The sequence below is a fragment of the Euprymna scolopes genome, chromosome 21 (assembly GCF_053919585.1).
Source record: "Euprymna scolopes isolate OS-2025 chromosome 21, ASM5391958v1, whole genome shotgun sequence".
Classification (NCBI taxonomy): domain Eukaryota; kingdom Metazoa; phylum Mollusca; class Cephalopoda; order Sepiida; family Sepiolidae; genus Euprymna; species Euprymna scolopes.
In genome coordinates, this window is record NC_136502.1 from 71,643,543 (window position 1) to 71,715,631 (window position 72,089).

General features: G+C 31.5%; 1 protein-coding gene across 2 annotated transcripts; it reads right to left on the reverse strand.

Moving 5' to 3' along the window:
• Positions 1–19,621: 19,621 nt before the first annotated feature.
• LOC145242475 (uncharacterized) lies at positions 19,622–54,148 on the reverse strand. 2 transcript variants are annotated; one of them, XM_080105533.1, is made up of 2 exons: positions 53,973–54,148; positions 19,622–31,119 (listed from the first exon to the last, which is right to left on the reverse strand). In XM_080105533.1, exon 2 carries the CDS (start codon positions 30,984–30,986, stop codon positions 29,829–29,831), a length of 1,158 nt encoding a protein of 385 aa, XP_079961659.1. In that variant the 5' UTR covers positions 30,987–31,119; positions 53,973–54,148; the 3' UTR covers positions 19,622–29,828. The 2 variants fall into 2 exon arrangements, with proteins under 2 accessions (XP_079961659.1, XP_079961658.1); XM_080105532.1 differs by lacking the exon at positions 53,973–54,148 and adding an exon at positions 52,240–52,567.
• Positions 54,149–72,089: the final 17,941 nt, after the last annotated feature.

Sequence of the window (72,089 nt, forward strand, 5' to 3'; positions counted from 1 at the left end):
GTAGGTTGTTTATTTTCTTTATGGATTATACTTCCAAAATAAACTATAAAAGTTGTATAAAAAGTAATAGAAATATTTTTTTAAAAAATAGTAATGAAATTAATTGAATGTTACGAGTTCAGTATTTTTCAATTTTTAAACTTTAAAAATCTATCAAAATTGCCTCTTGTATAGAGGGAAGCCATGTCTGTAAATCTCTGAAGCGTTCATTTTTTTGTAGGAGGATTTACATTCTGGAATTAACGAAAAGTCAATGAGACTTAGCGGAAGCATGCAGGGAGGAATCATTAATTTTGGAATTGGGAAATGGAAAGATTATGTTATGTATGTATATGAGCCATATAATACGGGTGCAATCTCATCTCTGTCCAAAATGCAGAATACCCCCTCCGTGTTGATTAGGAGCAGAGCATCTACTTCCACTATAGATAGTTGCGACTGTGATGATGTTGCTCCTGGGATATAATGTACGATTTTACTATAACAAATAAATATGTGTAAGATGGCATTCAAAAGTTACATAATATAGTGGCTAATAGTCTAGTCATAATAAATTTGTATGTAGCATCTGTTGGTGCAAAACTAGTGTACTTTGGTCCAGACGAGAATTTCTGCAATCAAATTATTATATATGACATTTTTGTTCCTTGACAGCCGTTTTGGAAATAACAAAGAAAAATGGTTACTTATTCTCCTACACAATATGGTCAAGAACTGGATAACCATTTTATGTAACTTTACATAATAAACTCAAATATTTTCTTTAATTAGAAAAATATTTAGCTATTTTCATTGAGGTCACAGAAAAATAGAATTTTGTTTTCATGTTGGTATATAAAAGGTTATAGGTCTGTCTTTCTGTCTCCATATTTTCAAACTCTATCTCTTCTGAAACTTAAAGTCATAGAGCAGTGCTAGGGCCCTCAAATAAATGGATTTTTTATGGACTGTTTTTTATGGGTCTTTAGCCGATTAAAATAGTTTTTAAAGGGTCAAACTGGGTACAAAATTAAAACAATCATATATTTTGAACATTCATTTTGTATATTTTTAATTTGTAATCTCTACATATGCATGTCACGTTGGTAGAGTGGTAACGTCACCAGCTTTGAATGCTGCTATTTTGCTTTCAGTTTCTATTCTAGCTGATGGCACCCAAATACTATTTTTTACTTTTGAAATCATGGCTATAATAATATATACAAAATCTGAACAAATAAAAATATCATATTTAAGTGTATTTTACAACCGGGCAAAGCCAGATGCCCCCCCCCCCTCATATATATATAATAAAATATGTATTATATACGTTTGAAGCCAAAACAACACATTATTACAAAATAAACAGACATACTGATGATGAAGTATATCTTAGAAATATATTTATGAATTCAATATAAATTTCAAACAAAATAAATGTCTGTTTATTTTGTAATAATGGGTTGTTTTGACTTCAAACGTATATAATACATATTTTATTTTATTTTATTCAAACTCAATCAGTGCTTCTAAGGAACAAAAATCTTAATATATATATAGATATATATATATAGATATATATATATAAATATATTTCGTTGATAGCATAATGGGTAATATTTTACCAGAAAATTTTTTTTTTTTGTGCACTGAAGTCAATTTGCTATAATAACTTGATTATAAAATGGACACTGACTTTATAATCAGTAAAGCCAAACATTATTTCTACATAAAGGTAGCAAAACATTGTTCTACATTCTACAGGAAAAAATTCACTGATTAAAAATCTAGTGTAGTATGTAGGAAGTAGAATGCATTAAAAATTGAAATCATTCACCAGTGACTGAATAAGTATAGACACTAAGGAAATAACAGTGACTAAATAAGTGTAGACACTAAGGAAATAACAGTGACTAAATAAGTATAGACACTAAGGAGATAACAGTGACTAAATAAGTATAGACACTAAGGAAATAACAGTGACTAAATAAGTATAGACATTAAGGAAATAACAGTGACTAAATAAGTATAGACACTAAGGAGATAACAGTGACTAAATAAGTATAGACACTAAGGAAATAACAGTGACTAAATAAGTATAGACACTAAGGAAATAACAGTGACTAAATAAGTGTAGACACTAAGGAAATAACAGTGACTAAATAAGTGCAGACACTAAGGAAATAACAGTGACTAAATAAGTATAGACACTAAGGAAATAACAGTGACTAAATAAGTATAGACACTAAGGAAATAACAGTGACTAAATACGTTTAGACACTAAGGAAATAACAGTGACTAAATAAGTATAGACACTAAGGAAATAACAGTGACTAAATAAGTATAGACACTAAGGAAATAACAGTGACTAAATAAGTATAGACACTAAGGAAATAACAGTGACTAAATAAGTATAGACACTAAGGAAATAACAGTGACTAAATAAGTATAGACACTAAGGAAATAACAGTGACTAAATAAGTGTAGACACTAAGGAAATAACAGTGACTAAATAAGTGTAGACATTAAGGAAATAACAGTGACTAAATAAGTATAGACACTAAGGGAATAACAGTGACTAAATAAGTGTAGACACTAAGAAAATCACAGTGACTAAATAAGTATAGACACTAAGGAAATAACAGTGACTAAATAAGTATAGACACTAAGGAAATAACAGTGACTAAATAATTATAGACACTAAGGAAATAACAGTGACTAAATAAGTATAGACACTAAGGAAATAACAGTGACTAAATAAGTGTATACACTAAGGAAATAACAGTGACTAAATAAGTATAGACACTAAGAAAATAACAGTGACTAAATAAGTGTAGACACTAAGGAAATAACAGTGACTAAATAAGTGTAGACACTAAGGAAATAACAGTGACTAAATAAGTGTAGACACTAAGGAAATAACAGTGACTAAATAAGTGTAGACACTAAGGAAATAACAGTGACTGAATAAGTATAGACACTAAGGAAATAACAGTGACTAAATAAGTGTAGACACTAAGGAAATAACAGTGACTACATAAGTATAGACACTAAGGAAATAACAGTGACTACATAAGTATAGACACTAAGGAAATAACAGTGACTAAATAAGTGTAGACACTAAGGAAATAACAGTGACTAAATAAGTGTAGACACTAAGGAAATAACAGTGACTAAATAAGTATAGACACTAAGGAAATAACAGTGTATAAATAAGTATAGACACTAAGGAAATAACAGTGACTAAATAAGTGTAGACACTAAGGAAATAACAGTGACTAAATAAGTATAGACACTAAGGGAATAACAGTGACTAAATAAGTATAGACACTACGGAAATAACAGTGACTAAATAAGTATAGACACTAAGGAAATAACAGTGACTAAATAAGTATAGACACTAAGGAAATAACAGTGACTAAATAAGTATAGACACTAAGGAAATAACAGTGACTAAATAAGTGTAGACACTAAGGAAATAACAGTGACTAAATAAGTGTAGACACTAAGGAAATAACAGTGACTAAATAAGTGTAGACACTAAGGAAATAACAGTGACTAAATAAGTGTAGACACTAAGGAAATAACAGTGACTAAATAAGTATAGACACTAAGAAAATAACAGTGACTAAATAAGTGCAGACACTAAGGAAATAACAGTGACTAAATAAGTGCAGACACTAAGGAAATAACAGTGACTAAATAAGTATAGACACTAAGGAAATAACAGTGACTAAATAAGTGTATACACTAAGGAAATAACAGTGACTAAATAAGTGTAGACACTAAGGAAATAACAGTGACTAAATAAGTATAGACACTAAGGAAATAACAGTGACTAAATAAGTATAGACACTAAGGAAATAACAGTGACTAAATAAGTGTAGACACTAAGGAAATAACAGTGACTAAATAAGTGTAGACACTAAGGAAATAACAGTGACTAAATAAGTGTAGACACTAAGGAAATAACAGTGACTAAATAAGTGTAGACACTAAGGAAATAACAGTGACTAAATAAGTATAGACACTAAGGGAATAACAGTGACTAAATAAGTGTAGACACTAAGAAAATCACAGTGACTAAATAAGTATAGACACTAAGGAAATAACAGTGACTAAATAAGTATAGACACTAAGGAAATAACAGTGACTAAATAATTATAGACACTAAGGAAATAACAGTGACTAAATAAGTATAGACACTAAGGAAATAACAGTGACTAAATAAGTGTATACACTAAGGAAATAACAGTGACTAAATAAGTATAGACACTAAGGAAATAACAGTGACTAAATAAGTGTAGACACTAAGGAAATAACAGTGACTAAATAAGTGTAGACACTAAGGAAATAACAGTGACTAAATAATTATAGACACTAAGGAAATAACAGTGACTAAATAAGTATAGACACTAAGGAAATAACAGTGACTAAATAAGTGTATACACTAAGGAAATAACAGTGACTAAATAAGTATAGACACTAAGGAAATAACAGTGACTAAATAAGTGTAGACACTAAGGAAATAACAGTGACTAAATAAGTGTATACACTAAGGAAATAACAGTGACTAAATAAGTGTAGACACTAAGGAAATAACAGTGACTAAATAAGTGTAGACACTAAGGAAATAACAGTGACTGAATAAGTATAGACACTAAGGAAATAACAGTGACTAAATAAGTGTAGACACTAAGGAAATAACAGTGACTACATAAGTATAGACACTAAGGAAATAACAGTGACTACATAAGTATAGACACTAAGGAAATAACAGTGACTAAATAAGTGTAGACACTAAGGAAATAACAGTGACTAAATAAGTGTAGACACTAAGGAAATAACAGTGACTAAATAAGTATAGACACTAAGGAAATAACAGTGACTAAATAAGTATAGACACTAAGGAAATAACAGTGACTAAATAAGTGTAGACACTAAGGAAATAACAGTGACTAAATAAGTATAGACACTAAGGGAATAACAGTGACTAAATAAGTATAGACACTACGGAAATAACAGTGACTAAATAAGTATAGACACTAAGGAAATAACAGTGACTAAATAAGTATAGACACTAAGGAAATAACAGTGACTAAATAAGTATAGACACTAAGGAAATAACAGTGACTAAATAAGTGTAGACACTAAGGAAATAACAGTGACTAAATAAGTGTAGACACTAAGGAAATAACAGTGACTAAATAAGTGTAGACACTAAGGAAATAACAGTGACTAAATAAGTATAGACACTAAGGGAATAACAGTGACTAAATAAGTGTAGACACTAAGAAAATCACAGTGACTAAATAAGTATAGACACTAAGGAAATAACAGTGACTAAATAAGTATAGACACTAAGGAAATAACAGTGACTAAATAATAATAGACACTAAGGAAATAACAGTGACTAAATAAGTATAGACACTAAGGAAATAACAGTGACTAAATAAGTGTATACACTAAGGAAATAACAGTGACTAAATAAGTATAGACACTAAGGAAATAACAGTGACTAAATAAGTGTAGACACTAAGGAAATAACAGTGACTAAATAAGTGTAGACACTAAGGAAATAACAGTGACTAAATAAGTGTAGACACTAAGGAAATAACAGTGACTAAATAATTATAGACACTAAGGAAATAACAGTGACTAAATAAGTATAGACACTAAGGAAATAACAGTGACTAAATAAGTGTATACACTAAGGAAATAACAGTGACTAAATAAGTATAGACACTAAGGGAATAACAGTGACTAAATAAGTGTAGACACTAAGGAAATAACAGTGACTAAATAAGTGTATACACTAAGGAAATAACAGTGACTAAATAAGTGTAGACACTAAGGAAATAACAGTGACTAAATAAGTGTAGACACTAAGGAAATAACAGTGACTAAATAAGTGTAGACACTAAGGAAATAACAGTGACTAAATAAGTATAGACACTAAGGAAATAACAGTGACTAAATAAGTGTAGACACTAAGGAAATAACAGTGACTAAATAAGTGTAGACACTAAGGAAATAACAGTGACTAAATAAGTATAGACACTAAGGGAATAACAGTGACTAAATAAGTATAGACACTACGGAAATAACAGTGACTAAATAAGTATAGACACTAAGGAAATAACAGTGACTAAATAAGTATAGACACTAAGGAAATAACAGTGACTAAATAAGTATAGACACTAAGGAAATAACAGTGACTAAATAAGTGTAGACACTAAGGAAATAACAGTGACTAAATAAGTGTAGACACTAAGGAAATAACAGTGACTAAATAAGTGTAGACACTAAGGAAATAACAGTGACTAAATAAGTATAGACACTAAGGGAATAACAGTGACTAAATAAGTGTAGACACTAAGAAAATCACAGTGACTAAATAAGTATAGACACTAAGGAAATAACAGTGACTAAATAAGTATAGACACTAAGGAAATAACAGTGACTAAATAATTATAGACACTAAGGAAATAACAGTGACTAAATAAGTATAGACACTAAGGAAATAACAGTGACTAAATAAGTGTATACACTAAGGAAATAACAGTGACTAAATAAGTATAGACACTAAGGAAATAACAGTGACTAAATAAGTGTAGACACTAAGGAAATAACAGTGACTAAATAAGTGTAGACACTAAGGAAATAACAGTGACTAAATAAGTGTAGACACAAAGGAAATAACAGTGACTAAATAATTATAGACACTAAGGAAATAACAGTGACTAAATAAGTATAGACACTAAGGAAATAACAGTGACTAAATAAGTGTATACACTAAGGAAATAACAGTGACTAAATAAGTATAGACACTAAGGAAATAACAGTGACTAAATAAGTGTAGACACTAAGGAAATAACAGTGACTAAATAAGTGTATACACTAAGGAAATAACAGTGACTAAATAAGTGTAGACACTAAGGAAATAACAGTGACTAAATAAGTGTAGACACTAAGGAAATAACAGTGACTGAATAAGTATAGACACTAAGGAAATAACAGTGACTAAATAAGTGTAGACACTAAGGAAATAACAGTGACTACATAAGTATAGACACTAAGGAAATAACAGTGACTACATAAGTATAGACACTAAGGAAATAACAGTGACTAAATAAGTGTAGACACTAAGGAAATAACAGTGACTAAATAAGTGTAGACACTAAGGAAATAACAGTGACTAAATAAGTATAGACACTAAGGAAATAACAGTGACTAAATAAGTATAGACACTAAGGAAATAACAGTGACTAAATAAGTGTAGACACTAAGGAAATAACAGTGACTAAATAAGTATAGACACTAAGGGAATAACAGTGACTAAATAAGTATAGACACTACGGAAATAACAGTGACTAAATAAGTATAGACACTAAGGAAATAACAGTGACTAAATAAGTATAGACACTAAGGAAATAACAGTGACTAAATAAGTATAGACACTAAGGAAATAACAGTGACTAAATAAGTGTAGACACTAAGGAAATAACAGTGACTAAATAAGTGTAGACACTAAGGAAATAACAGTGACTAAATAAGTGTAGACACTAAGGAAATAACAGTGACTAAATAAGTATAGACACTAAGGGAATAACAGTGACTAAATAAGTGTAGACACTAAGAAAATCACAGTGACTAAATAAGTATAGACACTAAGGAAATAACAGTGACTAAATAAGTATAGACACTAAGGAAATAACAGTGACTAAATAATTATAGACACTAAGGAAATAACAGTGACTAAATAAGTATAGACACTAAGGAAATAACAGTGACTAAATAAGTGTATACACTAAGGAAATAACAGTGACTAAATAAGTATAGACACTAAGGAAATAACAGTGACTAAATAAGTGTAGACACTAAGGAAATAACAGTGACTAAATAAGTGTAGACACTAAGGAAATAACAGTGACTAAATAAGTGTAGACACTAAGGAAATAACAGTGACTAAATAAGTGTAGACACTAAGGAAATAACAGTGACTGAATAAGTATAGACACTAAGGAAATAACAGTGACTAAATAAGTGTAGACACTAAGGAAATAACAGTGACTACATAAGTATAGACACTAAGGAAATAACAGTGACTACATAAGTATAGACACTAAGGAAATAACAGTGACTAAATAAGTGTAGACACTAAGGAAATAACAGTGACTAAATAAGTGTAGACACTAAGGAAATAACAGTGACTAAATAAGTATAGACACTAAGGAAATAACAGTGACTAAATAAGTATAGACACTAAGGAAATAACAGTGACTAAATAAGTGTAGACACTAAGGAAATAACAGTGACTAAATAAGTATAGACACTAAGGGAATAATAGTGACTAAATAAGTATAGACACTACGGAAATAACAGTGACTAAATAAGTATAGACACTAAGGAAATAACAGTGACTAAATAAGTATAGACACTAAGGAAATAACAGTGACTAAATAAGTATAGACACTAAGGAAATAACAGTGACTAAATAAGTGTAGACACTAAGGAAATAACAGTGACTAAATAAGTGTAGACACTAAGGAAATAACAGTGACTAAATAAGTGTAGACACTAAGGAAATAACAGTGACTAAATAAGTATAGACACTAAGAAAATAACAGTGACTAAATAAGTGTAGACACTAAGGAAATAACAGTGATTAAATAAGTGCAGACACTAAGGAAATAACAGTGACTAAATAAGTATAGACACTAAGGAAATAACAGTGACTAAATAAGTGTATACACTAAGGAAATAACAGTGACTAAATAAGTGTAGACACTAAGGAAATAACAGTGACTAAATAAGTATAGACACTAAGGAAATAACAGTGACTAAATAAGTATAGACACTAAGGAAATAACAGTGACTAAATAAGTGTAGACACTAAGGGAATAACAGTGACTAAATAAGTATAGACACTAAGGAAATAACAGTGACTAAATAAGTGTAGACACTAAGGAAATTACAGTGACTAAATAAGTGTAGACACTAAGGAAATAACAGTGACTAAATAAGTGTAGACACTAAGGAAATACCAGTGACTAAATAAGTGTAGACACTAAGGGAATAACAGTGACTAAATAAGTGTAGACACTAAGAAAATCACAGTGACTAAATAAGTATAGACACTAAGGAAATAACAGTGACTAAATAAGTATAGACACTAAGGAAATAACAGTGACTAAATAATTATAGACACTAAGGAAATAACAGTGACTAAATAAGTATAGACACTAAGGAAATAACAGTGACTAAATAAGTGTATACACTAAGGAAATAACAGTGACTAAATAAGTATAGACACTAAGGAAATAACAGTGACTAAATAAGTGTAGACACTAAGGAAATAACAGTGACTAAATAAGTGTAGACACTAAGGAAATAACAGTGACTAAATAAGTGCAGACACTAAGGAAATAACAGTGACTAAATAAGTGTAGACACTAAGGAAATAACAGTGACTAAATAAGTGTAGACACTAAGGAAATAACAGTGACTAAATAAGTGTTGACACTAAGGAAATAACAGTGACTAAATAAGTGTAGACACTAAGGAAATAACAGTGACTAAATAAGTATAGACACTAAGGAAATAACAGTGACTAAATAAGTGTAGACACTAAGGAAATAACAGTGACTAAATAAGTGTAGACACTAAGGAAATAACAGTGACTAAATAAGTATAGACACTAAGGAAATAACAGTGACTAAATAAGTATAGACACTAAGGAAATAACAGTGACAAAATAATTATAGACACTAAGGAAATAACAGTGACTAAATAAGTATAGACACTAAGGAAATAACAGTGACTAAATAAGTGTAGACACTAAGGAAATAACAGTGACTAAATAAGTATAGACACTAAGGAAATAACAGTGACTAAATAAGTGTAGACACTAAGGAAATAACAGTGACTAAATAAGTATAGACACTAAGGAAATAACAGTGACTAAATAAGTATAGACACTAAGGAAATAACAGTGACTACATAAGTATAGACACTAAGGAAATAACAGTGACTACATAAGTATAGACACTAAGGAGATAACAGTGACTAAATAAGTGTAGACACTAAGGAAATAACAGTGACTAAATAAGTATAGACACTAAGGAAATAACAGTGACTAAATAAGTATAGACACTAAGGAAATAACAGTGACTAAATAAGTATAGACACTAAGGAAATAACAGTGACTAAATAAGTGTAGACACTAAGGAAATAACAGTGACTAAATAAGTATAGACACTAAGGAAATAACAGTGACTAAATAAGTGTAGACACTAAGGAAATAACAGTGACTAAATAAGTATAGACACTAAGGAAATAACAGTGACTAAATAAGTATAGACACTAAGGAAATAACAGTGACTACATAAGTATAGACACTAAGGAAATAACAGTGACTACATAAGTATAGACACTAAGGAGATAACAGTGACTAAATAAGTGTAGACACTAAGGAAATAACAGTGACTAAATAAGTATAGACACTAAGGAAATAACAGTGACTAAATAAGTATAGACACTAAGGAAATAATAGTGACTAAATAAGTATAGACACTAAGGAAATAACAGTGACTAAATAAGTATAGACACTAAGGAAATAACAGTGACTAAATAAGTGTAGACACTAAGGAAATAACAGTGACTAAATAATTATAGACACTAAGGGAATAACAGTGACTAAATAAGTATAGACACTACGGAAATAACAGTGACTAAATAAGTATAGACACTAAGGAAATAACAGTGACTAAATAAGTGTAGACACTAAGGAAATAACAGTGACTAAATAAGTATAGACACTAAGGAAATAACAGTGACTAAATAAGTGTAGACACTAAGGAAATAACAGTGACTAAATAAGTATAGACACTAAGGAAATAACAGTGACTAAATAAGTATAGACACTAAGGAAATAACAGTGACTAAATAAGTATAGACACTAAGGAAATAACAGTGACTAAATAAGTATAGACACTAAGGAAATAACAGTGACTACATAAGTATAGACACTAAGGAAATAACAGTGACTACATAAGTATAGACACTAAGGAAATAACAGTGACTAAATAAGTGTAGACACTAAGGAAATAACAGTGACTAAATAAGTATAGACACTAAGGAAATAACAGTGACTAAATAAGTATAGACACTAAGGAAATAACAGTGACTAAATAAGTGTAGACACTAAGGAAATAACAGTGACTAAATAATTATATACACTAAGGGAATAACAGTGACTAAATAAGTATAGACACTAAGGAAATAACAGTGACTAAATAAGTATAGACACTAAGGAAATAACAGTGACTAAATAAGTGTAGACACTAAGGAAATAACAGTGACTAAATAAGTATAGACACTAAGGAAATAACAGTGACTAAATAAGTATAGACACTAAGGAAATAACAGTGACTACATAAGTATAGACACTAAGGAAATAACAGTGACTACATAAGTATAGACACTAAGGAGATAACAGTGACTAAATAAGTGTAGACACTAAGGAAATAACAGTGACTAAATAAGTATAGACACTAAGGAAATAACAGTGACTAAATAAGTATAGACACTAAGGAAATAACAGTGACTAAATAAGTATAGACACTAAGGAAATAACAGTGACTAAATAAGTGTAGACACTAAGGAAATAACAGTGACTAAATAAGTATAGACACTAAGGAAATAACAGTGACTAAATAAGTGTAGACACTAAGGAAATAACAGTGACTAAATAAGTATAGACACTAAGGAAATAACAGTGACTAAATAAGTATAGACACTAAGGAAATAACAGTGACTACATAAGTATAGACACTAAGGAAATAACAGTGACTACATAAGTATAGACACTAAGGAGATAACAGTGACTAAATAAGTGTAGACACTAAGGAAATAACAGTGACTAAATAAGTATAGACACTAAGGAAATAACAGTGACTAAATAAGTATAGACACTAAGGAAATAATAGTGACTAAATAAGTATAGACACTAAGGAAATAACAGTGACTAAATAAGTATAGACACTAAGGAAATAACAGTGACTAAATAAGTGTAGACACTAAGGAAATAACAGTGACTAAATAATTATAGACACTAAGGGAATAACAGTGACTAAATAAGTATAGACACTACGGAAATAACAGTGACTAAATAAGTATAGACACTAAGGAAATAACAGTGACTAAATAAGTGTAGACACTAAGGAAATAACAGTGACTAAATAAGTATAGACACTAAGGAAATAACAGTGACTAAATAAGTGTAGACACTAAGGAAATAACAGTGACTAAATAAGTATAGACACTAAGGAAATAACAGTGACTAAATAAGTATAGACACTAAGGAAATAACAGTGACTAAATAAGTATAGACACTAAGGAAATAACAGTGACTAAATAAGTATAGACACTAAGGAAATAACAGTGACTACATAAGTATAGACACTAAGGAAATAACAGTGACTACATAAGTATAGACACTAAGGAAATAACAGTGACTAAATAAGTGTAGACACTAAGGAAATAACAGTGACTAAATAAGTATAGACACTAAGGAAATAACAGTGACTAAATAAGTATAGACACTAAGGAAATAACAGTGACTAAATAAGTATAGACACTAAGGAAATAACAGTGACTAAATAAGTGTAGACACTAAGGAAATAACAGTGACTAAATAATTATAGACACTAAGGGAATAACAGTGACTAAATAAGTATAGACACTACGGAAATAACAGTGACTAAATAAGTATAGACACTAAGGAAATAACAGTGACTAAATAAGTGTAGACACTAAGGAAATAACAGTGACTAAATAAGTATAGACACTAAGGAAATAACAGTGACTAAATAAGTGTAGACACTAAGGAAATAACAGTGACTAAATAAGTATAGACACTAAGGAAATAACAGTGACTAAATAAGTATAGACACTAAGGAAATAACAGTGACTAAATAAGTATAGACACTAAGGAAATAACAGTGACTAAATAAGTGTAGACACTAAGGGAATAACAGTGACTAAATAAGTATAGACACTAAGGAAATAACAGTGACTAAATAAGTATAGACACTAAGGAAATAACAGTGACTAAATAAGTGTAGACACTAAGGAAATAACAGTGACTAAATAAGTATAGACACTAAGGAAATAACAGTGACTAAATAAGTGTAGACACTAAGGAAATAACAGTGACTAAATAAGTGTAGACACTAAGGAAATAACAGTGACTAAATAAGTATAGACACTAAGGAAATAACAGTGACTAAATAAGTGTAGACACTAAGGAAATAACAGTGACTAAATAAGTGCAGACACTAAGGAAATAACAGTGACTAAATAAGTGTAGACACTAAGGAAATAACAGTGACTAAATAAGTGTAGACACTAAGGAAATAACAGTGACTAAATAAGTGTTGACACTAAGGAAATAACAGTGACTAAATAAGTATAGACACTAAGGAAATAACAGTGACTAAATAAGTATAGACACTAAGGAAATAACGGTGACTAAATAAGTGTAGACACTAAGGAAATAACAGTGACTAAATAAGTGTAGACACTAAGGAAATAACAGTGACTAAATAAGTATAGACAGTACGGAAATAACAGTGACTAAATAAGTATAGACACTAAGGAAATAACAATGACTAAATAAGTATAGACACTAAGGAAATAACAGTGACTAAATAAGTGTAGACACTAAGGAAATAACAGTGACTAAATAAGTGTAGACACTAAGGAAATAACAGTGACTAAATAAGTATAGACACTAAGGAAATAACAGTGACTAAATAAGTATAGACACTAAGGAAATAACAGTGACTAAATAAGTGTAGACACTAAGGAAATAACAGTTACTAAATAAGTGTAGACACTAAGGAAATAACAGTGACTAAATAATTATAGACACTAAGGAAATAACAGTGACTAAATAAGTATAGACACTAAGGAAATAACAGTGACTAAATAAGTGTAGACACTAAGGAAATAACAGTTACTAAATAAGTGTAGACACTAAGGAAATAACAGTTACTAAATAAGTGTAGACACTAAGGAAATAACAGTTACTAAATAAGTGTAGACACTAAGGAAATAACAGTTACTAAATAAGTATAGACACTAAGGAAATAACAGTGACTAAATAAGTATAGACACTAAGGAAATAATAGTGACTAAATAAGTGTAGACACTAAGGAAATAACAGTGACTAAATAAGTGTAGACACTAAGGAAATAACAGTTACTAAATAAGTGTAGACACTAAGGAAATAACAGTTACTAAATAAGTGTAGACACTAAGGAAATAACAGTTACTAAATAAGTATAGACACTAAGGAAATAACAGTGACTAAATAAGTATAGACACTAAGGAAATAACAGTGACTAAATAAGTATAGACACTAAGGAAATAACAGTGACTAAATAAGTGTAGACACTAAGGGAATAACAGTGACTAAATAAGTATAGACACTAAGGAAATAACAGTGACTAAATAAGTATAGACACTAAGGAAATAACAGTGACTAAATAAGTGTAGACACTAAGGAAATAACAGTGACTAAATAAGTATAGACACTAAGGAAATAACAGTGACTAAATAAGTGTAGACACTAAGGAAATAACAGTGACTTAATAAGTGTAGACACTAAGGAAATAACAGTGACTAACTAAGTATAGACACTAAGGAAATAACAGTGACTAAATAAGTGTAGACACTAAGGAAATAACAGTGACTAAATAAGTGCAGACACTAAGGAAATAACAGTGACTAAATAAGTGTAGACACTAAGGAAATAACAGTGACTAAATAAGTGTAGACACTAAGGAAATAACAGTGACTAAATAAGTGTTGACACTAAGGAAATAACAGTGACTAAATAAGTATAGACACTAAGGAAATAACAGTGACTAAATAAGTATAGACACTAAGGAAATAACAGTGACTAAATAAGTGTAGACACTAAGGAAATAACAGTGACTAAATAAGTGTAGACACTAAGGAAATAACAGTGACTAAATAAGTATAGACAGTACGGAAATAACAGTGACTAAATAAGTATAGACACTAAGGAAATAACAGTTACTAAATAAGTATAGACACTAAGGAAATAACAGTGACTAAATAAGTGTAGACACTAAGGAAATAACAGTGACTAAATAAGTGTAGACACTAAGGAAATAACAGTGTCTAAATAAGTGTAGACACTAAGGAAATAACAGTTACTAAATAAGTGTAGACACTAAGGAAATAACAGTTACTAAATAAGTGTAGACACTAAGGAAATAACAGTGACTAAATAAGTGTAGACACTAAGGAAATAACAGTTACTAAATAAGTATAGACACTAAGGAAATAACAGTGACTAAATAAGTATAGACACTAAGGAAATAACAGTGACTAAATAAGTGTAGACACTAAGGAAATAACAGTTACTAAATAAGTGTAGACACTAAGGAAATAACAGTGACTAAATAAGTGTAGACACTAAGGAAATAACAGTTACTAAATAAGTGTAGACACTAAGGAAATAACAGTTACTAAATAAGTATAGACACTAAGGAAATAACAGTGACTAAATAAGTATAGACACTAAGGAAATAACAGTGACTAAATAAGTGTAGACACTAAGGAAATAACAGTGACTAAATAAGTATAGACACTAAGGAAATAACAGTGACTAAATAAGTATAGACACTAAGGAAATAACAGTGACTAAATAAGTGTAGACACTAAGGAAATAACAGTTACTAAATAAGTGTAGACACTAAGGAAATAACAGTGACTAAATAAGTGTAGACACTAAGGAAATAACAGTGACTAAATAAGTGTAGACACTAAGGAAATAACAGTGACTAAATAAGTATAGACACTAAGGAAATAACAGTGACTAAATAAGTGTAGACACTAAGGAAATAACAGTGACTAAATAAGTGTAGACACTAAGGAAATAACAGTGACTAAATAAGTATAGACACTAAGGAAATAACAGTGACTAAATAAGTATAGACACTAAGGAAATAACAGTGACTAAATAATTATAGACACTAAGGAAATAACAGTGACTAAATAAGTGTAGACACTAAGGAAATAACAGTGACTAAATAAGTATAGACACTAAGGAAATAACAGTGACTAAATAAGTATAGACACTAAGGAAATAACAGTGACTAAATAAGTATAGACACTAAGGAAATAACAGTGACTAAATAAGTGTAGACACTAAGGAAATAACAGTGACTAAATAAGTGTAGACACTAAGGAAATAACAGTGACTAAATAAGTATAGACACTAAGGAAATAACAGTGACTAAATAAGTATAGACACTAAGGAAATAACAGTGACTAAATAAGTATAGACACTAAGGAAATAACAGTGACTAAATAATTATAGACACTAAGGAAATAACAGTGACTAAATAAGTGTTGACACTAAGGAAATAACAGTGACTAAATAAGTGTAGACACTAAGGAAATAACAGTGACTAAATAAGTATAGACACTAAGGAAATAACAGTGACTAAATAAGTATAGACACTAAGGAAATAACAGTGACTAAATAAGTATAGACACTACGGAAATAACAGTGACTAAATAATTATAGACACTAAGGAAATAACAGTGACTAAATAAGTGTAGACACTAAGGAAATAACAGTGACTAAATAAGTGTAGACACTAAGGAAATAACAGTGACTAAATAAGTATAGACACTAAGGAAATAACAGTGACTAAATAAGTATAGACACTAAGGAAATAACAGTGACTAAATAAGTATAGACACTAAGGAAATAACAGTGACTAAATAATTATAGACACTAAGGAAATAACAGTGACTAAATAAGTATAGACACTAAGGAAATAACAGTGACTAAATAAGTGTAGACACTAAGGAAATAACAGTGACTAAATAAGTGTAGACACTAAGGAAATAACAGTGACTAAATAAGTATAGACACTAAGGAAATAACAGTGACTAAATAAGTATAGACACTAAGGAAATAATCCGGTGAATGTGACTGGTATGGGAGACCTTAATGGTAGAAGAGAAAAACTCTGTTACCTTCTTTGTTGGAGTATGTATTTAAGAGAAGCAATTTATTCAGAACTCACAGGACCCATGTACTGGCATTGCCCAGTGGAAGTATGACAAAGCCAGAACAGATTTAGTAAAGCTCTGCTCCCTTCCTGAAAACAAATTAAACTATGGTTATCAGCCTTAAATATAGTGGGCACTGGCAGCCGTGGCCAAAATAAAATCATCTAGCTTCCACTGCCAGACATTATCTGGCAGTGGAAGCTAGTAAAAGTTACTGGCTGTCACTATCATCACTGGAGGTTTACTGATGATGGACACTGGCTGCCTCTTAGCTACAAGCGGCCATAATCTATGTCAGTCTCTATTGGACTGCTCCAAATTGAAATCATCTGTCTTCAACTTTCGAGAATTTCATTTTTATTTGAAGGGAGGTAATTTGCATAAAAACTTCTGGTTTTTATGTTACATTAGTAAAATGTCTGATATCATCGAGAATAGACACTAGATTTTGATTTTATTTAGCCGACATGCCAAGGAATTTAGAATAATGAAAGTTCTTGGAAGCCGCCTTAAGAAATTTTGAATAAACAAAGCCTTTGAAACTACGTTTAAGGGGCAAATATTTCATTAAAAATCATTATTTTTTTTAATCTTGACTTTTTTTTTAAATTAAATTTTAATAGTAAAATATGTCAAAGTGTTTTTAGTGTATTTTTTCAATGGAATACTTGATCTGAATATGAGTATTTTACTATCCGAAATTAATAATGATAAGGAAATGTCAAGATTTTAAAAACTTATCATTTTTAATAAAATGGTTGTATCTTAAACGTGATTTTAAAGGCATTTTGTTTATTCAAATTTTATAATAAATAATTTAAAAAAAAAGTCCCCAAAAAACTGATTTACTCCAAGACCTGTCATTGGATTATGTTATAATGAAGTATTGGTTGTATTGCCAGGAGTTGGAGGGTGAAGGGAATCCTCTTGAGTATTATAGCCTCCTTTGTAGGAGTAAGTAATGTAGTATCTGTTGTTTTCTTGATACTATCTTACTAGGCATTACAATCTCCTTTATGTGTGTAGTGGTGATGGGCACCATGAATTGAATTACACTAAGCAAGCAGAAGGCAGTATCAATATATATTGATAGGTTTTACATCGTCCTTTGGGGGATAGTGTAGTTTATTTTCATTTGTTTACTCTCAGGATTGCCTTCTCCTTTTTAGGAAGGGAGAGTGTACTATAGTACCTACTCTCCATGATATTACAGCCTTTATCTTCTCCTTTGGAGGTAAGTGTAGTACATATTTGTTCACCATATTTTTTTTGGTAGTGTGTGTATGTTTATGTATATATATATATATATTTCCTAGTGAACACAAAAAAGAGGATGTGCCAGTGTTTGCATTAATATTCATCTACAACAATCACGTGTGTTAAAAAAAAAATGTCTCAATTAAATAATGAAATAATTGTGTCGAATGATCAGGTGCAGTATAACTCATCAAAAGTAACTGTAGACGTGTATGAACAGTGAGGGAAAACGGTGAGGTGCATCAACTCTAATTTTGGCAAATTTGAGGAAACATGAGGGTTTTATGTTTCCGAATTTTGGAGATGCGGATTGATAATTTATATTTGATTATTCAGACTACTATTCTCATCTTAATTGTTATTCTATAGTGATAAGTATTAAGAATGTACATCTCAAAACAAGAATAGGGTTAAGACTCACAAAATTCTTACAAGAGTTGTTTAAAGTATTAAGTAAAATTCAGTTGTAAGTGACACTCTTCTGGAGGTTGAAGGTTCAACCTTCAGTGTTGAATTATTTCAGACTTTTATCCAGTCATGGTTGATGGAATGAGAGAAAGCTACTCCCTATGGATTAAAGAAACAATTCCATTCCGAATCAAGATACACCTGAAGAAGGTCGAACACTTTGTGAGAATAATGCTCAATATTTGAAGAGTAATGCAAATAATCCAAATGAAGGGAAACAATGCAGCTAACAATCGATGCAGTTTATTCTATGCTTTAACGATTCTGAGCATATATTTTGGGATGCTGTATCGTTTTCAAAATTCATAATCATGTCCATGAGTGTTAGACACATCAAGACCAAAAAATGTGTCATGTTTTGTTGTCGACAAAATGGTTTTTAATTACTGATTAAAACCGTGTCTGCCTTAAAGGCTCAACTCGGCTCTTATGTTTCACAATATTTTTGGTGAGGATTGATAACTTACATTATTCAGACTACTGTTCTCATCAAGAGATGCTATTCTCGCATTTTGTCTGATGTAGCAAATAGATGGAATTTCATATGGAAACATTTTATTTAATCTATGAGGATTGCTCTCATTCTGTACCAAGTCTTCAACAAAACTCTTCTTTCGACAAATACCATTTAAATGTAATGTGAACAAACATCTTGCTGTCCAACTCCCCACTTAGCCTCCTCCCCCAAATCTGACTCTTGCCATAGTAACCCCTTACATTTCAGCAACAACCTTCCTTGTTGGGGGTGAACAAAAGTAATAAAAAATATACAATAAAAACAAATAAATCAAGACAATTGTAATAAATAAAATTTTATTTAATAAAATAATAAAAACAAATTTCATTTAAGTCATGACACAGCCAGTGTCAATATTTTTAGAACAAACCTCGATTTAAAAAAAATAGTTCAATTTAAAAACAAGTTTTCAATTTTTTTGTTTGTTTGAGATATATAAAAAAAATAAAAAATAAAAAAAACAGCCCTCGTTTTTATATTTCGGATGACTTTCATCATATTGTATTTTGTAAACATTTCGACAATTGTTCTCTCTGGCCTTCTTTAGGCATCCTTTGCCATAGTAAACATCTGAGAGTTTCAAACTGAATCATTTTTAATCTTTCATGCAGTAATTAAAAAAATTATCAAATAAAAACACTTTCCAGGAAAGGAACTATTTGTGTCCCCCTCCCCTCTCCCATTTCACCAGTTGGACTTAAAACGTTAAACGTAGCACATATATGATAGGCACGGGAGTGAACTTAAGACCAGAACATGGTAGATGTGCACATGCTTGCCAGACTCCGACCACTTTGGAATTTTTTCTTAACTATTTATGGACTGCTACTGCTTGTTGATGAAGCGATGGATAAAAACTAATTTCAAATGTAAAAGAGTTTGATCTTCTAATCATGCTAATGATAAAACCAATAGTCTCTCCATTACAAAATGGTAACACTTCTTCAACCTTACGAATTTACTGGAGTAGCCTAGACTTTTTTAAAGTATAAAATAAACAAACTGACCATAGACAAGGGAGTCTCGAAGGCTTGCCTTGTATTGATTACTAAAGATGTGGTGGAGGGCACCACTTCATTTCAAAGAGGCTTCAAGTACCAAATTTTTTTAGTCTTTGGTATGACTTAATCAAGGATTGAACTCTTTTCTCCTCACCCCTTAAACATTCTAACCAATATCTGCCCATTGTATATAAGTTTTACTTTTTGGATACATGTCAGTAATCTAAGATTATTCCATTGAACACATAACCAATGCCTGTATCCACAATATATACATGCAGAGGTTGTGAGTTCAATCCTTAGTGAAAATACTTAAAAATTTAACCAATAGAATATATCTAAAATGTATGGAAGTCAAAATGAGAGAAATTTTTGTTAGCCTATTATATAAAGGGCAATTGTCTGTGTGTGCATGTTTCGTTAAAAGTAAAAACTACACAAGACACACCCAAAACCAATATCTTTTTTCAATACATCAGGCAAATGATAGGCACATTTTGTCTTTTTAATATTGATTGCTTTGGTGAAAAGAATTAGTTATAGGAGTTGGGCAACATTTAGAGCAATTTTTTTTTTAGTATAAAGTTTTTTTTTTTTATGTCATTAGATAATGTGTCAACAATTCTTTTTCCAGTTGCAAGAGGATTGTTGGTTGGTTGGTTGGTTGGTTGGTTGGTTGGTTGGTTGTTTGTTTTACAGAATATCAACCCTTTTCAGGTTATTTAATGCCGAATTCAGTTATTTTGAGGAAAATTTCTTTAATAGAATATATTTGTTTGTTTTTTTAAGTTGGTTTCTATTTAACCCATAGTTGAGACCCTAACAGATACTACCACTCCAGGTCAGAGTGGACCTGGAAGCAATGGCAATTAAAGGGTGGCTCCACACTCCCCAAAGCTCCCAAGCTTGGGCCTCACCATCGGATATAGTTTAAAGTTATATCCAGGACTAGTTGCAAGAGGAAGGATGATAGAAAGAGGAAAAACGAGGAGGAGAAGTTTTTAAAAAAAGTATTTTGTTGCCCAGGTCACTTCATAACACCAGGTAACCATGCTAGTGGATTAAATAAAGCATTCAATTCTGAAGAAAACCAAAGAGTACAATGGCCAAAACGGCAACAACCAAGATGAAGAAACATTCCAAAACATGGATAATCAATCAGAGAAAAAAAAAATTTGGTTTTGAAATTTTTAGAGATGTGGATTAATTATCTGGAGTACTATTCTTGTCACTCTTGTTATTTTTACATTTCGACTACATCTTTACAAACTTGTGAATCTTTATGTCAAACTCTGGAAACTATATGGAATTTTGAACTTAACATTTGCTTTTAATCCACAAAGATAGATTGTTCTCGATCTGTCAGCCATGACCAGGTAAAATTGTTAATTATTTTATGTTCATAATTAGTTATCACCTGTAGTAAAGATTGAACCTTTAATCTTCAGAACATTATCATTGATAACTGATTGTTAATCAACAACTTTAATCATTGTTATGGGTCCATGTGGGAGGTGACATTGACTTAGTGATTAACGACACAGACTGACAACCATGGTGTATCAAGTTCAAATCCACTTCATTCTACAGAAGCACATTCATTTAGGATGTTAGCAACCTTCATGTAGTCCTTTCATAAGTAACCAATGTTTTTTTTTTTAGAAAAGATTCTATCTAGGAAGATATTAGGGAAACCAATGTGAACAATAGAATCATCCAATTTACACACAAATTAAATAAATGACGTCACTATATGAATAATCAGTTCTAAGTGAGGTTAAAGGTTCAATCTTTATTAAAAGCAATCATAACTAAAATAATTAACATTTTTACTCAGGCATGACTGACAGAATGAGAACAATCTATCCTTGTGGGTTCAATAATGGGTTCACTTATAAAATTCAATACAGGTTTCCAAAGTTAGAAAAGACATGCCTAAAGAATGTCAGAAACAACCAAAAATGAGAACTGTATTTCGATCAATTCAAATAAGACACAAACGTTTCGTATTTGACGACAAAGAATTTTTCCACAAATTCATTTTCTTCCTAATTTGTGGCAATTGACTCTTTCCTCCCACTAAAGAGACTTTACAGAATGATAAACACAAACAATTTTTAAAAAACACATTTTTCATTTTTAACCAAATTTTTTTTAGCTTAGAATTACTGAAATTTCCATGGTAAACAAAAAAGTTAAAACAAATTTTGCAAATTCAACATTAGAAAATTAAACTATCACAAAAAAGTCTTGATTTCAAATCGCAAATGTATTATTTGTATATGTAAAATGTGCAGTATTTGAAATTTCGGCATCATTTAATTCATAACAAAGCTTTTGAATAGAATCAAATCAATAATGGAAATAGCCAAAATTTATCGTAATCTCGCAATTTATATTTTAATATATTTTTGCTGTGGTTGAACGGTTCATCCGTTAAAATCTAATTTTGAAAAAGATAATATATATATATAATGTTAATCTCTTCAGGGAAATAAATGTTAGTTATAAAGTATCTTAAATGATTTTTAAAGTTTTTAGTAGACTTTGGAACATTGAGATGACATAGCAATGTTTTTGTTTTAAATTTCAATGAAAGGAAATATTTTTTGCTATCAAATTATGCAAGTTCATGTTTTTCAATTGAAAATAAACTGCATTGCTTCCTTTCCTCTTCCTAGTTTCCTTTTACTTTATTAAATGAAAGCCAAATAAAAACGACCTGTATTAACACTTTTTTAAACTTGAACACATTAAAACTGGCCATCGGAAAAATTGCTTAAGTGTGAGTACAAAAAAAAACAAGTTAATTTTAGCATTTCTTTGCTTGACTCAAAAATGTCTTATCTTTTGCTCCAAGACACAAAAGAACATAAACTTGTTTGTTTAAAAAAAAAAGAAAGAAAAAAAAGCAATTACAGAAAAAATAAAATGGTGAAGCAAAAATAAAAATTAAAATGGTGCTTGTCCATATTCCCTCTCCCCAATAAAAAACAAGTAAAAAAAAATCTTTATCTACACACTCATGATGAAAAAAAAACATAGCATATACAAACAATTACCTCAATGAATCAAGTAGTTTTATTTTTATAAATAAAATAATTTTAAGTGATTAATGGGAATTCATGTACAAGGCTAATTTTAAACTATTTTTGAAAAACTATTTTAAAGGGAAGTTAACCAGTTATGAATTCAAAATAGCGTTGCAAGATCATCAATCATTGTTTAATTTTAATTTTATTCTTTTTAAATAAAATTACTTGACCAATTTACCTGATTTTTTTGGTGTACAGTATTTTTTTCAGTCATGGTACATACATCATAAACATCTTTATTTTTATTTTTTTGGGGGGAGGGAGGTATAGACAGGGATCATTATTACTTAAAGGAGCCTATGAAAATTCCACAAATGATTTTCTCATTGAAAATGTATTTTTTGAAATGTCCAAGTATTATAAAAAAAAAAAATGTAAGAATTTTAAGTTTCATTAATAAACTAGATGAAGCTGTTAGGTGTTGCACAGAAGACTTTTTGGTGCTTGTACAGATACAGTTCAAAATATAAAAAAATTCTTACATAAACTTAATAAAATAAAAGTGATTATCTACATAAAAAATTAGAAGAAAAAAAACTTATAGATGAAAATTTTAATAAAAATAAAAATCAGTTTCATTGTATATTGCATGGTTAATCATGTATCAAAAATGTGGTTAAGTTGACAATTTCTTAGGAGATTTACCTCCTTGTTTTACGTAACTCTTCATAACTGTGTTTGAGCCAATGGTGAATCATGTAATCTATATATATAAAAGGCAAAACGCATGCGAGAGTTTTTGTATGCCCAAGAAAGGCTTTTTTTCGGGGGGGGGGGGGGGTTACTATCGCTTAGAACCTCTTATATACTCTGTAGATAATAATATCTATGAATTGCGAACATGCGTTGCGGCTAGATTCATTTACAGCAAGTTTTACACAATTCTTGCTATTTCAGCCCCTCTTGTGTTGATTCGGCTTTTTGATATAAAAGTGAAACTGGTGAAACTAAGGCGCGGTTCTCGGCCTACGGGCCGGCAGCGTCCAGAAAGCAATAGAGGTTTGGTCAATGTTGGTTTTACACCATCATATCAGACAATTGCTTTCATTTAGACACTCCTCTAATAAACAGGGGAGCTGGTTTTCCCCAACACGTTGGGGAAACAAAACCAAACAAAGTTTGGTAAAAAAAAAAAAAACTCAAAAGAACTATCTCACAGTAAAATTAAGTGAGTGCGGATTTGACCTCATTAAACACGAACTTAAAAACTGTCTCGCAAGCATGATGTTTGACCTCAATTTGAACTCATTCACTTTTTAATCGCTAAATTTAACATCTTACATTGCTCTCGTCGCCTACCTGCCACCAACACCCTTTTTTTTCTTTTACATCTACAAAAAATTTTTTTTTCCATTTTTAAAGATCGCCATTTTTTTTGTTTTATTTTTTTTAAGTTTAACATCGTTTTTTTTATATTTAAACAGGGTTAAGTTTCCTTTTTGTTCTGCTTTACCTCCACCCCATCCAAACACACACCTACAAACACCCAGGCAACCCCGCTAGTCTATATATATATAAAAGGCAAAATATGCATGTCCACAAAAGGCTTTTTTCGGGAAGGGGGGGGGGATTACTATCGCTTAGAAGTGTTTATACAACCTCTAGATAATAATACCTATGTTGTGCTAGATTTATTTACAGCTACTTTTACAAAATTATTGCTATTTTGGCTTCTCACGTGTTGATTCGGCTTTTTCATATAAAAACAAAACTAATTCGAAGCTAAGGCATTGTTCCCAGCAATCGTGCCGAGAACGTCCAAAAAGCAATCAGCTTTTGATCAATGCGGCGGAAACTCCTTATATCAGACAATTGCTATTTGATTTGGACAATCCCCTTTTTATGGGGAGCTGACCTCATTAAATGCGCGCACCTGCCAATTCCACTTTTAATACTTAAATAAATTCAAACGGGTTTCAGTTACTCTTTCTTGTTGGCCAAGCGGGTAACGTGTAAGGTTTTTTTTCACACTTTATTTTCCCCCTTCGTCTCAAGGCTTCGGGTTCGATCCTACCTACCTACCAAAACTTTTTTTTTAAAACCCCTCCCTCCCAACACACACACACACACCTACAAACACCTTGGCAATGATTGTTTTAACGTTCAACGAAGTTTTAACATTTTTTTATATAATATTTAAACAGGGTTATTACTTTGCTTATTTTGTTTTGATTTACCCCACCAAGCCCCAACACACACCTCTAAACACCCGGGCAACGCCGGGTACCCCCGCTAGTATATGATAAAACTGATTATTCACTTTTAATTAAAATTATACTCAATAATTTTCTTGGAATTTTTTTGTGTAGATATTTTTGCCTGATATGCAAGGATGTGAAAAGAGTTTACTTAGAAATGAAATTTTCACCTGCGTCGTGGTTTATGTACAAGCACCAACTTTTTACTTTCATTTTTGTTTCACAAAGAGAAACCAGTGAAACTAAAAAAAAAAAACTTAATTTCTGGAAAATATGACACTTTTTAAAAAATTAACTTTATAAAGATAAGAAATTAAAATGCGTGCATGTCTGGATTTTTACAGTTACTTTTTTCTTTTTAATTAGGACTTTTGTCAATTATTAAATTAATTTATGAGCATTTTTTTGGTCATTAAATAAATTGACTGAAATTGCTTAAAATTAAAACTAAATTTTGAAGTTACATTTACACATCAACGCACAAACAGACGATATCTTTAACATGTTTATTATTACATTGATTGAAGAACAAATAAAATAATTTTTTAGCTTCGTTTTTACAAATATTTTTTTATAATTTTTGGTTAACTTTCTCCACTAAAATCTTTGCAATTTAACTTACAAAAAAATCAGTTTTCATCTGTGTATTGTTTGCATATACAAATCAATCCATATTTAATAAGTTCAAAAAGACTTTTGCTTTAAATTTTGTTGGTGAGAATGATTCAGTGAAAGAAGTTTAACAGTAATGCAAGTGTATATGTAAAAATCAGATCCAAAATAAGAGCAAGGGAGGCTAGCTTATTGTTGCAATAGCATTCACCCTGGTCAGGTTGAGCTGGCTTATTTTATGGCTTACACCATCATACATTGAACTATGACGAGCCATGCACAGCAATCCTAGATAAGGTAGCACAATATTAATTGCGATTCTACTGTTGAAAACTGACCACTTGTGGATGTGGGTGCTCAATCAGGTCGCTTTTGATGGTTGTCACCTACATTCTGGGCTACCAATACACCATATGAGCAGAGAGGTAAGGAGGATTACTTTATGAATTAATGGGCAACAACCTAGATGCACAAAACCAACAAAGAATTTGTCACTGTAACAAGACAGCAAAAACTTCAGGTTAAGGCTCGCTTACAGACATGGGGACAGACATGCAATAAATATTGGTGAAAAAAAAAAAAGTGGGGATTTGTATAAATAAATAGAAGTCTATTAGTTTATTTGAATTGTATATGTATAGAATTAAAAAACAAAAACTACCACGTATATTAAATTTTAATGTGGAGAAAATCCATGTCATTGATAAAGAGACACTGAATTGAAACAAAAATTAAAATTGCTTCAGTTTAGAAGGACTTTTCCTTCACTAACCAAGAACTGAGTAGATGAATATAGCATCAACAGATATTACACTTTGTTCGTAGACAAAATGTCAAGGAGAAATTTCTTTCAGTAAGTTGTTTAATATATATTTTAGGACATGATATGTATTTATAAGAGGTTGAGACTTGTGAAAACAAAATAAATTTTCAGTAATTTATGAACATAAATACTTTTATCTCTGAAAATATTTTCTGCATTTCAAATATATTGGCAACGATACCTGGCGTTGTCCAAGTATTATATAAATAATATGCTTTCATAGCTCAATATAAAAAGAACAGCCTGAGAAATACCAATTTTTCTGCTTTTTTTTTAATGAGAAAAAGATGCAATTTGGTGACATTTTTACAGGAATCAATCAATAAAATGGTCAAAATTCCATTAATTAGCAGACAACTCTTAACTATGATTTCAAACAAAAAATTTGTTGTAGTCACAACACACAAGTCAGAACTTTTTTTGGTTTTTGTATATGCTCTGACTTAAAAAAACAAAAACAAAACATTAAATTATAATAGAAAAGACTCAATCATTTAAAACCAAATAGAATTTCTGTAGGAACTTGCCAATTCTAAATATGCCATTAGTTTTGCCTGGAAATCAAACATCAACAACTGATGAAGACAGCTTTACTATATATTTTATTTAAATACTATACAAGTATAATTTCGTTGGATAATATCAAAATTTTACAAATCAACTATCAACTAGTTGGAAGACCAGCAGAAAAAGCTAACTCAGTCATTGATTTTAGACAGAAAAACAACAAAACACGAACACACACACACACGCACAAGGCATTCATAATTGTATATATATATATATATATATATATATATATATATATATATATACACACACATATTTATATATACATAATAATATATATACACATTTATATTTGCGTGTGCATGTATGTCGGTGTATCACAACTCTTCAGTATTTAGACAGGGCAAGTGTTTCAAGCAGAGATTCAAAATTTAATGGCTTTAACAGCAATCATAAGAATGTATAACAAATGTATGTATAACTCAACAATCCATAAATAACACAGTAATAAATTTACTTCAACTGATGTTAGCGGCTTTTTTCCGACTATATTCTTACATTTTTATGGAATGTCTGATTTTCATCTGGAAGTTTGTAAAAGAGTTAATATGATTTTGAATGATTTGCTTCACATAGGATCATCTTAAGACTTTAAATTTCATTTTTCCAAATGTATAAATATAAAAAGAAATTTTTATAAGGCACTTATTGGAAAGGCATACATTAAAAATTACAATTTAGTTTCAAGAATAAAAAATATTTAAATCCTCTATATATAATTTTTTTTATTTATACAAAAACTATGGCTACAGCATTATTCAACCTCATCATGCCACTGTATTCACCATTAGGCATGATCTGATAATATTAAACCTTGGATAAAATTGTGTATATACATATATATATATATATATATATATATATACACATACATACATACACACGTTTTTTTTTCACGTTGAATAATATAAAAAAATCCAAGACGACTTCAATTGAATTTTAAAAGTTTATCAAGACCTTTGAAATATATTTTGCTGCAACACTAAAATCTCATACAAGAAATTAGGAAGACTGTGGAAAGAGAAAAAGATTTGTGTCATATGTTGGCCAAATATTTTGAAGACATTTTGTTTCTCTCTTATGTCAAATTAGCTCAAAACCAATCCATATGAGACGTTAAATATGGATAAGAGAGGCACACGCTATTTTAAGTTTAATAACCAAATGAATCCCCATTTTGATTTTTCATTTCTGCCATTTTTATAAATGACCTTTTCCTTCTCAATCTCTGCGGCAAAAAAAATGAAAGATGAATTTGGGGCTCAGGAACCATTGCTAATGTGATGAAAAGATCGACAGTGTTGATATAGAGATTGGGATAGGTGAGATACAAAGATAAAAGTAATATTTTTTTATGTTGAACATATCTGCTGTTTCTTTCGATGTAAGAACACTATTACGGCAATAGCTTCCAATATTTCAGAGCACAAGAATCTGGATTTCATTTGTTACTGATTAAGCACTATAAACGAGAACCTCAAAGAGACATACTGTCCCTCAGCAGGTACAAATAGGTGATGAGGATGATGATTGTGGTTATGTACAGAAGCTCACTGTGTTTATTTTTTAAAATTATAAGTTATATTTAATAAATTACTTTAAAAAAATCTCATCAATTTTTAAGATTATATTTATAATCTTTCAGTTTCATATTTGATGGATGTATACAACACATCCTCCTTTATTAATAATCTGAGGACCTTCTGTTCAATCCAAAGATTATTTTTTGTTTTAATTTAAAATTAATTCTAGGTCCAATAAGGATGAGGAGATGGGTCATGCATTAAATTTACATACCAAATTGACACATCACTCCTGTGTTGTGTACACCCTAAAAAGAAGACAAAAAAAAAAAGAAAAAAATAGCTAAGTGGCTCCCTTTGATTAACACTGAGGTGTAGGGGAGGGCACTATTCCATTTTCAGGATTACTCCACTTGCCCTTTGTCCTCCCCTGCAGAGTGTTTAGCCAGGGGGCATCATGTACTATTTTTTTTTAAGTCTTTGGAATGACTCAACTGAAGATTGAACTCCTGTTTCTTGGTGAACACTCTTACTTATGCCAAATGGAACAGTGAAAAAAAGAAAAAAAAAAAAAAAAAAGAAACAAATAAAAATAGAATTTTAACAATTATCAATAAACTTGCGACAAACAATTCCGTGATGCCTACATTTAAATTAATGTTCCTCAACTGGACGGAGTAGTTGTAGACCGGTCAGGCACAAAGATCGGAGCTTTGGGATTTGCTTGCAAGGCTTGTCTTCTTACTTCTTCAGCTGTGTGGGTTTTAAGATGTGCCAGGAGGCTAGTATTAACCGTGTAACTTCTGCCACAAATCCGACAAGTAAACAGGCGCTCTCCGCTGTGCAGTACCAAGTGCATCTGCAGCTGCACGTTCATTGCAAAATCCTTGCCGCAGATGTCACAATGGAACGACTTCACCATCGAATGCATGATAACGTGACTTTGAAGACTGTTATTGCGTGTGAAGCCTTTCCCACAGATTTCACAGCTGTATGGCCGATCACCTGTATGCGTTCGAAGGTGACACTGCAAGTTGCCCTTCTGTGCAAATTCCCAACCACAAATCCGACAACGGAACGGTTTCTCACCAGTATGTGTTCGCATGTGTTGATGAAGGTCGCCATTGCGGGCAAATGTCTTACCGCACATCATGCAACTGAACGGACGATCCTCTGAGTGAGTCATCGAATGACTCTGCAATGTGCTGCTCTGTGCAAAGCTGCGACCACAAATCTCGCATTGAAACGGACGCTCGCCGGTGTGTGTTAGCATGTGTGTGCGGAGCGTGCTCTTCTCGGCAAAGTAGCGGGGACAGATCTCACAATGGTAGGGTTTCTCTCCAGTGTGGGTCTTCTTGTGAATCTGCAGGCTAATGCTATGCGAGAAGTCTCGCCCGCAGATGACGCAACGGAACGGGCGTTCACCAGTGTGGATGCGGAGGTGTGCAAGGAGGCTGCTGTTCTGTGAAAAGCCCTTCCCACAATTCTCGCATCGGAAGGGCTTCTCCCCTGTGTGGATGCGGATGTGACGTCGGAGGTGACTGTTCTGCGCAAACTCGCGGCCGCACACATTGCACACAAATGGACGCTCACCTGTGTGCATCCTCATATGCGTCTGCAATGTGCTGTTCTGCGAGAAGCATTTGCTGCATTCCACGCATTTGTACACTTTTGCTTTTTTGACCACCCCGTCGACATTCGGTGAAATCTTTCGGTTGTTGCTCGTGTTCGTTTTCAGTCGTTTCTTCGTGCTACTAATCTTCGTTTCAGGTTCTTCAACGTCACTTGGGAGTTTGTTCTCACTGTTTTCTTTGCTTTCCATTTTTGTTTTTTCAGTCCAAGAAAATTCACAACCAGAGTTTATTTAAGAAAAAAAAAAAATGGATAACAGGCCAGTCAAAGGATTAATGGTAATTTTCAAGTTCCATTTTCAGAAAGAGCAGGGGTAACTCCATCTGAAAGAGAAATGAACATAAAGTAACTTATGTGAATAAAAATAAAAAATACAGGTTCATCTATATTTATAAATGTCAATGTCTGCATATGCATTGCATTTTCTACAGAAAGAAAGGTTAGAGGATCTACATAAAAATCACGTGTATTCACAGGTAAAATTTTCCGGGGAAAACAATGGAAGTGGTCCCGAAATTCTAAGTGCCTTCTTAAAGGAATTTATGAGGGTAAAACCTCTTTCATGCCTCAAATATATTGTATTTTGATGATAATTTAAATCATATGTATAAAATTCTCAGAAGATAATGGAAGTGGTTTCTAATCTTCACGTGCACTCCTGTGCCAAATCTCTACTTAAGCAACTACGGGAGGGCAAAAATACCTTAAAACGTTAAATATGGACGTTAGATTTTAATGAAATTTAAATCATGCATAAGACATTAATTCAGTGTTTTTCTAATACAGTCCTGGTCAAAATCATAAGACCACTTAAGTAAGCGTTTACACATATCAAATTTTTAATCAAACAAATGGTTGAAACCATTGCCAAAAGGGAAAATTTGATGGAAAAAAATAAAATCTGCTTCATTCGAAACCTTAACCCTGATCTAATAATTATTTTTAAAAAAACAAAATGATAAGACCACTTTAATAAAATCGGATAGTTTTGAAAAAATGAATACGAAAAGCTTTCTATGTTACTAAAAGCAACTTGTTAGTGGATAAAAAACATCTTACTAAATTATAAATGGCAAAAGGCAAACCATTATCAGAGTTTGAGAGAGGAAGGATCTTTGAGCTTAATAGGGGTAGACTCTCCCAAAGATCCATTGCAAACGAAGTGAATCGTAGCAAAATGGTCATCACAAATTTTTTTAAGAAATCCAGATCAATATGGGCACAAAAAGAGTCAATGTCGACCAAAAAAAATAACCCCATCACTGTATTGCCGTATCAGAAGCTTAAAAAAAAACTCCAGTATGAGCTCAAGTCGATTGAAAAGCCAAACAGCAGCAGAATGTAGTCCTAAAACCATCAGAAGGCATTTGAAAATGAAGGGTTTCAATCATTTAAAGCGACTGCAGAAACCACGTCTTCTTGAACAGCACAAAACTAACCGACTTAAATATGCCACCAATCACCAGACTTGGGATGAAGAGAAGTGGGAAAATGTAATTTTCTCCGATGAGAAAAAGTTTAATCTAGATGGTCCAGATGGATTTCAACACTATTGGCATGATAAAAATTTGACGAAAGGGACTTTTTCAACTCGGCATAGTGGAGGAGGGTCTTTAATGATCTAGCGTGCTTTCTCGTCAGCTGGGACCCTAAAGTTGCAAGTAGTGAAAGGCCGGCAAACATCATTGAAATACATTTCAATGCTTGAAAATGTTTCTATCAGGACTGAAGGTCCATGTCTGTGTGGAAGAAATTGGATTTTCCAGCAAGACAACGCTGCAATACACACTTCTCGACAAGCACGAGAATACTTTTCTTCAAATAATATAGAATTGTTAAATTATCCAGCATGTTCTCCAGACCTCAATCCCATTGAAAATCTTTGGGGATGGATGGCAAAAGAAGTGTTCAAGGATAGAACCCAGTATGATTTGATAAAGGAACTTTCGGATTCAGTTTTCAGTACATGGGATAAAATTCCTTCGCAACTGATAAAAAACTTAGTCGCAAGCATGCTGCTAGAAAGGACTTGGCCTGCCTTGATAGAGTTCAAAATAGACTTTGTAGCCTCGTAGGAGATGTCCTTTTCTCTTCCTTACAACCTTTATCTCACAGAAGAGATGTTGCGAGTTTGTCTCTGATGTATCGTTATTTTCATGGAAAGTGTTCGAATGAGCTTCAATCTATGGTCCCCCCTCGCCAAACTTTCACAAGAAACACTCGTCTAGCTGTAAACACTATCAATAATTCCCCCCACTCTTTATCTGTGCCTAAACCTAAACGTAGATTCCATGAACAAAGCTTTTTTCTTAGAACTGCACGCCTGTGGAATTGTCTTCCGTTTTCCTGCTTTCCGGCTGACTACAATATGGTTGTCTTCAAGTCTAACGTAAATAAGTTCTTGATGAGCCGTTCCATATAAGTTATCAACTTTACCAAATTTTCATTACTAATGATTACTATAATGTCCAATTTCTACTGTACACTCTTTAACCCTTATCCTTGAGTGGCCTCTTGGCCTTGATAATGTGGTGATGCCTATGTAAAAAAAAAAAAAAAAAAAAAAAGAGAATTTTTGAAGTAATTCGTAATAATGGAGGCTATACTAAATACTGAGACCCTTTTTAATAATTTATAATTGCCTTTTGTTAGATAAATTATCAGTGGTCTTATCATTTTGACCAGGTGAAAATGTTTGTTTTTTAAAAAATAATTATTAGATCAGGGTTAAGGTTTCGAATGAAGCAGATTTCATTTTTTTCTATCATATTTTCCCTTTTGGCAATGGTTTCAACCATTTGTTTGATTAAAAATTCGATAATATGCATAAACACTTACTTTCTTAAGTGGTCTTATGATTTTGACCAGGACTGTATATAAGGGGTGTAGAAGGAAATGACAGTAAAGAAAAAAAAGAAATATGATGCTATAAGCATAGTAAGAAAGAACAATATAATTTTTCTCAACTAAATCAACAACATTAAGCAAAATCAGGTCTTCCTGCAAGTATATTCTATAGGCTCCAAATCAATTGAAAAAATATTTTTTTTATATTATAGGCTCCAAATCAATTGAAAAAATATTTTTTGATATATTATAGGCTCCAAATCAATTGAAAAAATATTTTTTATATATTATAGGCTCCAAATCAATTGAAAAAAATATTTTTTATATATTAAAGGCTCCAAATCAATTGAAAAAATATTTTTTTATATTATAGGCTCCAAATCAATTGAAAAAATATTTTTTATATATTATAGGCTCCAAATCAATTGAAAAAATATTTTTTATATATTATAGGCTCCAAATCAATTGAAAAAATATTTTTTATATATTATAGGCTCCAGATCATCTGGAAAAAAACAAAAAAAAAATAAATAAATAAAAATTCATTTTCAGTTACGCTTTTTTTTTTTAAAAATACTTAAAATAAAAAAAATCTTATTTTGAAATCTGAAAATCTGGTGTTTGGTCATTAGTATTTGCAAGAATAAAAGAAAATGGCTTTAGAACTTTTTTTCTTTAGAATGAGTAGGAGATCTTTTTTAAAAGCATTAGTTTGTCATTGTTAACTTTTGTTTTAGAAAATTAATATTTGATTTTGGTTGTACATCAATTTATCTTGTGGATCATGGCAGTATGCGGTTAAAAACTCACACCAATTCCTTCCTGAAAATACTTGTCTGGGTGGCAATTATTTTCAAATTTTCATTTTAGAAAAAAAGGACGTAACTCTGTATTCATCCAGAGTTAGTTTACTTTGATCGGAATAAAAATATAATTTTGGGAAACAAAGGAAAGCAAAACAAATTGCAAGTAAATATGCTAGAAGAACAGTTAGTAGTTTATAATATTGTCTTTCTTGAAAACAATTATTATTGCTAGTGGTATCTTGAAAACAAGGTATAATTATTATTGGTATCTCGTGGAGATTCTGCGATGCTTTCTTCATCAATATGCATAATTTAATTTTAAAAATAATATTCTTAACATGGTGTCTATTTAATTTGCACATTCAGTGATAAAAATGCTATTTCAAACTTAAGCATGACAGACTGACATTCAGACAAAATATTTTTGTTTGAAAGAGTAAAAACATTTTTTTGAAGGAGTTAAAAAATACCTTCCAGATTTTTCCATTCAGTTCTCTAGTAAAAAAAAAATAATAAAATAAAGACAGATCCATACATTCAACCAGTCTGTTTAGTGACAAAAGTAATATTTCAAAATTGCCTCACTCAATAGACATCTATGGGCAAGTATGTCACACAATGACATGTCAACTGGTATGGTCACATTACCTGTCAATCAAGAATGTCTCACACTGATTTTGATGGACTCAAATCACGTGATAAGCCCCTGAAGACATGAAATTGATGATGATGTGGGGCAGAACAATTGAAAAGGCAACAGACAGAAAAAGTTGAAAGTCATTCACAAAATGTCCAACACCAAAGAAAAATATGAAATAATTAGAACAATGGACAGAATATTTTAAAGATAAATGTTATTAAAAAAAAAAATAAAATAAATAAATAAAATTTGCAAAATTCAAAGGAATTTTCAATTAATAAAGGAGAGAAATTTCTTTCATTCACAACCCAAACAAAAAAGACATTTTTTGTTCTCTTCAGCCACCCACACATTTTCTCAATGATGGAAAATGGTACTTAAATTGGAAAGCATTGAAAAACTAAAATACATGCCCCCCCCCAAGAAAAAATAAATGTTACCCACAGAATAGTTAATAAAATTCATTTCTTTCTTTAGAAACCACTGTTAAAGTAGAAAGTGAACCTGGAATTTACTTTCAACAGATTCATTACTCTCGTTTCCATAATTCTGACCTTTAATCCTCACATTTCATGAGCAAGGTTTCTGACAAAGAGGGGAAAATTGCTATTTTCTGAATCAGAATCTATCCATTTTATGTGTATCAATTCATGCCTTGTCTGGAGTAATTTCCATAAAAAATAAATAAGTAAAACTTCAGTCTATGTCTGACTTGTCCAACAGTCTTTGTTTTATCGCCATTCAGTGATAAGCACACCTGGATAAGACATGCAAAATTGTTATTAATTTCAATCTACTCCTCTTTTGACACTGATTTGGTTTTGTCTGTGATAGATCTCTTCAGTTTTGGGGATTTTTTTGATAGACATTATGGTAAATACAAGGTGGGACCTCCCACCCAAATTTCATCTATGGAATTATTAATTAAATTTGCAGTCTTTTCTGAAATCCAACCATATTTGGTATAAATAAACTTCAGTCTATGCCCAACTTGTTGGACTCTGGGGAGAAGGGGGGGGCAAATATGGACTTAATTCAGTTTGAAATAGGATTTTTATTACTAGATATATGCGTTAAAGAGGAAGCTATATCCATGCTTACTTACAAAGAGTGGCTCCAAGAACTAAATCTGTTCTTACTTGAGCAACGGAGGATGTAAGGAGACTTGATTCTGGCATACAATAGCATCAATAGGAATTGAATCTACTTTTTGAAGAGTTTTTGTACCCAAACGCCAAGTTGCAAAAAATATACCACCATAGCTTTTTACTAGAAAAAAAAACTTCTGCTAGTAAACTTTTGACAGTTTCTGCTATTACTGAATCGTTATTTCTTTTTTTTTTTACTCACCTTAAACCCAAACAAGGCATAATGCCACTTGGATGTAAGGGGTTACTTATAGGGATCATGCCTAAGAAAGATTAAGATGTTGATTTATGTTGCATTTGAACTCCTGTATATCAGTACAGTTTGGGAAACAGGCAGCAGGAAGAGAATTACAAAGTCTAGCTGTTCTGGGGAAGAAGCTATTTGAATAGAAAGATTTCTGACATTTAGAGATCTCAACAATGAAGGGGTATGATTTTGTTGCTAAGTGAGTTTGTCGGGGATATGTATGTCAAGGGGACACAAGTGCAATGAGTTAATCAGAGTGCATTCCATTAAAGTACTTGTAAAACAGACACAGGGATGCAACATTGCAGCGATGGGACAGAGGTTGGAGCCTAGTTGACAAAGTGGCAAAGTAGATTGGAGACCCTTTTTTGGACCGTATCCATGGAGAGACAGAGTCACCAGCTCAGATGTGGCAATAATACTCCATACATAGCTAAATAATGGTGATATAGAGGTACAGGATACTCTTAGGTGTGAGCAGTTTTCTAGTATGATAGAGGGAGCCCACCTTCCTTCGCAATGTCCTCAATGTATTTATTCAAGTTCATATTTCCTGTAAATGTTAAGCCGAGGAGTTTGAAGGAAGAATTCTCAGGTAGGGAGTTATTTGTCATGGATATCGGTGGTTGGAGAGGCTTCTAATTGTTAAAAGAGAACAACACACTCTTACACGCATTAAATGTCGCCATCCATTTATGTCTCCATTCAACTACGGTCTGGAGGTCATTTTCTAAGGATTCAGCCATTGTCTTTAATTTGTGTACATTCGTTCTTCCCTCATGCATGTTATAGAGCATTGTATTAGTAAATATACCCATCTCGGACTCAATATTATCGGGGAGGTCATTGATGAATATCAGGATTAATAGTTGTCCAAGGATCGACCCCTGAGGCACTCCATCAGTGACAAGCTGGATGGTCCTATTATCTAAGAAGGATTTAATTATATTTAGTATTCGTCCAGTTATACCATATGATTTAATTTTCATTAGCAGCCCTTCATGCCAGACTTTGTTAAAGGCCTTGGATATACCGAGGGCTACAGCTCGGGCTTCATCCGCATTTATCCAGTGCATGGTATATGCATTCAGAGATGCCTGTTAAAATATCTTCAGTAGAACAACATTCTTAAATACGTATTGTTTGTCAGAAAGAAGACTAGCTTTTGCAAGGTTGTAGACTAATGCTTGATTGATTAGTGTCTCAAAGATTTTAGCAAAGAGGCGACTTATAGGGCGATAATTGAAAGGGTTGGTTCTTTTGCCAGAATTCTTGTACACTGGTATTACAGAGGCCATCTTCCAGTTATTAGAGAATCAGGATTCAGCAAGACATTTGCTGTAGAGTTTCATCTTTTGTGTTAGTTGATGTATTATTTTAGTTAACTTTGTAGGGGGTTTCTTTGATCTGCTTCACTCAGCTTCTTTTTTTATTTGGAAGTCTTCAATTGTAAATCTCGGAAAAACTCTGAACACTTTCACCACTAATCTATAGACTACTTTCAATAAAACACTCAATTTGTAACAGTTCAAACCAAAAAACAGATTCAAGTCATTTACGTTAAATTTCTGCTAGTTTTGATAGCATGCGAAAAGTCTTTTATGAATAAAATTTTTATTAATTGAAAATTCCTTTGAATTTTTTTTTTTTTTAAAAATAACATTTATCTTTAAAATATTCTGTCCATTGTTCTAATCTATATATATATAAATGTAATTTTGGTTCGTTAAAAGTGAATAAAACCATATTTCTACGTTACCAATTTAATTGAAATTTTCAGAAATTCTATTTTTAAAGTCAAGGTTTGCATGTTATTAAAATAATTTAACATTGCGAATTATAAAAATATTAAATTAAATAAAAAATATTTTTCGTAACTGCGAGATTATCGCCATTTTATTATACTGTGCATAAGATTATTAATAATTAGTGACTCGTTTCTCCTCTCTCTCTCTGTGTTAGTAAGAAAAATAAAGTATTTTTAATAAAATCTAAACATAAAAAGTTTAAATTTATAATATTCTTGATTCGTGTAGAAATTTGATCTTAGCCAAAAGACCAAGTAAATATACAGCTAAATTTTGTACAAAGCATTATCTTCTTTTATAAAAGATGAAGGGTTTTAAGGAATCATATAAAAGTATTATGCACTAGCAGATTACCCGACGTAGGTGGAAATACATTGAATGTTTCCTAGAATAGCAGAATACCCAGCGTTGCCTGAGATCAGATAAGATTGGTTGATATATGTACTAGCCTAATATTGGTGTTGCCCGGGATTGTATTACATAGCTGTACTAGCAGAATACCCGACGTAGCCCAGGGTTGGATAAAATTGGTGTATATGTACTAGCAGAATACCCAGCGTCGTCCGGGATTGTATGACATAGCACTAACAATTTTGTAAGTGCTTATGCAGTATAGGTCCTATTTGACAATTCTGAAAGTGCTTGTGCAGTATAGGTCCGATTTGAAATATTTTGAATGTCCTTGTGCAGTATAGGTCCGATTTGACAATTTTTAAGGTGCTTGTGCAGTATAGGTCTGATGCTCCCTAGCAGAACACTCGGCGTTGCCTTGGATCAGAAAAAATTGGTTGATATATGTTCTAGCCAAATACCCGGCATCGCCCGAGATTGTTACATAGGTGGATATATGTACTAGCAGAATACCCGTCGTAGCCTGGGATTGGATTAAATAGGTGTATAAGTACTAGCAAAATACCCAGCGTTGCCCGAGATTGTAGGACATAGCACTAGCATGACATATGTACTAGCAGATTACCCGGCATGGCCTGGGATTGGATACAATTCATGGAATGTTTCCTAGCAGAACACTCGCCGTCGCCTGGGATCAGAAAAAATTGGTTGACGTTTGACTATGTACTAGCCAAATACCTAGCGTCGTCCGGGATTGTTACATAGGTGGATATATGTGCTAGCAGAATACCAGGCATAGCCTGGGATTGGATAAAATCGGTGTATAAGTACTAGCAAAATATCCAGTGTCGCCCGGGATTGTATGACCTTGCACTAGCATGACATATGTACTAGCAGATTACGCAGTATGACCCGGGATTGGATACAATTCATGGAATGTTTACTAGCAGAACACTTGGCATCGCCTGGGATCAGAAATAATTGGGTGATATTTGTATCCACCATCGTCTGGCATGTAAAACGTTGCTGGAAATATATACTTGCAGAATGTATTGAAGTTAATTTTTCAATAAATGGGTCGATAATGTGGGTTAAATCATTGAAAATTGTTGTCGAAATTAGTAACATATCCAAGTATTTTAAAAAAATGATGAAATGGGAGTTATTTTATTAGTGTGTTTGTAATGAAATAACCAGCCTAGACAATCTATCAAAGTTATTATTTTAGTAGGAGGGGGGGGCGATAATGCGAGTTGAATCGTGAAAAATAATTGTCGAAATTATTAACATATCCAACAATTATCAAAAACGATGAAATTTGAGTTATTTTAGTGTTGTGTTTTTAATGAAAATAACGGCCCAGACGATATTTTAAATTATTATTTTAGTAAGGGGGGGGCGATCATGTGTGTTAAATCATGAGAAATGATTGTCGAAATTAGTAACATATCCAAGAATTATGAAAAATTATTAAATTTGAGTTATTTGATTAGTGTGTTTGCAATGAAATAAACAACCAAGACAATGTATCAAAGGTATTATTTTAGTAAGGGGGGGGGCGATAATGCAGGTTAAATTATGAAAAATAATTTTCGAAATTAATAATGTATCCAAGAATTATGGGATTCAATGAGATATGTAAAAATATATACTAGAAGATTGGCAGGAGTCACTCGAGATTGAATGAGGTACATGCAAATGTATGCAAGCAGAATACATGGGCGCATGGGATCCAATGAGGTAGATGCAAATATATACTAGCAGAATACCTGTCGTTGCCTTGGATTGGATGAGATTGATTGAAATATATACTAACAGAATACCTAGCGTCGTCCAGGATGTACTGAGATGTATTGAGATATATACTAGCTGAATACCCGACATTTCCTGGGATTGAATGAAGTAGGTGAAAATATATACTAATAAAATTCCCAACGTCGCTTGGGATTGAATGAGATAGGTGGAAATATATATTAACAGAATACCTTTTATCGCCCCGGATTGAATGATATAGGTGGAAATATATAGAAGCAGAATACCAGGCATCGCCTGGGGATGAATGAGATAGGTATAAATACAGAATAGAAGAATACTTGGTGTTGCTCGGGATTGTATTAGATAACTGCAAATATACACTAGCAGAATACTTGGCGTTGCTCAAGATTGAATGAGATAGGCGAGGAAATTTACTAGCAATATCCTCGGCTTCGCCCAGAATTGAAGGAAATTGATGAAAATATATATTAGCAAAATCCCTGGTGTTGCCCAGGATTGAATGAGACGAGCAAATATATACTAGCAAAATAATCAGCGTCACTCTGGATTAAATGAGGGTGGCAGAATATAAAGTCTGTACTGTAAATGGCTTAAACAATTTTCTATCTAAAAATTCCTTCATTTGTCAAGTGATCCCGGATATGGCTTAAACAGTTTACAATCTCAAAATTAGATTAATACATATATATTGTTGGTTTTCTGTGAAAGTTTACTAGGACAGTTTCTTCAGGGAGTAATTTATATTTTTAAAAATTTTTTTATGTTCTTATCCGGGAATGATGTGATGGTTGTAGTGGTGAGTAGGAAGAACCATGATTATGTTAATTTTAAACATGGTCTTGCGTTTTCTTTTGGAGGTTGGGTTGGAGAAAGTAATGTCCGTTTTGAGGTAAAACGCTTCTGAAATTGTTTCATATATGTATTTAAATTACCCGTCTTAGTGTAGGTAAAATTATTTTAAGTGTTGTATATTACCCGTCCTTGCAAAGGTAAAATTATTTTATATACATGCTGTAAATTATCTACCCTAGATGAGATACAATTATTTAAGACGTGTAATAGCCATCCTAGGTAGGTAAATATTCTTTTGCTCGAAATAGGAAATGATACATAGACATTAAAAATTCCTCTCTCTTAAGAATAACAATTAGATTCAAAATCAAATTCAATTTTCTCATTGTTTAAACGGTCCCGAGCAATGCCAGGTAGCCCCGCTAGTGTATATATATATATAAAAGGCAAAACCCGCGCGAGAGTTTTTGTATGTCCAAGAAAGGCTTGTTTCCGGGGGTTGGGTTCTCAGGAGGGTTACTATCACTTAGAACTTCTTATATACCCTGTAGATTATAATATGTACGAATTTCAAACGCACGTCGCGGCTAGATTTATTTACATCGAGTTTTACACAATTCTTGCTATTTCGGCACTTCTTAGGTTTATTCGGCTTTTTCGTATAAAAGCGAAACTGGTGAAACTAAGGCACGGTTCTCAGTCTATGGGCCGGCAGCGTCCAGAAAGCAATAGATGTTTGATCAATGTCAGTTTTCACTGTCATATCAGACAATTGCTTTCATTTGGATACTCCCCTAATAAACGGGGGGGGGGGAGCTGGTTTTCCCCAACACATTGGGGGAAACAAAACCAGAAAAAGTTGGGTAAAAAAAAAAAAAAAACTCAAAAGAACTATCCCGCAGTAAAATTAAGTGGGGATTTGACCTCATTAAACACACACTTAAAAACTGTCTTGCAGAAATATTTAACTGCAGAATAGTGTGATGTTTGACCTTAATTTGAACTCATTCACTTTTAATCGCTAAATTTAACGCCTAGCATTGCTTCCGTCGCCGTAGCACAGGTGTATGTTGTCAGCCTATTGGCCTCCAGGCTCCGGGTTTGAGCCTACCTGCTCCCCCCTTTCCCCCTTTTTCTTTTACACCTACAAAAGATTTTTTTTCCATAAAAAAAAAAAAAAAAAAAAAAAATCGCTGTTTTTTTGTTTTATTTTTATTTTTTTTTTTAAGAAGTTTAACATCGTTTTTTTTAGATTTAAACAGGGTGAAGTTTCCATTTTGTTATCCAGCCCCTTCCCCCAACACACACACACCTACAAACACCCGGGCAACGCCGGATACCGCCGCTAGTAGTAAAATAAAATTAATCATCTAATAAACCATAAAAAATGGATAATTAAGTTCATTTTTCAAAGGAATATGCAAATTAGTTAACCTTAATGAAATCGCTCGTATATCCATGATATTAAGTTCTTTTTAATAGAAAAAATAGGCTTTTAATATCAATGTCAGTGCAACAAAAAACTCAACGTTATATGTGTATAGATTACCCATTCTCTTTTGGCACAAATTAAATTTACACCTTTCAGAAGAGTTGCATAAAAGGAGAGAACAGGGGAGATAAATCAGTTTGTCATTTCTCATTAATAAGCCAATGGATAAACGGATGTGCCAATGAATAATCGGAAATATATGTTAAAACTGAGTTATAGTTTTAATTAAAATTTTACTTGATAATTTTCCATCATTTTTTTTTTTTTACTTTTGCCTGATGAGTAAGTATATTAAAGAGTGTTCTTGTTAATTTAGTTTGAACTGCCATATTTCACCTGTGCATATCTACCTACAAGCACTAAAATTACCAATCAGATTTAAAAAAAAAAAAAAGAAAAAGAAAAGAAATGAAGTCTATTTACTTTTTGGCATGCAAATTTATATTTTTTAGTAGTAAATACTAGTTAAAAAAAAAGTTAGAAAACTTTAAATTGCACCAAAAAAAGAAAGGAACACAATCCAATTTATATTGAAATTGAGGTGCTTATGGCATAAGTAAAAGTAAAGAAAATACAGAAAAGTCTGTATGATGTATGTATTCATTACAGAATGAAGATGTCATATTCCAAAAATTACGTAATTTGATCATGTTTTTTTTGTTTTTTTTTTTCAAGAAAGTCAAATTTTATGACTAAGTGAGTTGTAGTGTTTTCTTCAGGCCTGATGAAATCTAATGAAACAAATAAGGGGAGACAACTTAAATCGAATGTGGGGGACGAAAATCAGCCTTGTGTTTAATACAATTTAGCAGTAAAATCACGAAAAGTTGTAAATTTTGATTTTCTGATAGTTAAAAAAAAAAAAAATTAATCGAGTTACATAATTTTTGACATCTCCGTTCTGTAACGAATACATACATAATACAGACTTTTCTGTATTTTCTTTACTTTTAATTATGGCCGTAAGTGCCAATTTGAATAAGCAACAAAACTGAACTTGATTCAATAGAAAGAAATTTTTGTTTTTTGTTTGTTTGCTTTTTTATTGTCCAACTCCTCACTTTTAATGAATCTGTACATTTTTGTCCATAAAATTAAAATTTTTAAAGAATATTTTCGATAGGAGTAAATGCGCCTCTGTCAAAAGTTTTTGTGAGACATACAAACATATGTACATACATACATTTAAAGAGACATATGAGATTTATATTATAGATTTCATTTTTTGAAAATTTAAATTGTATTATTGTTATATTTTTTGCAAATTTAAATTGTATTATTGTTATATTTTTTGCAAATTAAAATTTTATTTTTAAATTTATATTGTATTCTATATTTTTTGCAAATTTAAATGGTATTATTTTTATATTTTTTGCAAATTTAAATTTGTATTATTTTTATATTTTTTGCAAATTTAGATTTGTATTTATAGTTTTAGCAAATTTCAATGGTATTTTTAAATTTATATTGCATTTTTATATTTTTTGCAAATAAATAATTCAAAGTGTTCTCTTCTGATACCACATTTAATCTTATCAGTCTACGATAAGTGTCCGGAAAATTCTTTCAAACTAAAGCAATTTTTATTTTTATCCCATTTTGGGAGCTGGATTTTCTCCACATTAAAAACCGATCTTTGATCTAACTCTGTCTTTGTGGGGAGTTAAATAAATAGGAAGATACGGAATTATATACATTGTAATCAACAATATTTTTTCTGTACAAATATGTCGATATTGTAACGTTAAACAAAAAACTATAATCATTTTGTGATTATGTTTAAATATGCAAAGAATATTGTTTTTAAATTGTTCACAATGAAAATAATAAACAAATTTTAGTTTTACTTTTTATGATCCATGAAGCAATGCAAGTTTATTTACGTGAACACAACTATTCTTCATGAATTGTTACTTCTTTCCTTTTTTAAATTGATCTATTAAAGTGAAATGTGTGTGTGTGTGTGTGTGTGTGTGCGCGCGCACGTGAGGACAATTTTCAACCTATATACTCAACAAATTTTTGATTTACACTCTTGAAATTTAGTATATTGGGTATTCAGACAGATTTTATCCGTAAAAAAAAAGTGCTGCTAACAGGTTAAAAATTGAAAAATTAGTACTTGGGGAGGAGTTATCAGATTTTTATCTGTTTTATGAATGCGCATGTGTGAATCATTCACAGGACAGCTCCCTTATGTTAAGAATAAGTAGGTTTGAAAACACTTTTTAAAGATCATAACAAGCTGGCCTAATAGTTATCATACTTGACTCACTGTCTTTAGGTTTTGGTTTCAATCTCAACTAGTTTTTTTTTTTTTTTTTTTACTTACAAGGAGTGAAATGTTTAGAAAAATAATACTTGTATGCACATGTCCGTTTCTTTCTGTTTTTTTTTACTCCAATATTTTTAAAGGATTTAACGTTACATTAAATATGATGCAACGTGTGGTACAACTGCTAGCATTAAATAAAGTTTATTTCCTCCTATAACACAGAACAAGCTAGGTAATATACAAATATCCGTGCATGAGGTCGCCAAGCTAATAAAAAACCTAGATTCCAGTAAAGCAACTGGCCCTGATGGCATCCCAATTATAGTGTTAAAAAAGCTTCAACCAGAACTTGCTCCCATACTTACGAAACTATTTAAGCGCTGCCTTAAGGAGAAGTGCTTTCCGACCCCCTGGAAGACCTCATCAGTTTGCCCTGTATTTAAGAATTCAGGTGATAAGTCATCTCCCTCTCAATACAGACCAATAAGTCTTCTCTGTGTTATGAGTAAGTTACTGGAATCAATATTAAATAGAGAAATAGTCAACCACCTCAGCAGAAACAACCTTCTTAGTGACACACAATATGGTTTCCGCTCTGCAAGATCTACTGCAGATGTGCTGACGGTTATATCCCACAGGATTAGTGAATCTCTTGACAAAGGCTTCCTTTCTAGGGCAATTGCTCTTGACATATCAAAGGCCTTTGACAAAGTATGGCATAAGGGTCTACTTCACAAGATTTCCAGCTACGGTATAACTGGAAATGTTTTCTCAATCATTAAATCATTTCTCTCCGATAGGCTCATAAGAGTAGTGGTAGATGGACAAAAATCGGAGGCCTGCAATATAAATGCTGGAGTCCCTCAGGGGTCAATCCTTGGCCCAACTCTCTTCCTGATCTACATCAATGACCTCCCTAAACACATACTTAAATCATTCGTTGACATCTATGCTGATGACACGACCATCTACGGCAACACATCAAAGGCTGTAAATGACGAAGTTCTCTCGGATTCTCTCTCCTCTGATCTCGAGCGCGTGGTTCAGTGGGGGAAGATGTGGCTAGTTACCTTTAATGCATCTAAAACCAAACTCCTATCCTTACATCATCAACGCTCTGATCCCCAGCTGGCATCAATTGTGATGGATGGCTCTCGTCTGGGTGAGGCCCCGTGTTTTGACAAGCTTCTGGGTTTGACCTTTACGTCTGATCTGAAATGGAACACGTACATCAAGTCTGTTGCCAAGGTCGCTGGAAAGATGGTGGGATCCTTCTACCGCTCCAGAAGATATCTCACTACTGATGCAATTCTCTATCTATATAAAAGCCAAGTACGGCCAAGGATGGAATACTGTTGCCATATCTGGGCAGGAGCTGCCAAAAACAGCCTATCATGCCTTGACAGAGTACAAAATAGACTTCGTGGTTTAGTGGGGGATGCCCTTTTCTCTACCCTGCAACCCCTCTCCCACAGAAGAGACGTTGCGAGCCTATCCTTGTTTTATCGTTATTTTTATGGCAGGTGCTCGTCTGAACTCCAATCCCTGGTCCCCCCTCGCCAAACTTTCACGAAAATCACCCATCTAGCTGAATCCACTGTGAAAAATTTCCCCCACTCTATATCTGTGCCTAAATCAAAACGCGGATTTCATGAGCAAAGCTTCTTTCTTAGAACTGCACGCCTGTGGAACTCTGTTCCGTCTGCCTGCTTCCCTCCGGACTACAACTTGGATGTCTTCAAGTCTAATGTTAACAAATTCCTCATGAACCGCCCCCCCTAATTAAACACTTCATAAAATCTCCTCACTAACGTGATGTACTTGCAATAACCCTTATCCCTGAGTGGCTTCCGGGCCTTGATAAGTGGTGATCACTGTGTAAAAAAAAAAAAAAAAAAAAAAGTTTAGCTTTAATAGAAATCAGATCTTGTTCCTTTAGTTTGATTTTTACAATGCAATTCTACAAATTTTTTTAAACATTTTTTTAAAAACAGATAGCAAGAATTAACGATGATTGCTTGTTTTTTTTTTTTTGGCGATTTTTAAGAATTTATTGATATGGTCATTTATTTAAAACATTAAGTTGGCATACCAAAAAGTAAAACTTTTTCTTTAAACTTAAAAGTTCAGTTTCTTTCTTTTTTTTTTTTTTATAAGTTTGACTGATATTTTCCCCTTCTTATATTTGATAAAAAAAATTGTTTACTTTTTACAACGGTTTTCTAATTAAGGTTTTAATTGTACATTTTGCAGATTTGTTATTATATTAAGAAACTTCAAATTTTAAAGAAAACAGTCACATGTTTTTATTTAAGATTTAGTCTGGACATTTCATCTTTCGTTTCTATCATGAAAAAAAAAAACAAAAAACAGTTACAGATGATCTCATTGCAATTCATTGTGGCTACATACAACAGATTAAAACAAATCAGATCACCACTGGATTAGATTCAATTAAATATATCCCCATATCAGTAAATGATAAATAAACTGATACCATTTCTTGATAAATATACTAGATTAACACCTGTACGAGGACAGATAAAATTCCCAAAACAAAACAGTTTTGCACCACTTTAATGTCCTTTTACAAAGATAAAATAGAGATAATAATTAGGGATCTGAGTGGCCAATTGCAAAAAAAAATTGAATGATATAAATTTCCCAACCTGGAAGGGCTCCATACATATCAACTTCCCAAAGGAAGCCCCATATGAAATGGAATTAAAAATTATACCCAATTTATGGGCCATTCTAGGTTTTCAGTGAAGTTAACTGAATAGAATTTCTTGCTATGGGAGAGAAATTCTGTGGATTATGAAAGGAATTGTTTTTGAAGGTTATATCAACACCTACCATCTTGTACAACACATTATGCTGATAAATAAATGTAATATAATTGAAAATTCGTTCTAATATTGTCATTCTTTTATATACTAACTCATGTCCACAGTGTTTCCCTACAAACAGCATTGATATAGCCTTCAAACACAATTTTTTTTTTCACACTATGCACAATGATTCAAGCAAACTACAATATCTTCTCTAGATTATGTTTTGATGTGTGTATGTGAAGGAGGAGGTCATGGTGAAATATTAGTAAAAAAAGAAAAAAAAAAAAAAAAAAAGCATTCTACAACCCTAAATCTGAATGGAAAGCTTTTCCCTAAAAAAAGATCTAGTTTATTCACTTGATATTCATTCCATCTCATTAACATTTATCTTCGAATACTTCTTAGCCTTAATAAGTGGTGACTAAAGAGTAAAAAATATAAAATAAAACAAAAATGTAAAACATATGTCAAGTGGGTGATATCCATAGAACTTGTTTTAAGAAATTCAGTATTGTATAAAAAAAAGGGGGGGGCTAGTGGGATAGGAGTGATCTAAAATAAATCCGTTGTTTTCGTCATAAAATAATTTTAAAGATTTTTTCTTGCAACAAGTATTAAATCCAGGAGGGAAAAGAATACATTTTTAGTACATTCCAAATGTTGTCCTAATTGTAAAAATAAAACATTTAACCCAAGAGACAAAACATTCCTTAATGTGTCTAAAGATGCCTGAGCATACAATTTCCTTAGAGTTGTTGTAAGTCCAATGCCGGAAGGAAAAATATTATATTTAACCTTTTCTCTTAAGATTTGGAACATTTTCAAAAAAAAAAAAAAAAACTAAGGGCAAGTAACTCTCACTTTCTTTTGAAAAAGTTTTCGAAAGTCTGAAAAAAAAAAAAATTAAAAAAAATACCACTACTACTATTACCACAGGTAATGTTATAAATGAAATAAATTTGACTTTTAGTATCTTTTATAATCAAACAAGTGTTACAAATTGAATAAACTTTTCCATTATAATCTCTGAAGAGCAAAAGAATAAATAAACAATGCCGATCATTATGGTGTTGGGGTGGAAAACAAAAATGAACACGTTATGCAACAAGTTGTTATTTAGATTAACAATAAAACCAAATTGAAGATAAAGTAAAAACGATTTTATTTAAAATGAATGATTGGCTGATCTTATATATAAAAAAAGTTAAGCTAAATTAATCTCGAAAAATATTTCAACATTCAACAAGGGTAATGTTATCTATCCATGAATAATAAATTAATATTATTAAGCCACACCCAAGGTTTGAATTTTTTAAAAATGCCTATACACAACAAATTCCGATAGAAAAAAATATTTGACAGAACTTTTCAAACGACTTGCATATTTTTAGAAAGAATAATTTTTATATTAAGAAAATTCAGTGTGTGCTGCTGGACCTGGAGCATAGAAATGCACACACGCACTGCGTGTGTGCATTTCTATGCTCCAGCAGCACACACTGATAATTAACCATTAAAGTTTGAAAATTTACTATTAATCAAATATTTATTAAAATCAAATGTATTTATGAAGAAATACGGGTCGTGCTTAAATAATAGCGTTATTACTTAGAAACTCTTAACATCGAGAGAGAAATGCATTTGTAATTATTCTATACTTTCATCTAACGGTAATGAATGCACTTATTGATAACGTTATTATTTAAAAAGCCATTCTTAATATGGGGAGGGTGTTTTTTTACCTATTGTGTACTTTAACCTTACAATTGAATAAAAATACATAAAACTTTAATTAAACTTAGAAATAAGATTTCAAAAATAGCGCGGATCATTGATCAATAAGTGCATTAGCACCCACCTAACAATTTGGTATGCACTTCTGAACAATTTGGTGCTTATGCACGTGATGGTATTTTCAAGTTAAATTCAAGGGGTTTGTATTACTGTACACAGATTCGAAAAAGTTGTCAAAAAACAAATATATAACAAATAAATGTTATCAAAGGCAAGATAAATTACTTTTCTACCAAACTGGATATATTTTTCGTGTTTTTATTCAGCTCGAAAAGCATACAGTGTTTACCGATGTATTGGAAAATTCAAAATGGCGGCCGACTCTCTCTTTAACACGATAAGTTCGGGAAAAGGTGTTATAAATAATAAACTAGACAAAATACTATTAAAAAACCACCGAATATATGTCAAGTTATGTCACAGTAACATATATTGAGCGAGTTTTTAACAGTATTTTGTCTAGTTTATTATTTATTACACCTTTTTCCGAACTTACCGTGTTAAAGAGAGAGTCGGCGCCATTTTGAATTTTCCAATACATCGGTAAACACTGTATGCTTTTCGAACTGAATAAACATGTTACATTGAATAAAAACACGAAAATTATATCCAGTTTGGTAGAAAAGTAATTTATCTTGCCTTTGATAAAATTTATTTGTTATATATTTGTTTTTTGACAACTTTTTTGAATCTATGTGTACAGTAATACAAACCCATAATTACTTTTAACAGTTATAACTAAGCATAAATAACTTTAAAATCTAATTATAATTAATAATTCGCTAATGGATATGAAAAAATAAAATGTAGACCATGGATTTGAGATCATTTTTCCATTGTGTATGTTTTAGCGTAAAAAAATTCACCTTTAAATTTGCTACCGTTTTTAGGCGCTCTGGTGGCGGCCACCAGAAAGAGCGCCTTAAAAACATTTAAAATTTTTAAATGTTTGAAAACTAACAACTATCGGTAGCTTTTAAAATTGCATTTATATATATGTTGGTACTAGTGCACACTGCACCAGTGCACCACTGCAGAGAGTGATCCGGACGTAAATAATAACGTTATTATTTAAAAAGCCTTTCTTAACATAGGGAAGGGAGGGTGTTTTGTGCCTATTCTATACTTCAACCTTACAATTGAATAAAAAACATATCATAAAACTTTAATTAAACTTGGAAATACGATTTAAAAAAATAGCGCGGATCACTCTCTGCACTAGCACCTATATGTTTATCGATTTTTAATTATATAATTAACAACTTTCAGTCTGTTTTCCTCATAACATTCCGCCAGTTCGATGCCGGCGGGCACCTGAAGAAAGCCGGTGAATGTGAATACGGCTGAAGTTTGTTTCGTCCGTTTTCCCCATATAAAAAAAAAAGTTATAACAAACGTTTTGTTTATAATTTCTTTTAATATTTCCAAACCACAATTGAAAAGAGAAGACTCGTTATACATATTTTTTTTCGGTATTATTATACAAACACCGTGACAGCGTTAGGGTTAGGGTTAGGATTAGGGTTAGGGTTAGGGTTTAGGGTTAGGGGTAGGGTTAATTCGCTGTCACGGTGTTTGTATAGTTTTACCTTTTTTTCTAATGTTAATTGATGGAACGTCAACGAAATTAGAAAAATTAAATTAAAAACAAAAGTTTACATTTTTCTATCCAAGTTGTTAATAATTCGTAAAGCTAAAAAAATTTAAAAAATTCGTTCATAAAGTGTTTTGTTTTTATTTACTTTCATATTTCCACTTGATGATAACGAATAATTAATGTGTATTTCGGATATGCTAAAAGTTATTTCGTTTGTTTTGTTTACTTGTGAAGAACTTTTTACAAATATGAACTATAATAGATTTGGCTTGCAAAAAAAAAAAAAAAAAAAAAAAAAAAAAGCAAAACTTGTAAAACTTGATTTGGGATAATTCGAACTCATTCTGATTGATATTTTCACGTTTTGGTCGATGTAACCTCCGATCGTCAACTGTATCTTTTCGAACTTTGGAATCTGGGCGGAATTTTGTGAATAAAGGATCATCGAGTTCGAAATTCCACGCGGGTTCTATAGTTCAACAAGAAACACATGGAGAGGATCGGAGGTTACATTGGCTAAAACGTTATGAATGCAACAATAAAAACGAGAATAGTTGTCACAATAATCCGAATTATAAATATACATCTAAAATTCTGAAAATATTAATTTTTCATTAAAAAAGTAAAGACTAATGTTTTGTTTTGTTTTTTTTTCGTTCTTTCGTGCAAAAATAAATTCCATAAAAATAGAACTTTTAAAACAATTTGATATTCCAAAAGTTTTTTAAGCAATCAAAATAAAAAGGGGGTAGTTAGGACGACGTAATTGCAATTTATTTATTCGTTAGGAAATTCAAAATATTTTTAATGAAAGAAAAAGTGGGAAAAGGAAACGAGAAGAAAGAAAAAGGACGAAAACAAATTTGCGCGCCAATATAATTGAATATAAACTTATAATAAAAAGTTGAAAAACTAAAATAAACTGACTTCCATAATCAACAAAACGAGATGAGGGAGATATTGGAAGAATTTTCAAAACTATTAAAAGTGAAACAAAAAGAAAATTCATTTAAAGAAAAGAAAAACTCTTTCTCACCTGGTGACGTGCTAAAAAATATGAGTTAGTTTTTCTCACTTCTAAGTTTGCACTGAGGAAGGGGAGAAGTGAGAGTAAATGTTTCAATTAAAATGGGAGGCGGGGTGAGGAACTAGAAAGAGTAACAGATTGAGACGGGGGAAAGAGAAGAGCAAGGGGAAAAAAAAGAAGAGAGTTAGAAGATGAGAAAGAGAGAGAGAGATTAATAATGACCTTTCGCTTCCGAAAAGGAAGCCGCATTAATTGTATTCGTGATAAAAACAAGTAAAGGGAGGGCATACAGTAAAAAAATATACTCATGGCAAGTGAGCTACATAGAAAAGTTTGTGTTTCATTTCATCGAAGGAATTTGAGAGGCTAACTGCGACATTCTACCATTCCTTATTAAGCGCACGCGCATATATATATATATATATATATATATATATATATATATATATATATATATATATATATATATATAGCTCACTTGCCATAATTAGATTTTTATAAAATCAAGCTCTGTTCGTGTATTGAACATTATTGAAATAAATATCGAAATAAAAATATATACGTAATATAGCATTTATAACTAGTGAGAAATCTCTGTCAAAATGTTATGCTTTGCTTCATGCTTCACCAGTGTTCACATTGACATCCAATCCATATAAAATGATACAATAACGTCAGTAATTTATTATATATATATATATATATATATATATATATATATATATATATATATATATATATATATATATATATATATATATATATATATATTATTATTATTATTATTATTATTATTATCATCATCATGATGACCTAAAGACAAAACGTTTTACTTAGAGTGACGAATTTTTTTAACTTGACTTGTTGTTTTCTCGATTTTCCTCACCACTTGAAATGGTTTCGTCCAAGGAAAGGATGGAGGTGATAGAAAAAAAAACGCTCCTTTTGTGTGACGGGACGGATATATAATTATATACAAATAAATACACATTGTCTATTTATTATAGTGGAAGATATAAGTGTGCGCACCGCAGAATTATATATATATATATATATATATATATATATATATATATATATATATATATATATATATACTAGCAAAAGTACCCGTCGTGGACTGGGTTCAAAAACAGCCTACAGAAAATGGACTCTGATTTTTGAAAGTATGATAGGTTATGAAAAGGTAGGGTTGTAAAGAGATATCTTCGAATTTGGGGGTATCAAAACCAAAGCAAAATATGATGAAAGTAAAAATAAAATAGATAAACCCCATAATTTATTATACCATACCTGTTCACACTGAAACACTTATCACAATATTCTGTGCCTAAACTTTGTGCCTATTTCCATTCTGTGGAGGCCAGGTGCAAACGCAGACCCCACAATTTTATTATACCATCCCTATTTAAGTTAAAACATACTTATCAAAGTATTCTTATGTACATCTATATCAAAAACACTTGTAAACGTTTTTTTTTTCATTTTTTATTTCCACACAATTTTTATGAACCACGGTTCTGCCAGATCAAACATACCCATTCCTGATCCTCGATACATCTTCTATCATTATATGTAATCAGTTTTTTAAAATAGTCAACCATATAGGAGCCTATTCATGACCACACACACACACACACACACACACACACACACACACACACACACACACACATTCAACTTTATATTATAAAGAAGATATATATAATATTTTTACTATAATAATAATCCTAAATACTTACAGACACTATAGTTTTCATCTTTTCGGGAATCATCAGTGCAGGGTGGCACAATTACCGCCGGTCGGGAGATTCGAACTCAGCCACAAAGTCATCTCTGACTCCATTAGCAAGAAATAAAATGAACTAAATCATAATATGTAATGGAACAGGCGTAGGAGGGGGGAAGTCAGATAAGTTAGTTTAGAGAGAAAAATAGAAAAAGAAAAAAAAAACAGATGTAGAAACAAAACAGCTGGTGAAAGCTAATAATGCAAATATTGTTTTTCCATTTTATGAGAAAAGAAAATAAAAGTATGCACAAAAGGTTATATTGAAGCTTTCAGTTTTGAGATGGCTGCCATGATGGCAGCCATTTTAAAGCTGAAAGCTTCAATATAACTACAGAAACATAAATGTTCGCTTAATAATGTACAATTTAATATCTATTAATAACAATACCGTAAATATCTAATATATGTCTGTCTGTCTGTTTGTTTGTCTGTCTTCATATTTTCAAACTCTATCTCTTCTGAAACTAAAAGTTGCAAAGCAGTGCAAGGAGCCTCAAATGATTGCATTTTTTATGAACCATTCTTTTATGGGTCTTTAGCCGGTTAAAATAATTTTAAAGGGTTAAAAAAAAGGGTCAAAAGTGAAAAAAATCGTTATACATTTTGTATATTCATCTTAGTTTATTTTTAATTTTTAATTTTTATTCAGTTCATATGCATGTCACGTGGGTATAGTGGTAACGTCACCAGCTTTGAATACTACAGTTTCGGTTTCAATTCTAGCTGGTGGCACCCAAATACTTTTTATTTTACTTTTGAAATCACGGTTATAATAATATTCTTGGCCTTCGGGACAAGATCAAAGTATAGTATCTGTTATTCAGATGCTGCACTTCAATTTCTTGTTCTCTGTCAGTGGAGGAGAAATCCTTCACAACTGAGACAATTTTTATTTTTGTTCCTTTTCTCCACGTTAAAAAACGACCCTGGTGTCTAACTCTGTCCCGTGGAGAGGCATTATATATATATATATATATATATATATATATATATATATATATATATATATATATATATATACTCTTGTCTTTTCTGGCACCCTGTAATAGAAAAGGGGGTAATGCTGAAGCGTCAGAGGATTATTTTGTTAATGACCCTGAGAGTTGAAATGCATTGCCACTGAAGCTGTACGCTTTATAGTATTAGTAGACTAGTCCCAAGAAGAAACTACCCGTCTCCTCATTCCCAGGCAGTAGGTCTGTAACGATGGGGGTGTGGGGTAGGGCTGTTGCATAAAAGAATGCCGAAAGCATCATCAATCAAGCTATTCTTGCAAATAGTACTAAACTGCATCTTGAGAAACACTAAAATGATCTTTTGTCACACTTGCTCCTCTCTTAAAAGAAGAGAATGCATAAACAATCAACTGTTAATACAAAAAAATAAAACAAGAATATAGAGAAAAAGAAAGAAAAGGAAAAATTGAAAGAGAGAGGGAAGGGTATGACAAGTAATGATAAGTTTTAAATATTTGCTTTGTTCAAATAAGAGAGAGAGAAAAAGAGAGAGGGGACGGTTTAATTAATTAATTGTTCTTAATTAAGGCAAGTAAAACAGAGCGTAAAGAAGAAGAAAAGAAGAAGTTAATAACAACAACAAACTAATTAACATTTAGAACTTCTGCGTAGAAAACTGGTGGACTGGCATGAAACAAGAATTGTTAGTTATGTATCAAAAAGCGTTAGTGAAGTATGAGAATCATTCTGGCTGGGTACAAAAAATAGCTATTAACAGACTCGTCGGCATTGCCGATATGGGGCATCTCAGGCGATCGGTAACAACCCCTTTAAAAAGAGGTAATGTCTGGGATCACTTCAGAGACCTGTGTTGGACCATACTTCATCTTTAGAAAAACGTGTCTTGTGCTGCCACAACATTGTCTATATTGTCAAATTGATTGCCGAGGATGGATATTTGGTTCTGTATTAAATACAGTCGCTGGGCAGAAGGCTAATTAGTTATATTAAAGATAAGTAATTAATTGTATGGGTGAGGGGTGGGGGCGATAAGCTATGCCAAAAAAGGCAAAAAAAGAAATCAAGAATGTATCCGGATATTAGTAGTATGTGTTCGTTAGATATCCACATTTAGTGATGTAGTGTGACAGACGAACGAGCATGTCATTTCAAGCATAAAAGTGACAGATCAATGAACAAAAGTGATAGACCAACTAAAATACCATTTCAAGCTAAATGTGACAAACCAACGAATATGCCATTTTAAACTAAGCATAACAGACCAACTAAAATGCCATTTCAAGCTAAATGTGACAGATCAAGGAACAAAGGTGACAGACCAATGAAAATGCCATTTCAAACTGTGACAGACCAACAACCATCACATTTCAAACTAAACATGACTGTGATCGTTTGTGCAGGGCACTGGAGGCTAGCAGACCACTATTACAGATAAGTGTCTCATCAACATGGCTAGCATAGTGAAATTCAACCCCTAGGCTAAGTGTGTGAAATTAATACCCTACTAATTAAGTATCATATTTAATTGGAAATATTAAACTAATTATACAGGGTGCAACGATAAAATTGTTGCCCTAGAAAAGACAACATAATGGCATTTCCATTTTATGAAAAGCGTTTTTCTTTTTTTACTAGTTGGCCAATTGTGTACAAATCCCAAGAGCGATACGAGGAGGAGCCGTCTATCAGATCTGAAAGTGATACAATGTTCAATGAGCAAGATCGGAGATGTACCATTGTACAACTCATGCTTTTTACTGATCCAAGTTATGACAACAGGACCATTGCAAGCACCCTCAAAATGCAAATCTGGACAGTTCAATGCTTGAGGGCACAGTTCAGTGAAGTTTCTGGCCACGGTTATGGTCTTTGGTGTGGTTTCAAGTGAGGGCCACATCATGCAATCTCACAACTTAGACGTCAGCTTGAAAGTCAACACCAAAGTGTACCTGAATATGCTGGACAGTGTGGTGATCTTCTGGTTCAATCAGATGGCCACTGGCAGATGGCCTGGGTGTGGCAGCAGGACTCAGTGCCAACCCACAAGTCCAAAGAGGCCCAGGCTTGGCTTTAGAAGGAGTGTTACGACTTTGTACCCTTTTCTCACCGCTCCCCAATCTCCCCAGACCTGAACCTGATGGACTACTTCGTTTGGTCATACATCGAGAACATCACCAACATGACCTCCCATAACACTAAAGCCAGCCTGATTGCTGCTATCTGCCGAGTATTCACTGAGCTCCCACTGACGCTTGTGGAAAAGGCATGCTCCCAGTTCTGGACCTGTATCAAGACGCTGATTGAGACTGAAGATGGCTGCATTGAATAGATGTCAGTTTTACTATATACTCAAGTTACCTGAATTGATTTTTTTCAATAAAAGTTTTAAAATAAAGCTTTAGTGTTGTTTTCTTTAGGGTGACAAATTTATCGTTCCACCCAATATTGCTGATACTGGCAACGTTGACTCTAAGTAGAGACCATCCATTATTCCACTAGTATATATTGGTTTGGATATATATATATATATATATATATATATATATATATATATATATATATATATATATATATATATATACACACACAAATCGTCTATTGTTAGGAGATATATTGGATGAACAATTAAACATTAAGAATAACTAATTTTTTTGATAAGAATTCAGGATTTTGGCAGAATTGTGGCTGCGCTAACATGCCAAATTATGGCTGAATTAAAGAATGACCTCCGGTGACCCCAAAGTATTGACAGATCATGAGAGCCAAAAGTCCTTGGGACCTAAGAAGCGTGAAATGAACATTTGACCAATCGCCTTCCAGTGAAGACTTATATGGTAGACTTTGATTGGTTATCGGAAGAAGATGAGTTTTACAATCTATTCAGTACAAAAAGGGTTGCATGTCTTTAAACAATTCCAGTTGAGTGGAGTTGAGGTCTAGATAGAGTTCGAACTGAGTTCCACTGTGGTTCTAGTTCAGTCGTGGGCAATGGTAGAGAGGTGAGCAGACAGCTCTGGGTAGAAGCAGAACTACCCAAGATGTAAAACCGACAATTTCTTTGATTTTTATAAAAAAACAAAGAAAATAACTCATAAATCCACATTCTAATAAAAAAACTTAACTTGAAACATCGTAAAACCTTTGTTAGAAAATCCCTTGAAATAGAAAAATCGATTGACTGATAAACTAACCAGTTCCTGTAAGAAAAGTAACAAGTCTGTTAATCAAAATACCCATAAAATTTTAATCAAGATCCTTTTCTGCCGTGAAAAGAAAAAAAATTAAACTGTTAAAAGCAACGACAATTTGTTAACAAGTAGCGAGAAAGAGGGAGAGAGAGTAGGGAGTACCCTTCTTCTCTGTCACATAACTATCAATTACTGCTGATCGGAGTTGGGTAACCAGGAGAATGAAAGAAGAAAAAAACACCTTACAACATTGTTTTCTTTTTTTTTTTTTTTGTTTATTTCATTATTTGTTTATTTCATCATTATTATTATTTTTTATTTCATTATTATTATTGTTGTTATTATTATTATTATTATTATTATTATTATTATTTATTTTATCATTATTATTTTTTATTTCATCATTATTATTTTTTATTTCATTATTATTTTTTATTTCATTATTATTATTTTTTATTTCATTATTATTATTATTATTATTGTTATTATTTTTTTTTTTTTTTTTTTATTTCATTATTATTATTTTTTATTTCATCATTATCATTTTTTTTTTTTTTTATTTCATTATTATTATTATTATTATTATTTATTTTATCATTATTATTTTTTATTTCATTATTATTATTTTTTTATTTCATTACTATTATTTTTTATTTCATTATTATTTTTTATTTCATCATTATTATTTTTTATTTCATCATTATTATTTTTTATTTCATTATTATTATTTTTTATTTCATCATTATTATTATTATTATTATTATTTATTTATTTATTTTATCATTATTATTTTTATTTCATCATTATTATTATTTTTTATTTCATTATTAGTTTTTATTTCATCATTATTATTTTTTATTTCATCATTATTATTTTTTTATTTCATTATTATTATTTTTTTATTTCATTATTATTATTTTTTTATTTCATTATTATTATTTTTTATTTCATCATTATTATTTTTTTATTTCATTATTATTATTTTTTTATTTCATTATTATTATTTTTTTATTTCATTATTATTATTTTTTATTTCATTATTAGTTTTTATTTCATCATTATTATTTTTTATTTCATCATTATTATTTTTTTATTTCATTATTATTATTTTTTTATTTCATTATTACTATTTTTTATTTCATTATTATTATTTTTTATTTCATCATTATTATTTTTTATTTCATCATTATTATTTTTTATTTCATCATTATTATTTTTTTATTTCATTATTATTATTTATTATTATTATTATTATTATTATTATTATTATTTATTTATTTTATCATTATTATTTTTTATTTCATCATTATTATTTTTTTATTTCATTATTATTATTTTTTTATTTCATCATTATTATTTTTTATTTCATCATTATTATTTTTTATTTCATCATTATTATTATTTTTTATTTCATTATTATTTTTTATTTCATCATTATTATTTTTTATTTCATCATTATTATTTTTTATTTCATCATTATTATTTTTTATTTCATTATTATTATTTTTTTATTTCATTATTATTATTTTTTTATTTCATTATTATTATTTTTTTATTCCATTATTATTATTATTATTATTTATTTTATCATTATTATTTTTTATTTCATCATTATTATTACTTTTAATTCATAATTATTATTTTTTATTTCATCATTATTATTTTTTATTTCATCATTATTATTTTTTATTTCATCATTATTATTTTTTTATTTCATTATTATTATTTTTTTATTTCATTATTATTATTATTATTATTTATTTTATCATTATTTTTTATTTCATCATTATTATTATTTTTTATTTCATTATTATTTTTTATTTCATCATTATTATTTTTTATTTCATTATTATTATTTTTTTATTTAATCATTATTTTTATTTCATTATTATTATTTTTATTTCATCATTATTATTTTTTTATTTCATTATTATTTTTTTATTTCATTATTATTTTTTATTTCATCATTATTATTTTTTTATTTCATTATTATTTTTTTATTTCATTATTATTTTTTATTTCATCATTATTATTTTTATTTCATTACTATTATTTTTTATTTCATCATTATTATTTTTTATTTCATTATTATTTTTTATTTCATCATTATTATTTTTTATTTCATCATTATTATTTTTTTATTTCATTATTATTATTTTTTTATTTCATTATTATTATTATTATTATTATTATTTATTTTATCATTATTTTTATTTCATCATTATTATTATGTTTTATTTCATTATTATTATTTTTTATTTCATCATTATTATTTTTTTATTTCATTATTATTATTTTTTATTTCATTATTATTATTTTATTATTTCATTATTATTATTTTTTTATTTCATTATTATTATTTTTTATTACATTATTATTATTATTATCATTATTATTATTATTATTATTATTATTATTATTATTATTTAGTTTATCATTATTATTTTTTGTTTCATTATTATTTTTTTATTTCATCATTATTATTATGTTTTATTTCATTATTATTATTTTTATTATTTCACTGTTATTATCATTTTTTATTTCATTATTATTATTATTTTTTATTTCATTATTATTATTATTTTTTATTTCATTATTATTATTTTTATTTCATCATTATTATTATTTTTTATTTCATCATTATTTTTTATTTCATCATTATTATTATTATTTTTATTTCATCATTATTTTTTTTTATTTCATTATTATTTTTATTTTTTATTTCATCATTATTGTTCTTATTTTATTTCATCATTATTATCATTTTTTATTTCATTATTTTTTATGTCATCATTATTTTTATTTTTTATGTCATCATTATTTTTATTTTTTATTTCATCATTATTATTTTTTTTTATTTCATCATTATTATTTTTTTTATTTTATCATTATTTTTTATTTCATCATCATTATTTTATTTCATCATTATTATTTTTTATATTTTATCATTATGTTTTATTTCATCATTATTATTTTATTTCATCATTATTTTTTATTTCATCATTATTTTTTATTTCATCATTTTTTTTATTTTATTTTATTTCACCATTATTTTTTTATTTCATCATTATTATTTTTTTTATGTCATCATTATTTTTTTATTTCATCATTATTATTTTATTTCATCATTATTATTATTTTTTATGTCATCATTATTTTGTTTATTTCATCATTATTATTTTATTTCATCATTATTATTATTTTTTATGTCATCATTATTTTTTTTTATTTCATCATTATTATTATTTTTTATGTCATCATTATTTTTTTTTATTTCATCATTATTATTTTTTTATTTCATCATTATTTTTTTTCTTTTGTTGAACAAAACTTTTGTATAAATTTGTTTAACCTGTTGACAATTGTTTACAAAATATATTTATAACACAAACCAAAGGGGACTTGTCATTTTTTTCTCTTCCTTTTCTTGCCCATATTGTTTTAGTTGATTATTGCTTCTTTGACTTACTGCTGGATTGTTGTTGATAATATCTTTTACAGTAATTTTATATACAATTGTGATTCAGCACTGACTATGTTCAGGAATTTTCTTTTGTACGATAGAGGGACCGCACAACGTAATAAGAAGAATTTATCATTTTTTACCACAAAAACGACTAATAACAAGAACTGCCTAGTCAAATGAACCTTGGGGTGTCATATCCCAGTGACTTGTGACCCGGATCAAACTAACACAACCTGAGGCGTGTCATGAAAGTCACATTTAGTGTCAGATGATTGATACTAAAGGACTATAACTGACTGGATTCTAATATTATATTTGGTAAGACTCTGACCTAAAGATTACAATTGATCTCTGTGGATTTAGGATCTGACCCCAAGGTTTGAAAGGTTTACAATGACAGACCAACGAAAATGCCATTTTAAACTAAGCATGACAGACCAATATGCCATTTTAAATTAAGCATGACAGGCCAGCGAACATGCCATTTTAAACTTTAAAAATGACACTCGATGGACAGATCTTTCTACAGAGATTCTTGTACAGATCTAAATTAAAGATGCATCCATTTCGTTAGGGTGACGTTTTTTATTATTATATACTAGTTTGTCATCATTTATAAAGGCTTGAAGTCACTTGAGAAAAATAGGGTAATGAGATGGATATATTGTCAGTACGATGAAGAATATTATGAGAGGGTTGAAAATGATGAATGGAATAGACAAAATTTGATTACTTATGATGACCGTCCATAACAAGTATTTGAAAATGACCATGTTGTAGTCTGCAGGAAAAGAATCCCATGGTAATTTGTTTCACAGATAGGAAATTCTTAGGAAAAAACTCTGTTCATAAAAATTATGTTTGATGACAGATGCGCAGATGAAGATAGTAATTTTTTTGTGTAGTTATCGTAGGAGACTAGTTTTTGCTATGAATGTTTTACAAAGAGGAATCAGAGATTTGACCTCTGGCAAGCATTCCAAAAGGAATAACGGTATAGATATAATAAGTAACGTCTATGGCCCGGAGGTTTTCATGTTCCCACACGTCTCTCCCGTGAGAAAAAAAAAAAGCTGTAGAGAATAGAACATCCTTACTAGATTGCAAAGTCGTTTTGAATTATGTCAAGGTGAGAAATAATGGGTGCTTGTGTAGATTGGTTATCTTTTAAACCAGAGTCAGATAGGCAGACAAAGCCTCTCGCAAAATTACGAAGACGCATAAAAAAATCTGTCAGTTTATCACAACTTGGATAAGAAGAAAAAGTTGCATAACGCACGCTAACAATCAGCAGCAGCTCACACTCGGTTTACAATCATAAGTTTTTAGAAGATGAAAAAGAAAACAAAACAAAAATTAAAACGTGATTACGACGACGCCAGCTGGCACAGATATTTTAAATTAATAATTATTGACTGAATTTTCTCTATTATTCTCTACTATATCACCCCCACACCATCCCTAGTTGTGTCGTTAACCAGTAATCACTTTTACTTCTAAAACAAGCCATAAAACTACAAACGTCACCATCTGTAGCAGGTGTTCACGGAAAAACAGTTTTTTTTTTTTCTAAATTTTCTTCAAAATTCGTTGTCAAAAGATTTGTTCTATTTTATCTTTTAATTATTAACACATACTTTTTGGCTAAGTGTAGCAGCGGCATCTGTTCTGATATTATCCTTCATATTTTCTGATGACTCTTAGTGAAGAAGAAATCCTTTTAGACTGATACAATTTTTATTTTTGTTCCAATCTTTTTTGGGTGCTGGATTTTCTCTACATTAAAAAAAACCGACCGGGCGCATCGCATCTAACTCTACCCTCCTTGGGGGACAAGTAAATAGGAATACACTGATTTTTTACTTGCCTTCCCACGAGGAGCAAAATGATTAGACATAATTTGGTGCAGAGGATCTAACTTATCCCCTTCCTCAATAAGAAGGGCACTCTGAACCCTGCACAAAATTAACCTGTATAGTTCGCACTTTTTCACAATTGAGAGCATCGCAATAACTCCTCCTCTCCCACTGAAAGGAGGAGGTATTGTTGTCATATTTTGCTGATGAATAACTGTGTCGTGGTTTTACTTTTCCACTCAAATAAAGAAAACACACATTGGCAGCATTTTGTGCCAAAAATCTTAGCCACATACCAGCTCATGCAATTCACATGCAATTCACATGTGACTCATTCGTAGGCGTTTTGTGTGGGCAGATGTTATGTGGATTTTTTCATTTTATCTGCAAACGAAAAAAAAAAAAACATAAAATTTGATTTTTTCAAATAATTAATTTTAGTGGAATTTTAATTCCAACTCGAACCAAACATAAACACAATCAATGTACATTCGAAACTATTTTGAATGTGCCAGACTCGATAAGGAATTAATTCTGTTCATTTATTTTTTTACTAAAAATGACGTCTGTTATACAAACCCTCTGTCATGAAGACAGTGCTTCTGTGTCCCTAAAAGCCTAAATGTAGCTAGGGAGCAGGAAGTCTCCCAAATGCGACTTTGATACTTCTGGTTTGGCCAAGGTCAAAGTGTAGTATCTGTTCCGGCAGATGCTGCACTTAAGATAATTTGTACCAGTCAATGGAGGGGAAACCCTCTATACTGGGACAATTATTATTTTTGGTAACCAGAGTGCCCCCTTTTTGCCTACTTTTAGGGGAGCTGGTTTTTACCTCACATTAAAAACGGCCTTGTGCCTAATTTGCTCAGTGGGGGAGCAAATAAATACCATCTGTTCTTCAGATGCTGCACTTCCATTTCTCGTTCTCTTTCAGTGGAGGAGAAATCCTTCGCGATTGAGACAATTTTTATTTTTGTACCTTTTCTCCACGTTAAAAAACGACCCTGGTGTCTAACTCTGTCCCGTGAGGAGGCATTGTAAATAGGTACTTCTGGTCAAGTTGATGAACCCAGAAACTGAAGGGTCTCAGCAGCAGTAACAGTAGTTCAAACAGCCTTTTTCAGGCCTATCTTTTCCACACTACTTCTATGAACCGCAAACTACTTCTATGAACCACAAACCGCTTCTATGAGCCACAAACTACTTATGTGAACCCCACACTTTTTATATGAACCATAAACTCCTTGTATGAACCACAGACTACTTCTGTGCAGCTAGTACTGCCTACCTGCTCCCTGAGACTAGCCTTCTTCAATCAATGGATTCGAGCCTCCAGCACCACCTGCAGCTTTCCAGCGCCTCCTGCAGCCCACAGCATTCCAGTGCCTGTAGTCGTCATGCAACCCTTTCCAGTGCCTACTGATGTACAGCAGCTCTGTTCCAGTACCCACTGTCGTCTGGTTACATCCTCCAGTGCTTAGTGATGTTCAGCAAATCCTGTTCCAGTGCCAACTGTTGTCTAATTACCTCCTCCATTTGTCTACTGACGTCCAGCTGTCCCATACCAGAGACTGATACTGATTTACTTGGACTGACCACAATTTTCAGGCCTTTCGAATTTGCCATTTTCATTTATTTCTTTTTGATAAATAAAACACAATTCGTCATCTGTAAAATGGATTTCAGTGTTTGTCATTCTCCTCTTGCTATTGTTGTTACTCTTTTGCCTCTGTGTCTACCTTTTAGTTGTACGGTTGATTGGCACATCTCCTTACTGCCCTCCGACCCATTGAGACATCTGTCCCATTTGAGGGTTTTGATTAAGTTTCAGAAATATATTTGTAATTTGAATGGCTCACATTTTCTTCTTCTTTGAAACCTTTCTTTCACAGATGTGATGTTGCTAGTCTCAGTCCATTCTATAATTACTATTATAGCATGCATTTTGCAGAGTTGTCTGATCTGTTCCCTGCTTCATTTGTTCCAGCTCGTTTAACTGCTTGGTCTAGTGATCTTTACCAATTTGCTGTTTTGATATCTCATTGTAATAAAGTTTCCTATTCCAGTAGCTTCTTTCCATTAACTGCAACTTATGAAACTCTCTTCCTGTTTATTGTTTTTTTTTTATCTAGAACCTTGATATTTTCAATACTAAATGCAATAGGCATCTCTTTGTGATAATCATCTTTCGTTCTTGTTAGTTTTTTACAAGTGGTATTACGCCTTGTCTGGAGTAATTTACATTGCAAAATGCCAGGAATTAAGTCCTCCTGTACCAGGTAACACTAAATGGCTGATGAGTGATATGATTGTTTGCAGTAGATTTATGCATATTTTTATGTGTGTTGTAATAGAGGTACTTAATGTAAAACATGCCAAATTAGGTGAGTCGTTTGGACGCACAGCCTTGTCATGATATCTAAGTCTCAATCAATAATAATTAAAAATGTGTTGTTAAATTTGAGTCTGATGGATATGATATGCAAGTATGGCTATCTATAGCAAAATATATGTGCACTTGTTTATTACAAAATTTGTGTGTACTTAATATAGCAGATTTTTTTCTTTTTGTGATCAACAAATTTTTGTTTGAGCCGAAATATGTTCATCTGAATTTAAAAGTCAAAAACCGCAAATATTTTCTTGCCAATCTGATTATATATATATATATATATATATATATATATATATATATATATATATATATATATATAGTGTTGCCTAAAAGAAAGTTTGCAATTATCATTTTTTCAAAAATTGTAAATTTAAGCTAAATTAAATGTAACTGTTTAAACAATCTATACCTCATTTGATGCGCCTTTTATTCCTCTGTAATTTTACCTCTTCATATATTACTTTCAATTGAATTATCGTAGTGTTCACATCAATTTAAAAATGATCAAGCAGGCAAAAAGAAACTCTGCAGCAACAAATGAGATTAAAACCAGCTTAAAATATCCACCTTTAAGCATCTCTAGTCGTAATTGTTGTTGTTCCTAGGTTTTATACAATGTAAAATTTAGTCCATATACCTCAAGTCTCTCTTAGTGATCATCAAGAGCTCATTAATCACTACCTTTCTGGTTTATCCAATCGAGAAATTGGCCGCAAATTGTGATGAGAAAATGGTACAAATAACTGCAAAAAGCACCAAAACACCGGCAGTGTTCGTGATGCTTCTAAATCTGGTCGTCCTAGAGTTACTTCTTACAGTGAAGATGATGCTATCAAGATCTGCAGCCTCAGAAACAGATTTGAAATGGCCCCTAGAATCTAATAACAGTGTAATCTTGTTAAAAAGTGCTCTCTTTCTATAGTTAAAAACAGATTGAAGGAATTTAATTTGCAAAGCTGTGTTCCAAGATGCAAGCCAATGATTTCTGAAAAGAACAGAAAGCACTCTCTGGACTTCGTCAGATGCAATGAAGATTATGACTCTTCATATTGGTCGAATGATTTTTAGCAATGAAAGCAAATTTAATAGGCTAGGCAGTGGTGGTAGGCAGTACGTCCGTCGAAGGAAGGATGGAGAATTTAATCTTAGGTGCACAGCTGGCAATGTCAAGAGGTTCCTTGAAGAACATGATATTCCATGTTTGGATTAGCCTACACAATCTCCAGACCTCAATCTTATTGAAAACGTATGCCATTACATCAAACAATAGCTATGCAATGATAAAATTTCAAATCTAGAAGAACTTTGGATAAAAATTAAAGAGAAGTGGGCCGGCCTTTCAACGCAGTATTGCCACAGACTAATTCAAGAAAATGCCTGAAAATTGCAGGCTGTCAAATTGCAGAAGGGTTATGCTACTAAATATTAACTAGTTTATTGTGTATTGTTGTATTCTGTTGCATTAATGTTCTAAAGTTACATTTGAATAACAATTTTCCATCGTGCAGAGTTTCTTTCTGCCTTCTAGAGTTGAAATTACTTTTTTAAATTGACGTGAACACTAAGATACTTCAATTAAAAGTCAAATATGAACAGGTAAATCAAATGAGGATGAGGTTGTTTAAACTGTTATATTCAATTTAGCTTTAATTTGCGGTTGTTGAAAAAATAACAAGTGCTGACTTTCTTTTTGGCGTCATTGTGTGTATATATATATATATGTTTAAAGAAAAAATAGAAAAAACCGAATGAAATTATTAAAAAATCAACGTTTCGTCCTTGTCTCAGAGGACATCTTCAGGATAATTGAAATAAAAATGTGATAAAAGAAAAAGTCATAGATCGTGCGAAAAAAGACAGTTTTTTAAAATCCAACCCATGTCGGGAAAGGACGAATATGTGTGCGTCCTTTCCCGACATGGGTTGGATTTTAAAAAACTGTCTTTTTTCGCACGATCTATGACTTTTTCTTTTATCACATTTTTATTTCAATTATCCTGAAGATGTCCTCTGAAACAAGGACGAAACGTTGATTTTTTAATAATTTCATTCGGTTTTTTCTATTTTTTCTTTAAACATAACGTCAACCACCGCTGGTACATTTTTTCATTCCTTATACATATATATATATATACATATATATATATACACACACACACACACACATATATATATATATATATATATATATATATATATATATATATATATATATATATAATGTGTGTGTGTGTTTATGGAAAAATATCCTTATTCAATTATAGTTCACATTTTATTTATACCAGTCCTTTAATTTATGAAGCTCGATGTAATTACAAAGCATATACAAATATATGACAAAAGTTTACATTCCAAATTCCAAAACGTTAACCATCTTACCATTTATTTCTTTCAGCACGATAAATGTTCAATTCTTGACAGGACCTGTTTCGTAGCGCAGAATCATTCATGTAATTACGATGTAAACTTTTGAATCTATTCCGCCCTTAACTCATCAGAAGAAAAGAAAATCATCAACTTTAAGAGAAAATAAAGGAATATGAGCATGATTACAAAATCCGAAAATTGGAAGAGAAGTTGCAATTGTGTTTTCCTTCTTTCAAGCCATCTTTGCATTATATATATATATATATATATATATATATATATATATATATATATATATATATATATATATATATATATAAAGCAATTTTGACAAGCAATGCCATAGAAAACAGCACTCAAAGGTAAGTATGGATGCCATATCCAAAAAACAAATGAAGCATGCATGGTCCCCCATGAGTGAACAGTGAATGAGGCATAAAAAAATGTCTAAGTTCAGCACCCCCCCCCCCTCCATTTAGCCCCAAAAGTCTCCAGGAGACATCAAATCTTCGTGAAAATGAACAAACGGTGCAGTTTTAGGCCTTAACATATATAAATTTGAGTTCTGCACCATGCAAAAAAGAAATGGCAATCATTTGCTCCCCTCACCCATTTAACCCCAAAAGTCCCCAACATATTTAAATTTGAGTTCAGTACCATGCAAAACTGTTAAATAGACATAAACAGAAAATTTTGGACAAATATGGTAAAATAGTCTCCAAAATGGAGTGTTTTTATTAGCCCTAAAAGAGCCCGAGGCACACCCAAGAGTTATTGTGAAGTATAGACTAAAAAAAATATATAGAAATCAGTTTGTGGGAAATTTATTTGTTACGTCCCGCAAAGGTTATCCTACGAGGTGTACATCAATTAAGCTTTAAAGAAAAGACAAAGGAAATAGCATGCAATACTAACAGGACTTAAATGAATAACAAAGAGATACTTTAAGAACATGAAAGCATTAACATTTATTAGGGAGAAAAGATCACAGAGGGTTGGGAGAAAGGAAAACAGCAAAGCTGCAAAGTTCAATTATCAAAATATATTCAAGTTCAAATGTTCACCAGTTCATCAGTTCGACTGTAAAGTAGCTGCCTAGAATTGTCCTTCAGGCAAGCGCAAAGCTCAATTTAACAAACGAGGGAGAAATCAGAAATTAGAGGTTTTGAAAGGTATAGAAACTTACTGCGTGGTTATCGTTCAATAATCATCTTTTTTTCTTTAAATGTGTATCTTATGTATATATATCCTCTTCGCCCTTTCCAAAGACGCGTAATCCTTTAACTCTTTCAAAGTTCATTTTCGACGAAGGAATTAATCCGAGTACAAGCACTGATTAGGTAAAATCCTTAGTCTGCAAAAAACTCTTCAGTAAGTATATCCTTTATAGCGCCACGACGACCATCATTAAGCTTTCATCTCGACTGCGTCATAGATAATATTTAAATTGCCGCACGTGCGTCGCTTTCCATGATCAGATTCTAACTTGAAAAAGATCGATTTTCTCTTTCTCTTCGCATTACCAAAGTACTACAGCTTGGTCTCCTTTTCGGAGCATTTTCCTTGAACACTCCAGCATACCTTCATTATTCGTTCATCTGAATAATGAAATGCATTTCCATTTTAAAGACTGGTATTGTCTGAGTTCCTCAAGACATTCGTAACGACGTGTCTGAAACTGGTTGTCGCTCTTCAATTTCTTGTCAAAAAAAGGTGGTAAAAACCCTTAGCCAATCAAACGTCATGACGGATGGCGTGAACTTAAGTCATCAGCAGCAGCTTCTTAATGCAACACGAAAAAAACAAGAAAGGGAAGGAAAGAAGGAAAGCGATAAAGAAAAAAAGAAATTAAATTTCTGACACTCTCCTGAACAAAAAAGAAAAAAGGTGGGGATATTCCAATTAATACAAGAGATAATCAGGATCTCTTTTTTTTTTAACTGCGCTCTTATCTCTAACAGGTCTAGACTGAGCCTCTCTCACCGATTCAAGAACATTTTCATCTTCCGGCAAATCATCATTTCGATCTGCAGGAGGGGCTTGGTAAGAAGTACCAACGGGAACAAGTGTTTTATTGCATGCTCTTGCAACGTATCACCCCTTTTAATCAAGGCTAATCTAACCAAACTGTCGGAACATTGGGTCAGTTTCATCACCCTGCCCAAATTCCAATGACTTAAATCCTTTTATCAACACGACATCATTCACCTTTATCCTGTTTATCAAAGTCAGCCCGGTACAAACCACTGGATAGCTCCCTCAAACTCATCAAGTACTGTTCATACCACATAGATCTGAATTTATGCAAAAAGGAATCTCGATATTTTAACCTATCAATTAAATCTGATTTACTAGGCGGTTCAATAGAAGACATATCTTCCTCTAAATTTAGAAACGCAGCATTTCCCGGATATGAACACAAGAATGCATTGGGGGTGATAGCTTCCAGGCCATTATCATTAGAACAACGATAAGTCAACGGTCAATCGTTAATAGATCGCTGAATGTCTGACAACACAGTCAGCAACTGGTAATAGTCTAACCTACTTCTTCCCACAACCTTGAATAAACAATTCTTCACCGTTTTGATCATTCTCTCCCACACAGCACCGAACCATGCAGAATACAAAGGGATTGCATGATGCCTTATGCTACACGCATCAAGATTTTCTCTAAATTCATCCGCCAACAATACTCTCTTCACTAAATCACAACCCGCGACAAAAGATAAAGCATTGTCGGAGTAGATGTGCATAGGCACACCATACAAGTTAAAGAGTCTAAAAAAGGCCAGTACCACTGAGTAGGTAGACACATCTGGTAACAATTCCAGATGAACTGCCCTTACATTGAGACACGTAAAGACAAGTATATACATTTTTTTGATAGTTTCATCTTCACTCACCCACAGATGTCCTGTGAAGTCAATACCCGCATGTACAAAGGGTTTGACTAAGTTCACTCAGTGCTTGGGTAAATTGGTGATCTTAGGATATTTAAAGGACAGTGAGTTGTATCTTTTGCATGTAGCACAATTAGCCAGAACAGTCTTCACAGCCTGCCTACCTTTTGGAATCCAAAATCCAGCATTACACAACCCATCAAGAGTCGCAGCAACACCCAAATGCTTGCATTTTACATGAAAAGCTCTTATAAACAAGGTAGTGACATGACTAGACTTGCGCAACAATACTGGATGTTTCAACTCGTCCGCGACAGCAAATTATATCCTTTTCATCCAAAAATAGATTGTACCTAGCTACCAGCCCAGGCACATTTTCTCCACTCAGGTTCAGCAAGAAATTCCTCTCTGGTTCTGCACTAACAAGATTAAGTACAACTTGGCCCTAACTAGAGGGTCAGTACTCTTATCTCTTCTCAGCTTTGCTAAGAATTTAAAAACCATAGCTAGAATTCCGATAACCCTAGAGAGAACGGAGGATCTCTCCAACCTTATAACCGGCAACACATTAGCTCCCACCTCACATCCAGTATATGCAAGAGTTAATCCCCACCTCTTCTCACTAAGACAAGCCAGATTGTACTCCGGCCATTCCAAGCGACTCCCCCACAACCATACAGGATCAAAAATCTTGCTCCTTAATGAACTTGTCGAGAGGAACACCTCTGGTTACCATATCAGCTGGATTCTCTCCAGTTTTAATGTATCTAAACTTGAAAGTATAACCTCTATCTGTTAGTTCGTTTACCATAGACTTGATATCTTTCAATCGGTTTCTCGTGAACTGACACTTGGTATTAATAGTTTCTGACAATAACCACGACAGCACCACCTGTGCGTTGACTGCCACTATGAC

What these genes read in the sequence shown, in the direction of transcription:
- LOC145242475 (XM_080105533.1), bottom strand. Translation starts at nt 30,986, where the DNA reads ATGGAAAGCAAAGAAAACAGTGAGAACAAACTCCCAAGTGACGTTGAA.